The sequence below is a fragment of the Oryctolagus cuniculus genome, chromosome 11 (genome assembly GCF_051225735.1).
Source record: "Oryctolagus cuniculus isolate XC-2025 breed Fujian yellow rabbit chromosome 11, ASM5122573v1, whole genome shotgun sequence".
Taxonomy (NCBI): domain Eukaryota; kingdom Metazoa; phylum Chordata; class Mammalia; order Lagomorpha; family Leporidae; genus Oryctolagus; species Oryctolagus cuniculus.
In genome coordinates, this window is record NC_142877.1 from 62,385,735 (window position 1) to 62,457,823 (window position 72,089).

General features: G+C 38.8%; 1 long non-coding RNA gene across 2 annotated transcripts; it reads right to left on the reverse strand.

Moving 5' to 3' along the window:
- Positions 1-9,554: 9,554 nt before the first annotated feature.
- On the reverse strand, positions 9,555-45,268 carry LOC149123503 (uncharacterized). Of its 2 annotated transcripts, none has more exons than XR_016217136.1 (3): positions 44,933-45,268; positions 25,603-25,693; positions 9,555-9,733 (listed from the first exon to the last, which is right to left on the reverse strand). It is a non-coding gene; the product is annotated as an uncharacterized LOC149123503 (long non-coding RNA). The 2 variants fall into 2 exon arrangements; XR_016217135.1 differs by lacking the exon at positions 9,555-9,733 and adding an exon at positions 10,200-10,400 and having other exon boundaries at positions 44,933-45,267.
- Positions 45,269-72,089: the final 26,821 nt, after the last annotated feature.

Here is a 72,089-nt window from a genome sequence, read left to right on the forward strand (position 1 = left end):
TGCTGGGCTGATATGTGTTCTGAGAATAAAAGGAACATAAATTGCTAAGGCTCAGGTACATGCCCATTCTATGAATAGAGATTGACTTTGCTGCCAAGGGAGGCAAGTTGCTTGGGCTTTAGGTGACACATTCCTACTCTTTACTTTACCAAGCAAAAGGTTTGGAAAGCAAACTACTTGAAACGTTTTCCCAAAGGTTTCCAATGAATATCAAACCCATCAGGCATCACATTTATTTTAGACACAGACTCTCTAAGCCTCAGGAAACTCTTTCAGTTCTAATGTCATCGGAAGCTCCTGTCATCTTCCCTCACCTTTTATTGTCAGGCACTCTGTGCCTTTAAGGTAGGTCACCTTTCATGCACATCCTACTTCAGTATAGATTTGGGAGCTAAAGCTCTTGTGCCTAAGCTATGTTTGGAATTTTAGCCCTATTTGCTTGTACTTAACTACAGTACACCTTTCCCATGACCTGGTCAAGCTGCTACACTCATTCATATATTTATTAAATAAAAATGTTTCTATATTTTACTATACAAATAATAAATATGATGAATATGTGTAACATAAAATGTTTTGCATTTTAATAGACTGTTATTTATTTAATTCTCACTAAGAAGAATAAGAACTATTAAGGGTAAAGGGGTGAGGGGATGAGCACATTCTTGTCACCATTGAGTTAGGTGCATGGAGATCAATGTTTGGAGGAAGGCAAAAGGTTTCTGCATTAAAAGGAAACTTTGGCAATGCTCATTTGTCCACAAAACTGGTGGGATATTTCCCACAACATTGGTAGAGACCCTGTTTCTGACTGTCTCTGCTTCTGTCCTCCCTAAAAACTTGAACCCATTACCTCTGAGGAAAGCAATATGAGGGTCTTCAAAATGTCACAGAAAACGCATATTATGGAAAAGCTATGCATGGATTTTAATACAGTTTTTCACAAAAACAAACATCTTTTATCTCCATTTCTTCAAACAAACTTTTCAAATATCAGTCGATGTTATTTCTGAAAAACAAAATGGAAAACCACTTTTCCAACTCTTCCAGGTGTTTCGCACCTGACTTAGGAGAAAATGAACTCCTTGGAGTCAGCGTGCTGGTTGAGCCTGGCCAATATATTTTTGTCTTATTATTCTAGAAATATTTCCTAAAGCTCTCAATGTTAATCAAGTACACTAAAGGCATCTACAGGGGGATGGAGAATCTAATTATTATTCCTCGTGGTTACTATCCCAGTTTCCTCTACCCACTTACAGAATTGCTCCTGAGACAGTGAACAAGTTTCAGAGCCATGGACATATGGATTGTGTAATTTTTTTCTCAGACTGGATTCTGAAGGGCAAGATGAGGGAAGGAAGGGACCACTTTGATTTCATTGACTGATCAGAACTGAATCTTCCTTTATTCTAACTTGGGTTTTGTCAATTATGCAAAAAGAAAACAGTTTAATAAGCACATCATGAATAGTAAGATCTTCAGATGAAACAAGAATGATTTTGTTTTGAAGGAGTGAGAGATGGGAAATGAATCATTGCCACCTGTTTTCATTCACCTTGGCAGCAGGAATAGAAATTCACCTTGATTCAGCTTATCTTTCCACAGAGAGGCATTTAAAGTTTATATTAATAGAAAAAGGGATGCAGGCAAAAATAGACCAGTTGTCTACAATTATAAGATGTCATTATTGAGTTTATATTTAGGGAGTAATCATTATGTTTATATTTATAGACAAAAGGGCACAGGGCTAATTTTATAATGTAACCTTCTGTTCTCTGATTGGTTAACAAATAGAGGAAAATGTTTGAATAAAATAATTCTAAACATAGAGTAGGAGAGAGTGGCCCCATCTTCAAAAGCAGGTCAAAGAGGTGTTTTGTTTTATTTTTGTTTTCTGAGAATAGGGTTATAAAGTGAGCCTGGTATGTCAATTCCCATAGAATGATTACATTCCTGAGAACAATCACTAAGACTAGAAGACACAACTAAAAGCTAACTTAAAACTTTATGCTCCAAGTTAGACTGGGTAGGATCCAAGACCAGTGAAGTCACCTTTCTACAGTTGTTTAAAATAAAAATGGAATTGTGTAAGAATGTGAATGAACAGCAGAAGTTGTAGGATCAGATGTTAGGTTAAGGAGATGTGTGGGATGCTCTGGAGGTAAGGTATAGCAGGCATCATTAGTTGACTATTCCCAGGTGATTCCCTACCCTTTTCCCTTGAGGTTTTCCCCTCTTACAGGCTGTGAAGTTAACTCTCAATCATTGCAGCACTGGCCATATAATTAGTTCTGGACAATGATGTGTGAGGTGAAATCTGATGGGGAAAATTTCTGGAATAGAAAGTTTCCAGATGAAATGTAAGTTACAAGAAGAGCTGGCTGTTTTCTCCCAGAAGTAGTAGTTTCTTGCCTTCATACCTAAATTTAGTACATTTTAACCTCATTTTAACAATAAATGCTCTCATGTCTTAAAAATATGTATTTGAATCTTGATACTTGCGGTCAAAAGTATTTCTTACTGATAAATAACAATGTGTGGGTATTCAAGACATTGACTAAAAGACTAAATTTTTGTGAACATAAAGTTATTACAAATTTGAGAAGGCAGTTACATTAATTTTTTATACCTTTGATGGATAATTTTGTTGATTTAACATATTAATCCTCAGAAGTAAACATAGACAGTGTTCTGATTACAACCTTGTAAGTAAAGAAACTAGAACACAAAGAGAGTGGAACTTTGTCTAAGCACCAAAACCTATACATAACAGAGGTGAGATCTGAACTAAAATCTTTGATTCCATCTCTGATCCTGTGCGTTATCCCGTTACAAGTTAAAAAATAATAAAATGCTTTTTCATCAAAGCAATCAAATTACAAATGATGCTGATTTTCTTTTTTGCGCCAACATAAGGCACAACAATACTCTAAAGAAAGCGTTTTCATCTAGGCTGTTTCATGTTCTTCATAGAAAGGAATTTATGCAGTTACCTCAGTGAACTACCTTGCACAGCAATCACCCAGATACTGGCTGCCATAAACGTGTCTACTGTGGTCACGAAATTTAAAACTGAACAGTTGATAAGAGAATGTTGGAGTAGAATCATTATAGTTCTAGTTTTCCCACTGGCTTCAATGCAGGTCCTGCCAAGGAGTTACATTCTTCTTAGGATTCATAGTTTGCAAAAACAGAGAGTACAGCATCCAGTTTTATAGTCACTCTGTTGAACTAGAGCAAAGCAAATACTTTGCCCCTAAATGTGGTGATGTTAAGTCTTTAGGTGGGCTAATCAGCCTTTATGAAAAGTGTTTATTTCTATACAAAGGAAGAATCAAGTTTAGTGTTCCTTCAAATGACTTTTTTTTTTTTTTTGACAGGCAGAGTGGACAGTGAGAGACAGAGAGAGAAAGGTCATCCTTTTCCGTTGGTTCACCTCCCAATGGCTGCTACGGCCGGCATGCTGCACCAGTCTGAAGCCAGGAGCCAGATGCTTCTTCCGGTCTCCCATGCTGGTGCAGGGCCCAAGCACTTGGGCCATCCTCCACTGCACTCCGGGGCCACAGCAGAAAGCTGGCCTGGAAGAGGGGCAACCGGGACAGAATCCGGCGTCGCGACCGGGTCTAGAACCCGGTGTGCCAGCACCGCAGGCAGAGGATTAGCCTATTGAGCCACAGCGCCAGCCTCAAATGACTTTTAAAAAGAACTAAAATTCAGCTGTTTCTTTCTTATCCTGGTAATCTTATTTATTTTGGGATTTTCTATTGTAATGGAGAGAATATTAAATATTTTTTAAATGAATGCAACATTTCTATGAAAACAACCCACAACTATAGATCTTGTGTGCTTTACCTCATAAATGTACTGATAAGAGAATAACTTGAGACAACAAAATTTGAGAATATACTCTCCAGAGACTCACACTTGCCAAACCCATAGTTGAGACATTTATGACTTCAGATAGTCTTCTGATATAAAGTATTCCTAGATCTACTTGATTCTCTTATAGACTATAGATGAGTCATTTTGGAAGATTGTTGGAGATATGTTTTGCATGTTCAAAAATATTTGATAGTACTGAATTTTGCAACCTAGTTATCAATTGTAAGTAATGATGCTCGGGATATGGTAGACAATGGAAGACTTTGCCCATGGAGGTGGTGATTACAGGTGAGCTCGTGGACCTCTTCAGAGAACTGCATTTTTTTTTTTTTTTTTTGGTGACAAGTAGGTATATCAATTGGAAAAAAATATTTCTTCCTGGAAGACATCACCATCATTCTGCAGTTTTAGAACATAGTATAACTTAATCAGTACTGTTCACATACACACACACACACACACACATACACACACTAGTCTGAGCCAAGACCAGATGAAATGACCATTACTGACTACTTCTCAAATTGATGATAAAATGAAGAGTAAATGTTCAAACATGAACAAGAGAGAAAATGGAGAAAATCAGTACAATGATGAAGTTGCAAACTGAAGAAAGAAACAACAGCCACATGCAAAAAAATAGTATTAAAAATTGCATGGTAGTTAGCCGCATTATGATCAATTTATTTCTGATGAAAAATTCATCATTGCATTCATGTCTTATATCATTGTTATTTAAGTCTATCTCCTAGTTTTCATCTTTTGTATTTATATTATTTATTTTATTTTTTGTCTTTTTAATTTATTTGAAAGACACAGGAGAAACAGAGACAGAGAGACAGAGATCTTCTACCTACTGATTCATTTCCCAAATTCCTGCAATAGCTGGAGGAGGGCCAGAACAAATCCAGGAGACCAGAACTCAATCTGGAACTCCCACAGAATCTAGCCCCAAGTCTGGTGTCTTGTTATGCATCTCTTATTATTTTCCTCATTGCTTACTGTGTGTCCATTCACAATGGCCAGTCATGACTTATGACCTTTGCTCTAATAAGTCCTGCGTAAGAAGGGTGTATTAGTCAGGTTTTCATTACTTTAACTAAGATACCTAAGAGGAGCTTCTTGGCAAGAAAAAGGTCTGTTTTCGCTGATGGCTTGGAGCTTCACAGTTGAAGATGTAGCAGCCCCATTAGTCTGGCATCTGGGGGAGGGTAGCAATACTGGAGCTTGAGAGGAATGACCTCATGTGAGTCAGGAAGCAGAGAGACATGGAGTAGATCCTCTTTCTTGTACTCTTTGTGTGGTCTCTCCTTAAAGCACACAACCCTGATTCAGTCATGGAGCCCAACCAGCCAGCTAATCCACGTGCACCCATGTGGGAGACCTGAGAGAGGCTCCTGTATACCGGCTTTGGATCAGCCCAGCTCTGGCTGTTGCGGCCATTTGGGGAGTGAACCAGCAGATAATAAGACTTTTCTCTCTGTCTCTCCCTCACTTTGTCTGTAATTCTGCTTCTCAAATAAATACAATCTTTTTTTTTTTTTTTTTTTTTTTTTTTTTTTTTTTTTGACAGGCAGGGTTATACAGTGAGAGAGAGAGACAGAGAGAAAGGTCTTCCTTCTGTTGGTTCACCACCCTAATGGCAGCCACGGCCAGCACGCAGTGCCAATCTGAAGCCAGGAGCCTGGCACTTCCTCCAGGTCTCCCATGCGGGTGCAGGGCCCAAGCACTTGGGCCATCCCCCACTTCCTTCCCGGGCCACAGCAGAGAGCTGGAGTGGAAGAGGAGCAACCAGGACAGAACTGGCGCCCCAACCAGGACTAGAACCCAGAGTGCTGGCACCGCAGGCAGAGGATTAGCCTAGTGAGCCGCGGCACCTGTCAATACACATAATCTTAAAATCAAAAAAAGGAAAGTGAAGGGATTATTACACTTGAAGTGATGAAGATGAGAGGATAAGTTAAAAAGGTTATCCCCAATTAATGACTCATGGATTCAGACTGGTAATACTAGTAATATTGGATAGTACTTCAAAATGACAAAGGCTCCCAGGAATAGAGCATTGTGTGAGCTGAGAAGAGTCTGGGAATACATGAGTAGATATGTGTGATTGTGCTTATAACCCTAGGTTAGGAGTCAGGAAGCTATGACTTGTGGAACAAATTAGTCAGCTTTTCATTGTTACAATGAAATAACAAAGACAAGTTACAAAGAAAAAAGTTTATTTCAGCTTAGAGAGTCACAGTTTAAGATTAGGCAGACCCCAACCATTACTTTGGCCAGTGGGTGGCAATTGGAGAACATGTGCAAAGGACGGATCAAATGGCAAACCAAGAAGTAGAGAGAGTGGCAAGGCCCAATGCAACTTTTATAATCAATCCTCTCATAACAGCTACCTTTCAAGAACATGCCCCCAGTGATCTATGGACCTTCTGTTAGACCTACCTACCAAGCACCATACTTGAATTAAATTTTTACCCTGTTGGTATCGTTAACTTCTGACTTGAGTTTGGGAGCCATATTTTACTCAAACTGTAATAGCTGTACCCTAATTTTTGAAAACAAAGCTTGATTAAGACTAGACTATATCCCTTTGTTTAGGTATTGCCTATGCTGCTTTTCACACTGTTAGGAAAATTGAACAGCTGCAATAGAAAACAAGTGGTATATGATGCCATTAGCTATCTATATCTTTCAAGAAAATGTTTATTGACATTTGTACTAGTAAATAAAGAGTGAGGGTTTTAGTCTGGAAAACCCTGTGTTCAGAATCATGATGGGAAAAAAGTACATAATTAGCTCTGTGTTTCTAGTTAATATTACACCCTGGATATTTCATTAGTTTTCTTTATTTTTTAATATGTACCTTTTTTGCTTTGTTAAAATTATCTCCAGGTAGATAATATCAGAACTGAATTAAATTGGGGGACCCATAGCTGATGTCCACTGTAGAATCAGTTCATTGATGTGTGGGGAAATATTTCCACACAAATGGTATCAGAAATATTGTGTTGAATGGTTTGTGAGAGTAGGAAGAACACCTAGGGTTTATTTTACCTAATGTAACTCTAAAGTGAAAATTTCACCGTGCACAATGTAGTTTACTTCTATTTTATTTTCAGCCATAGTCCCCTGTTCTTTGTAGATCTGCCTTATAAATATAGCAGTTACCTCTTATGACTGGATGAATGATGCCATGGGATGCATTTGAAATTCATTAAGGATCAGGGTTCAACTTGAGATGTTTCCATTATCACATACATATACCATATGGCTTCTAACATAATTTCATTAGTTTTCTATGTCATGATTTGAGATTAGATGGATTTCCAATCTCCTTTTTATACTCTTTGAGAAGCTGAATGAAAGCAGTATATTTGGAGAATAAGTTAATTGCTGAGGTGGGCCAAACTTGCTTAATAATGCAAAATATCTGTTAGAGAGTGAGCTGGAATCATCACACTAATCTCACTTTTAAAACTGGCAAGAGACTGTACAACACTAATGATCGCCAGTTGCCTAATTGGCTTCACAACACATTCTTTCTGATTTATTAGCAGAATGAGTCATAAGTTGTAAACCTGAGAGAGCAGATAGTTTCCTGTTAAAAATCCATATTAGAGTATTGGAAGAGCTTGATGATAGAGGTACCCTAGGATGTGTAGGTTTGTTCTGCAAAAAAGAACAGAGAAGTGATCTGGACATTGAACTATGTTCCGCAAATAGAAATCTGTGTCTTTTTCTAAAACAATGGGCAATCCCAGTAAGCATAATTCTTAGTATACACCAAAATATTCTTAAAATATTCTTTTCAAAATAAAGCTTTACTTAACTTTTTGAAATGCAGAGAGAAAGAGGGAAAGATGAGAGACAGACTGACACAGAGAGATCTCTGAAATGCTGGTTCACTCCTCAAACGCCAACAGAAGCCAGGGCTCAACCAGGCAAGGAAGTGCAAACAAAATCTGGATTTTCCACATGGGTAGCTTGGATCCCACTGTTTGCACCATCACCTGCTGTATACAGGTGCTCATTAGCAGGAAGCTGGAGTCTGGAGCAGATCTGGGACTTGAACCTATGCATTCTGATATAGATATGGGTGTTCCAAGTGTCTCTTTCATTTTGTTTTCAAATGAAGAATTTATCTTATTATGTATTTATTATTCATTTGTTTAATATTTTACCCAAATTTCTTAGTTTTTTAAATTTTTGTTTTGGAGGATGAAAAAAAAAAAAAAACCAATCTCTTCAAACCAAGTATTTTCTGAGATTTTTTTGCTCAGTTTGATTTCCTGTCTCCATAACATTCAGTTTTAATGTGGAAGGTAAGCCAAACTATCAAAAATATTATTATGTTGCTTATTTTAAAGCTTGCTATAGGCTTAGTTCACTCAACATCCACAAAGATCTGCCTTTAAGAAGCAAGTGGGACAATAGTCAGAGTAATTTCTTGTTTCCAGAGATATCTTGCTGTGCTCTGAAAATCTGAAGTTATCCAGTTAAGAAAAGGGGAGGGGGAAGAAGATGAAAGAAGGAATCAATTGTATGGAAGGGGCAGAGTTCTCCAAACTAGCAGCTGTCAGAACAGGAGATATCACAGGATGAGATATTAAAAACACACGTTTGGGAATTGCTCATAACTCTAAGCCACAGAACCAGGCTGTCCAGGTGTTTGGGCATTAGCCGCAGAGCTGATGTGAGTTGAGAGAGGATCCAAGAACTTCTTTTCTCCCTAGACAGGTTGTAAGCTTCAGGCATCTGAAGGTATTAAACACCATGTAAATATTTGACTGTTATTTGTGAGTGGAGAAACATATGGGTCTTCAATTGAGTCACTAATTCAGGAGGATGGGGTGAGATGTTTTTATTTATTTGCTTTTGCACTTCATTGAAATGAATGCATCTGATATTGACACAAGGATTGCACAGGACCTACAACTTTTTTTAATTAATTAATTTATTTTTAATTTTTTGATAGGCAGAGTAGACAGTGAGAGAGATAGAGAGAAAGGTCTTCCTTTGCCGTTGGTTCACCCTCCAATGGCCGCCGCGGCTGGTGCACTGCAGCCGGCGCACTGCGCTGATCTGATGGCAGGAGCCAGGTGCTTCTCCTGGTCTCCCATGGGGTGCAGGGCCCAAGCACTTGGGCCATCCTCCACTGCACTCCCTGGCCACAGCAGAGAGCTGGTCTGGAAGAATAGCAACCGGGACAGAATCTGGTGTCCAGACCGGGACTAGAACCCTGTGTGCCAGTGCCGCAAAGCAGATTAGCCTAGTGAGCCACGGCGCCGGCCAGGACCTAAAACTTTTATGGCAGTGTCTTATTATTTTCCTTATTGTTAATTTATAGGTTCTGGTTAATGAAGCTTAATTTTCAGTATAAAGTTTCAAGAAATGGTTGAATATATTCCATAACCAACTTGGCAACCCCACAGGTCTGAAGATCAATGAAGGACTCTGCAAGGCAAAGAACTCTTAAGGAATCCTCAGGTTCTCCTTGGTTGCTAGGAGAACAAGTTGTTTTTAACACACGTGGTTAGCCAGAGTTTTCCAATTGGATGCAGCAGGCTACCGTGATTCCTCTATCACTACAGCAGGCTTCCTTTTCAAAAAAAACAAATAAATTATTTGTTTTATTTTTTCTAAGATTTATTTATTTATTTGAGAGATAGAGTTACAGGCAGTGAGAGGGAGAGACAAAGGTCTTCCATCTGCTGGTTCACTCTGCAATGGCTGGAGCTGGGCCCATCTGAAGCCAGGAGCCAGAAGCTTCTTCCAGGTCTCCCACGCAGGTACAGGGGCCCAAGGACTTGGGCCATCTTCTACTGCTTTCCCAGGCCATAGAAGGGAGCTGGATTGGAAGAGGAACAGCTGGGACTTGAACCGGTGCCTTTATGGAATGCTGTGCCTCAGGCAGAGGATTAACCTACTGCGCCGTCCCCTCATGTTTTCTTACTAGGTTGATCCCATTAGAGTTCACTCTAACTTATTACTATCAAAGTACTCACAGGAACTGCTGATTTTGACATATAGTTTTGAACATCAATGGATAAGTAGAATTATACCAGAATTTCAAGTAATTTCACTTCTCAGTTTGCAATTATTCTAATAATACTTCTGCTGCTTTACAGACTCAATTCTTTTTGTAAATAATTTTCATTTATATAAGAGGAACAAATTTCATGCATTTAATATATATATAAATTTAGGAACATAATGATACATGCTGCCCTACCCCCTCCAATCCTCCCTCCTTTTTCCTTTCTTATTTTCCTTTATAATTTTATGAAGAATTTTTAAAATTTATTTACTTGGGAAGCAGAGTTACAGATGGAGAGAGGGAAAGAGAGAGGTCTTTCATCCACTGGTTCACTCCCCAAATGTCCACAAAGGCGGGAGCTGGGCTGATCCAAAGCCAGGAGACCAGAGCCAGGAGCTTCTTCTGGGTCTCCCACGTGGGTGCAGGAGCCCAAGGACGTGGGCCATCTTCTACTGCTTTCCCAGGCCATAGAAGGGAGCTGGATCAGAAGTGGAGCAGCCCGGACTCGAACTGGCACCCATATGTGATGCCAGCATTGCAGGCAGATGCTTAACCTACTGCACCCTAAAATGACGTGTTTTAAATTAATTTTATAATCACAAGCTTAACCTTACAGTAAGCAAAGCATTCAACAAGTAGTAAGTAGAAAAGCCAGTGTTCTTCAAGAATATCGACAAAGGCTATAAACAATAATCAAATTTCAAAATGTCAATTTCACTCATATACGTTACATTTTTTGTACTCTGTGATGAAACTCTAAAATAATTCAAAACAATTATTTCTCTTAGGTGAGGATTTGAACTAGCTATTGAAAAATGCAAATCGCATTTAATTTGGGCATATCATATCTACCAAGATGGGGATGGGGGGGTGCTTATTAGAGAAAAAAACAAAAGGAACACCACTTTTTCTTTTATTACACTTCTAAAATTTTTTTTCTAGAAACATCTCACATGACATGTTTGAACTTTGCACCCCATGCTCATGGCAGGTTGTGCTGTTTGAATTGCAAGCTTTGAAGTTTAGTAAATGACTGATTACTGGTTCTAGAGTCTGAAGATAATTACTAAATCACTACAACCTTGATTTCCACACCTCTGAAATGGGGATTAAGAAGGTAAATTATAGAACGCTGTGAAACATAATTGAGATAAATATACACAGCTCCTATAGCATTGTAATCATACAAAAATTACATAGTAATTGTATAAAATAATCTTGCTAATATATATGAGGGTAATTTTGAAAAGTTTTATATTAAAATGAAGTTAAAAGGTAAGCTTATCTTGATGTAAAACATTTTGAAATCCATGCAAAGCTTTTGTTCATAGTAAACAATTTCCATGAACTTTTTGAGGATCTTTCATGTAACATATATTTTATTATAATGTAATGTGATGTTAATATATATTATCATAACAAATGAGAAATATATAATAATTACTAAACATTTGTTAAAAATATTTATCTTTATTCCTTTACCATTGTTGCATTTTTCTGCCATTGAAAACCAAGCAGAACTTTCTTTTATGCTTAGCTTTGTTCTGCAAATCACATACACACACCCACACACACACATACATTCCACACAAACACCTAATATCCTTTTACTTTAAGGTTAGGTATATTTTGCAAAGCACAAAACAATATTTTATTCCTGTCCCTCGCATAATCAATGCCACCTGTCATTTTTAACAGCACTTATTTTCAGATAATCTTATTTTGTTTAGTTTTTCTTATTTTCTATGCTTTAATGTGATGGCTTTAGAAGTTCCTTTCTTTCTTTTTAGCAACAGAGAACTCATTCTCCTTTAGAAGCAAAATATTGAACAGAACCTCAATACATAAAACAAATGTAAGGTAAACTTTTATTAAATCTGAAATAACGGAACCATCACTTTTTCATTTACTTTCCCCTCTTCTCTGGCTGCCCATATGCACCCAGCAATCTCTGGGTTTCTCTGGGAAAACACTAAGCACAGTGAAAGACAGTTTTACGTTTTCATTAGCTCACTTCAGGCCCTTTGCCTATGCCGTGCTTACATAAGTCACACAAACTGTACTTAACACAGTACCATAGTGTTGAGAAAATAAAACATTAAATACTTTTTATTTATTTATTGAGAGGCAGAGTTATAGCAGAGAGAGAGAGAGAGAGAGAGAGAGAGAGAGAGAGAGATGTGGGGAGCAACTCGGACTAGACTAAGTTACTGGAATTAAGACTTATTCTATGCATCTGCTCTCCCACAATATGGCACTGAGAAGGGAAACAGCTTCTACACAGCTGCCTCCAGTTCAACCAATAAACTGTAGGACCTGCTCCTGATTGGAGGAGAGCAGCGTGCTTGGCATGTGGATAGCAGAGTTGGGATTGGTGAAAGAGGACTATAAAGGAGGAGAGAGACAACATGCACCAGGAACATCTATCTGAAGGAACACCTGTGCAGCCCCTGAGAGAGCCAGCCGGCGGTGTGCCGCTCCCCCGCGGAAGTGGGGAAAGTGGCTAGGGGGAACCGCCCTTCCACGGAGGTGGAAGGGATGGTAGCCAACCCGGGAAGAACCAGCAGCAAACCCGGGGAGGGCCAAGCAGACAAAAGAACAGCGCAGGGTCCTGTGTCGTTCCTCCACGAAGACGGGGAGCGAGAGAGAGAGACGAAGGTCCTCCATCTGCTGGTTCACTCCCCAAAGGACTGCAATGGCTGGAGCTGGGTTGACCTGAAACCAGGAGCCAGGAGCTTCCTCCAGGTCTCCCACGTGGGTGCAGGGGCCCAAGCACCCAGGCCATCCTCCATTGCTTTCCCAGGCCACCAGCAGAGAGCTGGATTGGAAGAGGAGCAGCTGGGAATGGAACTACGCCCATATGGGATGCCAGCACTGCAAGTGGAGGGTTAACCCACTGTGCCACAGCGCTGGCCTCTAAACCTCTAAATATAACTTCTATAAATGCATTCAAAGTACTAATATTATCCATACTTGTTCATCAATGCAATTATTACTCTGGGTATTTTCCTGATCTGTCATTGGTCTTAGCAGTCACCCCAAACTTCAAATATGTAATTTGAGCTTTGCTAATTTTCAGTGTATTTAATCAAAGCCATTTCTCTGGCTTCCTAAGATCAAGTTGAATGGCAATTCTATATATTCTCTCTCTTCCTCCTCCCTTCTTCCCTCCCTCCCTCCCTTCCTTCCTTCCTTTTTCAGATTTATTTATTTATTTGAAAGAGTTACAGAGAGGGAGACACACACACACACACACACACACAGATCTTCCATCTGCTGGTTCACTCCCAAAATGATTGCAACAACCAGGGGTGGGCCAGGCCAAAGCCAGGAGCCAGGAACTTCTTCCAGGTCTCCCTCATGAATACAGGGGTCCAAGAGTTAAGGCCATCTTCTCCTGCTTTCCCAAGCCATTGTCAGGGAGCTGGACTGGAAGTGGAGCTGCTGGGACTGGAACTGGTGCCTATGTGAGAAGCTGGAACTGCAGAAGGTGTGTTAACCCACTACACTACATTGCCAACCCCTAATTTTTATGTTTTCTATAACACTGCCCTGGATGCAAACAGTTTTCCTTCTTATGTCTATCAGGTTGAGTTTGAAGTAATGCCACTGAGCACTAATAACAATGAAAACTACCAGGCTGTTTTGTTTTTGTTTTTGTTTTTGTTTTTTAGTAACAGCTGTTTTTTGTGTATTTGCTTCCCCCTTTAAATTTCACTGTGACAAGTTCTGCAAATGACTTGAGTCTCCCTTTCTTGACAGGACAGGAATACAACCCTCACATGAAAGAAATCATACTTCCCTTCTTCTGCCCATTCACCTTAAAATTATACAGAGACTTGTAGCTTGTTCTCTACCAAGAAAAAGGAAGACATTAAGATTCATATAGTGTTTAGAGTGAAAACACACACACATTGCCATCAATTTACTCTATCATTTTTGATCACTAGAATGTTCTCCTTGGGAACCTCTAATTACAAATTTTGAATTTTGAAAATCATAAGGTATTGCTGGTACTTGCAATAGTGGCAAATATGAAGTTGCTTCAAATGAGCAAAATTTAGGATTCTGTCTCTATATCTCATTAGCATTAGCAAGATCCAGTCTCATAGCAACCCAGATCTGATGATGAACACCTGCCAGCCCAGATGGCTTGGGAGAAAATTTACAGCTAAATAGAATAAAGTTCTGATGTTGAGCTGCCCAAGCCATTATTTAACAGGGCTGCTGCAAGAATGCTGGAAGTTGTTATTGTAAAATCTTAGCAAAAAAGCATTCCCTAAGTTGTTATATCCAACTGCCATCACTTCTATCATATAATACCTTGACTTTAAAAATTTGTTGGAGCCAGCACTGTGGCATAGCGGGTAAAGCTGCCACTTGCAGTGCCAGTATCCCATATGGGTGCCAGTTCGTTTCCCGGCTGCTCCTCTTCCCATCCAGCTCTCTGCTATGGCCTGGGAGGGCAGTAGAGGATGGCCCAAGTCCTTCGGCCCCTGTACCTGTGTGGGAGACCTGAAAGAAGCTCCTGGCTTCAGGCTTCAAATTGGCACAACTCTGGCTGTTATGACCAATTGGGGAGTGAACCAGCGAATGGAAGATCTCTCTCTCTTTCTGCCGCTTTCTCTCTATGTGTAACTCTGACTTCCAAATAAATAAATCTTTTTAAAAATTTATTAATAATATATGGCTATTCTATCCCTACAAATGTTACAAGTGATATTGGCATGAACATAGCAGTGCAATAAATCAATAGCATCTGCACAATTATGAAATAAATGCTTATATTTTCATCCTTGCTTTTAAATAATTTCAATCCTTGTTTCTTTTAATGAATTGACTGATAAGCAATAACAAATATTGAGTCACTACTCCAGCTCCCAGTACTCTCTCCCCCATCTGAAGCCCTATAACTTAACAGCGCATGCCTTTCTATTGGGAGAGGAGCCTTTGCCTAGAGAAGTAGCTGGATGAGAAGTCAGAAGTCCTGCCATACTAATCATCCTTGTTCAGTTCTATCTATTTGTGTGACTTGATTGGACCATTCAACTAGGTTTTCCTCTCTGTAAGGTAATTTAGTACTTGAATGATTTCTTCCAGTGAGAAGCAGAACCCACTTCATTATCTGTTTTTATATATGTACAGTTTCTTTGCACAGAAGTTCATTCTTCAAGACAAGTATTGTATTTTATATCCCTACGAGTGGCTCAGAGCTTTGTGCACAACCAGTGCTCAAGAAACATCAGTTCTTATTGGCAAACATTTAACATAGTTGTTAAGATGCTGGAGTGCTGATTCCAGCTTCTGACCCTAGATTTATGCTAATGCAGGCACTGTGAAGCAGTAGTGATGGCTCCAGTAGCTGGATTTCTTCCACCCACGTGGGAGACCTACACTGAGCTCCCTCTCCCAGCTTTGACCTTTCATCCATCAGAGGCAGTTAGGAAGTGAACCAGCAGATGGAATCTCTCTGTCTCTGTATATTTTTTTCTGTATATTGTATATATTTCTGTCTCTTTTTCTTGCTCATGTATATATGAATACACACACACACAGTCAGTTCCCTCATTGCTTTCCTTTTTTAGTGGAAATTACAAGGATCATGGGCTTGAAAGTAAGCAAAACTGTGGGAATGAGGCTAACGGAGAGGATAGTCACTCTGAATCATACTTGTAATTCTTCAAGAAATAGTTCTCTCTTGACAATGAGTAGAGTATTTAAGTATTTAATATGCATTATTTTCCAAATGGTGATCTGTTTTAAGGATCCATACTTTGGTTAGATTAATATCATTATTGGCTGTATTGTAAATGTTTCTCTTGTATTAATCAGGGTTCTCCCAAGAGACAGAACCAACAGGTAGGAGCCAATAGGGTGTGTGTGTGTGTGTGTGTGTGTAGACTGTAGGGGTTGGCAAGGTTGAAATTTTCATGGAAGGTCTCCCAGGCTAGAAATTCCAATGTAAGTTGGTGTTGGAATATCAAATCTGAAAGCACTCTATAGTCAGAATTCCTTTTTTCAAAGGAGACCTCAGTCTTTTGTCTTAGATTTTCCTACTGATTTACTAAGCCCACCAAATTATGAAGAAAAACAGTCTTTCTTCAAAGTCAGCCAAGGAGCTGCTGTTGTGGCACGGCAGGCTGTGCCACTACTCACAATGCTGGCATCCCATTTCACAGTGCCAGTTTGAGTCCCAGCTGCTCTGCTTCCAACCCAACTTTCTGCTAATGTGCCTGGGAAATCCTTGGATGATGGAAAAATTACTTGGGTCCCTGTCACCCACATGGGAGACTCAAATGTTGTTCCTGGCTTCTGGTTTTGGCCTCACACAGTCCTGCTTGTTGTAGGCACTTGGGAAGTGAACTAGAAGAAGTAGGATATCCCTTTCTTTCTGTGTCTCTTTCTCCATCACTGTAACTTTTGAATAAACAAACAAGTAAATGAATGTTAAATATGTCAACTGAATTGGTTGATCACATCTAAAAAGTAACATCACAGCAGCTTCTAGACAGGTATTTCAGCAAAGAACGAAACAGTGGGCCACCTTAATTCAGCCAAGTTAACACATAAAATGAGCCATCACATTCTCCACCCCCTTTTCCACTCAGCCCCTTCCAGGGATTTCAACTCATCTGTTACTGAATGAGGGAGATTCGCTGCTCAAGATGCTTGGAAACCAATCTGTGTCATGAGTCTTTCAGGAAAAGAAAAGCTTTACCTAGGCAGCTGGCCAGGAGGGAGATAGGGGCAAAATCAAAATGTGTCTCCTCCATCAAAAGTTTGGGGAAATTTTTCTGGGGTCAAGAAAGAGAAGTGTGGCTGTGGATACACAGACAGGGTAATATACGATTGAGGGGGCCTGTGGCAGGACCAGGCATGGATTGGTATAGAGTCCAGCTAACAGATAATGTAATCTATCAAACTTTTCCTTTCCTAAAGCTGCTGGGCTCTCTTTCCACTCATTCTCCAATTTTTGGTCCCACAATGAGTATGATATGTTTGATGCAGGCAGGTAGCTAGTGAGTTATGAAGAGCTGAGGATTATCAGCACAAGTACAGACATTCTCACACTGCCCCAACTCCGCCCTATTTTGTGCAAACTCCAGCTGATAGGCTTCACTGCTTTAAGGCTGGTGCTGGCTAAAAATACCCAATATGGCTTCATCAGACTCAGCACACCCACACACCATCATGCACATGAAACTCACTCCATGTTATTGAGGCAATGACATTAGGAAGGTAGAGATGTTAAGTTCCCATGACTTTTTGTCCTTGCTGTTTTATCTCTGTGCTCCTATATCTGTGACTGTACGGTCACCTGTGTCACGTAACCAACAGGTCCACTTGGTTGGGTAACGGCCTACCCACAAGTCTTTTTTCTAATGGTTTGGCTTTGGGCCACTTTTGTTTATAAACCACACAAGCAGCTGGGGAGCATGGGTAGGCACAGTTGCCTGTGCTTGCTGTGTGCATGTATGCAGTTGCATGTATGCAGTATGAATGTGTGGGTGTATGTGGCTATAGGTGGATGTATGTGTAGGTGTATGTGGCTGTGGGTGGATGTATGTAGATGTCTGTGTGTGTGTCTGACCACTGCCACAGACACAAAGGTGGATATCTCCTGTGGACCCACCGCTGTTGGGGGCAAGTAGCTTCTCCTTGTGCATTTCTCACTGTCACTATGCGTAAACAAGATATAAGCCCACAAATGACTCTGACTTGTGGGAATCTGGATCTGCATGTACCAGGCCCTAAGCTCCAGGCATACACACATCATGCACCATTTGCACAACCACTACCATTATGCACTGGGAACTTCAAAAGTGGACAGGGAAATTGATAGTACTCATACCCTCCCCCAACTACTCCCTCTTTTAATATTTACTCAGGGCCTGCCCCAGATACCATGCCCTCTCCATAAAAGGATTACTCCAACTTTGGTGGGGACACCTCTCCCTCATAAGTTTGCCCATACTCCAATCTGAGTGTGTCTGTTTCCTGTGCCTTTAAATCTTGCTTGCCTGCTCACCTCTATCTATACTTCCTCCTTGAATTCCTTCACACACAGAGACAAGAACTTGTCAAGTCTAGCCAGGGGTCTCCCCCAAAACAGGCAGGGTGCAAATTTGATTCCACAGCTCATCTGTAGGTAATAATCCTCCTTTTTGAGTATGTGCATCTCGGTTGCTCAGCCTCGATCTAGTTGAGACTGAGTTTGCCAGCTTGCCAGTGAAGCTTGTAAAAACAACATAAGAAATATCAATTCAGTAGACTGACTTTTGTGGCCAGAACCTGTTGTTGAGGAATAGTGTGGGAGATTTTCAGGGAAGGAATGGGAAACAAGACAGAGAGATTTGGAGTTTCTGTATCAAGAGAAGTCGAAGGCAAGGAGGCAAAAACCTGGTTTTACAATGTGTTCTCTGATTTCACGCTTCTAATTTTTAAAATACTTTATTTACTTACTTAAAAAGCAGAGTGACAGAGAAACAGGAGAGAGACAGATGGACAGAGATAAAGACAAATCTTCCACCTGCTGGTTCACTCCCCAAATAACTACAATGGCCAGGGCTGGGCCAGGCCAAAGCCAGGAGCTTGAAGCTGTGGGTCTCCCACATGGGTCACAGGGGCCCAACCACATGTGCCATTTTCTGCCACTTTCCCACGTGCATTAGCAGGGAGCTGGATTGGAAGTGGAGCAGCTGGGACTTAAACCAGTACTCTGATTTGGTATAATGGTGCTGCAAATGACAGCTTAACCAATTACAACACAACATCAACTACTTTTATTTACTGTTGCTTCTATTTTTCCATATGCCACAGGGACTTGCAAATTATTATTTTTCTTCTTTTCCTCATCCAGTTATCTTCCTCTTTCTATCATCTTCCATTTCATAAAATACATTTTTCTTCTGAAACCTTCATTCTCACTTAAACAAATTTTCCATTTCATTGCCTTTTTAATATTTTTTTCTTTTTTTAAGATTTATTTATTTATTTTTAAGTCAGAGTTAGAGAGAGAGAGAGAGAGAGAGAGGTCTTCCATCCAATGGTTCACTCCCCAGTTGGCTGCAACGGCCAGAGCTACGCTGATCCAAAGCCAGGAGCCAGGAGCCTCTTCTGGGTCTCCCATGTGGGTGCAGGGGCCCAAGGGCTTGGGCCATCTTCCACTGCTTTCCCAAGCCAAAGCAGAGAGCTGGATTGGAAGTGGAGCAGTAGGATGCCAGCGCTTCAGGCCAGGGCATTAACCCACTGTGCCACAGCGCCGGCCCCTTATTTTTCTTTTGATACTTGTTTCTCATCCTCTTTCACTTTCTGCTTCTGAATGCTGCTCTCACCCATCTCTATTAGTAGGATACCTAAGCGCCTCCTTTTCTCCTGTCCCATATCTACCAGGTTGCTTAAAGCTTGATCAGCTTCTCCAACATCCTCTCCTCTCATTCATTCTAGGTACCTCATTTAGTACAATTTCAGGTTAGTAAGTTTTCCTTCAAACTTACGTGTCTAAATCATTTTTGTGTTAACTGAGGTACCCAACACTCTTCTCATGACCTGTCTTGGCAGCTAAGTTTTCAATTTTTTGAATATTTCAATGACAGGTGCATTAAATGACACAGGTGCATTAAAGTAGTTTGGAAATCATAATTTAGATTTCCATCTTTGCTAATCATCAATATTTCGAGCCCCCTATTTTAGTTTCTCTGTTTCCAGCCATTTCAGCCTCCCAGGACTTCTCAGAATGTTTTTCTTTTTCTTTGAAATTCAATGTTACTACATGGATGTTGCCATCAATTTTCTCCAACCGGATTTCAGAGTTTTGATTTACTTCTTTTTCTTCTTTTCCACGCTCTCATTTCCCCAATTTTAAAAACACAGCACTTTTCTCCTCTACTGCGCTTATGACCAGGTGGAACCGTATTTAGCTTTTCTTTTCCCATTTTCTCTGAACCTTAATAATGCTCTTTACTCAACCTTTCAAAAACATTTGCTGTTTATGATGCTCTCATCCCCGGCTCCCTAGGCATTCACTGTGCAATCTCTTCCTGCTGGAAGGTCCCAAGTCCTGCTGCCAACGATGATTATTTCCAGTGATGCTTTAAATCTTCTTATTTTTCTGCACATGTTCTCAAACTTCTTCAGAAGCCTCAGTTGCAGAAATTCAATTTTCCCTAAGCATAATACCTGTGCATATCTAATCTGCAAACATTCTGATCAATCATAAGATTAACAATGCTAGAGGATTTTTGTTACTATTTTGCTAATTTTTCCTTACACATGTAACTTTGTTATTTAAATTGTTTTACTCCCATCACCTTTATCTTATAGTGAAAGTGTTAAGAACTCCTATATTTGGCCATTTCAGTCTCTGTTGGGTTTGGAGGTTGGTCTTCTGTGCCCATGTGGCCTAATGAGTTGTATAAAAGTGACTAGTGCTAACAATTAAGAATCTGAAAATACTGATATTTAATTTGGAGTTTTCATATAAATGTAGAGGAAAGTGCAGTTGTAAAATCACTTGACCTATGTATTTGCATGTCTTGTCAAAGTAACACAGCATTAATGTGTTCTCAAAAGCCACCATTACGTTTTATAGAGAAAGTATTTTCAGTAAAGTCCGGACAAGATTTCACCAATATCATTTTACATTGTTCTAAAGATGACAGATGAAATAATCATACTATAGAAGGAAATAAAGCATTAGAAGTGATGATGAGACATTAATTATTATTAGATGGATATCAGTAAGAAAGAAAATATATCATTTCAAAAGTAATCCACACACTTTCTCACTCCCACACATAACTGCTTGGAAATTTATTTATTTAGCTATATCTTAAAAAAAGAAAAATGTATATTCATATTCCTTGATAGCAATACTTGAGATCTTAAAAGTAGCATATTTACTTATTAGTATCTAAATTTTTTATTTTCCCAACAAAATGTTTAAATGGATATCTTGGAACTAGCTAGACTGATTCTAAAGTTTTTATGACTAAAAAACAATAGCTAGGAAAAGTCTGAAAATGAAAGCAAATGACAAGAATTATATTACTGGACAACAGACCTATGAATAATAACAGAAAACATAGAAACCAATTAAAATGTTGCTTTGGTCTGAATATTTATGTCCCCTGCAAGATACATATGTTGAAAGTAAATCTTCAGTGACATGGTGTTAAGAGGTGGTGCCTATAGCATTTAATTTGACCATGAGGCTTCCATATTCATGAATGAATGAAATTAGCCCCTTATAAAAGAGGTTCATGGGACGTACTCCCACTTTCTGCTAAGTGAAGAACACACAGAGGACAGACATCCCACAAAACAGTGAATCTGCTAGTTCCTTGATTTTTGATTTCTCAGCCTCTAAAATGGTGAGTAAAAAAATCATATTATTTATATAAGTCTGAAGTATTTTTTTTTTTGACAGGCAGAGTGGACAGTGAGAGAGAGACAGAGAGAAAGGTCTTCCTTTTGCCATTGGTTTACCCTCCAATGGCCACTGCGTCCGGCGCACCGCGCTGATCCGATGGCAGGAGCCAGGTACTTCTCCTGGTCTCCCATGGGGTGCAGGGCCCAAGCACTTGGGCCATCCTCCACATCCTCTTGGGCCAAAGCAGAGAGCTGGCCTGGAAGAGGGGCAACAGGGACAGAATCCGGTGCCCCGACCTGGATTAGAACCCAGTGTGCCGGTGCCGCAAGGTGGAGGATTAGCCTAGTGAGCCAAGGCGCCGGCCTGAAGTATGTTGTTTTAACAGTCTTAATCAACTAGGACCAATAAGCAGAGTAAATTGATGCATTTAAAATAAGCATTTAAAATAAGCACTAGTCAGCACTAATGGGGATAATCACTATGTTCCTAAAGTTATATTTATTAAATGTATGTAGTTTTTATAGCTTAAATAAAGGGTTTCTGGGTGAAAAAAATAAAAGGGAAGTAATTAGATGGAAAAAATAAGTGTCTCATTGGAGTAATGGCCAATGAGATATAAGGTAAGTACTAGAATTCAATGGCTATGGAGCTTATGTGATTTGGTTGCAAGATTAATTTTGAAAAACCTGTTTTAAGGTTTTATCTATTTGAGAGGCAGAGTAACAGACAGAGAAAGGGAGAGACAAACAGAAAGATCTTCTGTCCACTGGTTCACTCCCCAAATGGCTGCAATGGTTGGAGCTGAGCCGATCCAAAGCCAGGAGCCAGTAGCTTCTTTTGGGTCTCCTATGCAAATGCAGGGACCTAAGGATTTGGGCCATCTTCCACTGCTTTTCCAGGCCATAGCAGAGAGCTGGATCGGAAGTGGAGCAGCTGGGACTCAAACCGGCATCCATATGGAATGCCAGCACTGCAGGCAGCAACTCCATCCACGATGCCACAGTGCCGGCCTCCATTCTAGAGATTCATGAGTTGTGGATTTCAGCTTCATTCCATTATTGTCAAAGAAGACATAGTTTTGTTTATAATCCAGCACTATTATTGGGGAGGGAAGCAAAGAAACAAATACACAAGCATTTGTAAATAGCCTATGCATCTGGGGCCGGTGCCGTGGCGCAGTAGGTTACTCCTCTGCCTGTGGCACCAGCATCCCAAATGGGTCCTGGTTCTGATCCTGGCTGCTCCTCTTCCAATACAGCTCTCTGCTATGGCCTGGGAAAGCAGTAGAGGATGACCCAAGTCCTTGGGCCTCTGCACCCACGTGGGAAACTGGAAGGAAGCTCCTGGCTCCTGGCTTCGGATTGGCATGGCTCTGGCCATTGCGGCCAGTTGGGGAGTGAACCAGCGGAGGGAAGACCCTTCTCTCTGTCTCTTCCTCTCACTGTCTGTGACTCTACCTCTCAAACAAATAAATAAAATCTTTTAAAAAAATAACCTATGCATCAAGCAATATCTACAATTTATAATAGTCACTATATAAGTATTTGTTGAGTTCACAGGATTTTATGTAGCACTGATTTAAATTTACTGAAACTAAAAAAGTTGCAAATCACCAGATTTCAAATGGTTTAGATTAAAATTAAGTTCAATGAAGTTAAAAATAATATAACAACCATTAGAATTTAAATGGATTCAATGGACTGAATCTGTATGGTCTGCTAGTTACTCAGTTCATTTATGACAAGGATATTAGTGTGTATGCTTAGAAGTACTTTTTTCAGTAGCCAAATGGATCAAGTTTTCATCCAGATGGGTTTATGGAAAGCATCTGTCGGCTCAGTATTTGCATGGATATGAGGACCAAGCTGCGCTGATTTGGAAATATTACTCGTACTTCTTGGATACTGCTAAAATTTACAGCTAGCATGAAAAAATTCAACTTTCTATGGAAACATTATGTATTGAGTAATTGAGATGGGTTTTATAAAAAAATCTTGGAAATTATTAACAGTAATAAGCAGCTAGCTCTTCTTGAAGAGTAACTGAGTCAAGATGAAGAGTTACTGGATAGAAATCCTTGCAAGCCTGTTGAAATAAAATCTTTAATGATATGTATGAAGTTTCAGAGATTTGGACAAGCAATCACAGAGCCCTTTGAAAGAAACAAAATCGGCCGGCGCCGCGGCTCACTAGGTTAATCCTCTGCCTTGCAGCGCCGGCACACCGGGTTCTAGTCCCGGTCGGGGCACCGGATTCTGTCTCGGTTGCCGCTCTTTCAGGCCAGCTCCCTGCTGTGGCCAGGGAGTGAGTGCAGTGGAGGATGGCCCAAGTGCTTGGGCCCTGCACCCCATGGGAGACCAGGAGAAGCACCTAGCTCCTGCCATCGGATCAGTGCGGTGTGCCGGCCGCAGCGTGCCAGCCGCGGCGGCCATTGGAGGGTGAACCAACAGCAAAAAAAGACCTTTCTCTCTCTCTCTCTCTCTCACTGTCCACTCTGCCTGTCAAAAAAAAAAAAAAAAAATCCTAGTCAGAAAACTACATATGTCTTAATCTCAATTAAATTATCATTTGAAGCTTTCTTTGCCTTGATAAAACACACTGTAATTCATTTTAGAAAGTATTTTAAAGAAAACCTTTAAGTTTCTGAAATTGTTGCTTAACTTCTTCCTTACAACAATTGCAAATTATTTTCTATCTGTTCTTTGATAATCTACCAGTGATTACAAAGGAATTTACATTTGTGAAGTAGAGATACTGAAGAAATTATCTTTACAATATGCACAAAACAAAATGTAATTGTCGTTCCCTTATGTGGTGAGGTGTCTTATAAGAATTCATTAGATAAATGAGAAAAAACTTTTTAAACTAAGAAGCTGCCATTCATTTGTGATACTATTTATAGCAAAGGCAAAAAAAAAAAAAAAAAAAAAAGCCCAGTAATACCAGAAATGCAGGGCTCACACAAATTGGCTTTGGTGTCCAGGTGTCTTTGTGAAAAAAGTATTAATTTTATAGTATCTTGGGGACCAAGTTGATGCCCCACACATAATCTATAATGTCACAAATGTCCTTAGTAAACCACACTCCCAATTGCAAAGCCATCATACCTAATACAGAAGATTGTCAATCTGTGCTCACTGGGATGCCAAAAAGTGCTAGCAGGGTTACCACTATATCACCTATTTGCCCCCCGAGATGTGAGAAAATTGACAATTCCAATTAGGTGTACAGGAACACAGTAAGTATACAGTGCATTCTGAGTCCAGATATTTGAATCCACAGAACACATTGGCTAAAACATCACTCTCTGCACTAATGCAGTCCTGCTATTATTTTTTGTGAGACTTTTAAAACACACTAATTAGAGTGCTTAGATTCTACTTCAGTCCATAATGGTAGCCTATGACAATGTTTTATTGCTATCTGTTTTCTTTTGTTTTCATTCATAACCATGAAATAAATACAAAAATGTGTTCCAGATTTATGTTTTAAAGATTTTATTTATTTATTTAAGAGGCAGAGTAATAGAGTGAGGGAGAGACAGAGAGATTTTCCATCCATGGTTCACTCCCTAAATGGCCACAATGGCCGGAGCTGAGCTGATCTGAACCAAGCAGCCAGGAGCTTCCTCTGGGCCTCCCATGTGGATGCAGAGGCCCAAGCATGTGGGCCATATTCCACTGCTTTCCCAGGCCATAAGCTGAGACCTGGATTGGAGGAGGAACAGTGGGGACATGAATCTGCACCCATGTGGGATGCCAGCACAGCAGGCAGAGGCTTAGCCTACTATGCCACAGTGCTGGCCCCTATGTTCCAGATTTAGAGTCACACAAGCATTATGATGCTGAAGAAGTTATCAGTCTACCAGAAATTTAAGTATAATGAAAAAAAAAAAGTCATAAGTACAAAGGCCAAGGCAGCAATAAGACGTTAGGAGTATTCCTGATACAGTGCATTTTCATTTAAGAAAATACATCCAGGCTAATCTGTCCTTTTTCAGACATGGAAACTCCTAAAAGTTTTATTCATGGGTTAGTTGAATAAGGAGACAATTCTTCATGCAACTGAATTTTCAGAATTCTGGTTTCAGTAAAGGTAAGATACGAGCCAGAAAATTTTTAACATGGAAAAGAAGTTCATAGAAACCCGTCATGCTACTAAGAAATGGGGGAAGTAGTAACTTACTTCTAATCAAATGTGACCACAATTTAAAACAGAAATGGTGAGTCAAAGGAAGAGTTGATTAAAGGAGAGAAATGAACAGGACCAATACCATTTACAGAACATGTATTACTTGTAGAGTACTTACTGTATGTGTGTAATTGATTCCTCCTAGACAAGATTTTCAAATAAAAATATGACAGTAGAGTGCTTCAACCTTCAGTCCTCAGGTTTCTCACCTGTAAAAGACATTAAATAGATATGTAAATACACATAAAGGACTAGATAAATTCTGAGTTGTCTTCAGCATTACAACATGTGAATAGAAGTGAATAATTAAGAAAATTAATTAGGGGCCTGCACCATGGCATAGCAGGTAAAGCCGCCACCTGCAGTGCCAGCATCCCATATGGGTGTTGGTTTGAGTCCCGGCTGCTCCACTTCCAATCCAGCTCTCTGCTATAGCTTGGGAAAGCAGTAGAAGATGGCCCAAGTCTTTGGGCTTCTGCACCCACGTGGGAGACCTGGAAGAAGCTCCTGGTTCCTGGCTTCGAATCGGGACAGCTCCAGCCATTGTGGCCAATTGGGGAGTGAACCAGAGACCTCTCTTTCTCTCTCTGCCTCTCCTCTCTCTGTGTAACCCTGAATTTCAAATAAATAAATCTTTAAAAGGAAATTATTTGTGTGAATTTATTGCTGGATTGCATTTTGTTCTTCTGATTTATGTATGTATCCTTATGTCAATATCAAATTTTTTTAGACTTTCAAGTAAATCTTGAAATGAGGCTGTGTACATTCTTAAAATCATTGCTTTCTTACAAAATCACTTTGATTATTCTTTTCTTCAAACTTTCAAATACATTTTAAAATTAAGTAGTAAATTTTTACAAAAAGTTTTGCTGTAATTTTGACTGATGGCATTTATTTATTTGGTAATATTAACACACTTCTTGAATTAATAATATAAATTTTTAAAATTAATGAAAATTATAAATAATTCTCTGTTTATGCTATTTTAAAAATTCTCTGCAATATTTTGTAGTTTTCATTGGACAGTTCCTGCATGTTTATCATTAAATTTATTATTAGGTGTTTTATATTTTTCATGTTATTGTGTATAGTATTTTTACAATGTTCTTTTACGATTTTGCTACTAATTTGACTTTGTGTCCTACAACGTTTTTTAATCTACTAATTTTTTCTAGAATCTCTCTTGTACAATTATTTGGACATTATAAGTAAAAAATTATGCTTTGTATGTGTACAGAAAATTTTACATTTTCCAAATCGACATGCTTCTTAATTCTTTATGTCTTATTGTTAAATTGGCAAAGTCTACTAGAACAAGGTTGACTAGAAGTGGTTGTCTTATTTTGATCATACATAGAAAGTATTTAGTCTTGGCCGGCGCCGCGGCTCACTAGGCTAATCCTCCGCCTAGCAGCGCCAGCACACCGGGTTCTAGTCGCGGTCAGGACGCCGGATTCTGTCCCGGTTGCCCCTCTTCCAGGCCATCTCTCTGCTATGGCCAGAGAGTGCAGTGGAGGATGGCCCAAGTGCTTGGGCCCTGCACCCCATGGGAGACCAGGATAAGTACCTGGCTCCTGCCATTGGATCAGCGCGGCACGCCGGCCGCAGCGTGCCGGCCGCGGCAGCCACTGGAGGGTGAACCAACGGCAAAGGAAGACCTTTCTCTCTGTCTCTCTCTCTCTCACTGTCCACTCTGCCTGTCAAAGAAAAAAAAAAGTATTTAGTCTTACTGAATTAACTATAACTCAGCTATAAGCTTTGTGAAGATTTCTTCTATTAGATAGAAGAAGTATCTTTATTTTCCTATTGTGCTGTGAGTTTAAAAGATTTATTAATTTATTTGAAAGGAAGAGTTACAGAGAGAGAGAGAGAGATCTCCTATCCTCTGGTTCACTCCTCAAATGGCCACAATGTCCAGACCTGGGCCGATCTGAAGCCGGGAGCCAGGAGCTTCTTCAGGTCTCCCACTCAGGTGCAGGGGCCCAAGCATTTTGGACCATCTTCCACTGCTTTCCCAGGCTCATTAGCAGGGAGCTGGATCGGAAGAGGAGCAGCCGGGACTCAAACTGGCACTCATATGGCATGCTGCCTATGCCACAGCACCAACCTTGCTGTGGGTTTATGATCATGAATTAGTCAATGCTTTTGTTTCTATGAAAATGAATACATGATTTTCTACTTTATTATATGATTATGGTAAATTATTTGGTATTCATTGAATTGGTCTCACTGATTAATGATATTCTTTGTATAAATTGCAGGATTCACCTAATACTTTTAAAGGATTTTTACCTATATGATATGAAGTAAACTGCACTTCTTAATATTGCATTATAGACCTCTGGAACCTTACTATCTTCCATCATTCTTTCTTTTGGTATTCTTTATATGGGATATTTATCCCTTCCAAGCATTAACAAGTCCCAGACTTAACTAGCTTCCAAAATCAGATAGGATCAGGTGCATTCATGGTGGTATGGCTGTATACCATGATATACCGAGTATTTCTACTGATCTATTGATTTCACTGATTCTTATGACCACCTCAGTTTGGTTTTGAGTCTGCATAGTAATTTTTTTTTTATTTTAGATAGTGTAATGTTTAGGTCCAGAATATCAATTTAATTATTGTATATATTTTCCCATTTTTCTATTTACATTGCTTATCTGTTTTCATTGTTTAATAATTTTCTTCAATTTTTTGGTTTTATAATGCTTACGTTTGTTTGTAATAATGACTATGAATTGGCTTTGTTCTTCAGACATTTTTATATTTTTCTAAGAGACCATCAACTTTTCTTCAATTAAATTGCCTGGTAGTGCAGAGTTTGGGGAGATATATTTGGCAATTTAATTGAGGGAAAGTAGATGGGATGGAGGCAGGAAGGTTTACTTTCTTTCTTCCATAGAATAGTTTTTGTTTTGTATGAAAACATGGACCGTGACTGAGGGCCATTCTGTGTTTTACACCAGCGAAAGGAATCTCTTCTTGGGGCAGACTGTTTATGGTCTTTCTTTTTTTTTTTTTTTATAATTTTATTTATTTTTTATTATTTTTTGACAGGCAGAGTGGACAGTGAGAGAGAGAGACAGAGAGAAAGGTCTTCCTTTGCCGTTGGTTCACCCTCCAATGGCCGCCGCGGCCGGCGCGCTGCGGCCGGTGCACCGCGCTGATCCGATGGCAGGAGCCAGGAGCCAGGTGCTTTTCCTGGTCTCCCATGGGGTGCAGGGCCCAAGCACCTGGGCCATCCTCCACTGCACTCCCGGGCCACAGCAGAGAGCTGGCCTGGAAGAGGGGCAACCGGGACAGAATCCGGCGCCCCGACCGGGACTAGAACCCGGTGTGCCGGCGCCGCTAGGCGGAGGATTAGCCTAGTGAGCCGCGGCGCCGGCCTGTTTATGGTCTTTCTTATAAGCATCTGATGGAGGTCTGTTGAAAATAACTGTGAATAGGTGTGGACTCTCTTTTGTGGCTAAGGCTCCCAGGAATTCCTCTTTCTCTTACTGGCTCACTGTGAAGCAAGCATCAATATTTGCAGCTGTTTTTTTTTTTTTTTCCTTACTTGCTTTTTTTTTTTATTTTTTTAACTTTTATTTAATGAATATAAATTTCCAAAGTACAGAATATGGATTACAATGGCTTCCCCCCCATAACATCCCTCCCACCCACAACCCTCCCCTTATCCACTCCCTCTCCCCTTCCATTCACATCAAGATTCATTTTCGATTCTCTTTATATACAGAAGATCAGTTGAGCATACATTAAGTAAAGATTTCAACAGTTTGCTCCCACACAGAAACATAAAGTGAAAAATACTGTTTGAGTACTAGTTATAGCATTAAATCTCTTTTTTTTTTTTTATCTTTTATTTAATGAATATAAATTTCCAAAGTACGACTCATGGGTTACAATGGCTTCCCCTCCCATACCGTCCCTCCCACCCACAACCCTCCCCTTTCCCACTCCCTCTCCCCTTCCATTCACATCAAGATTCATTTTCGATTATCTTAATATACAGAAGATCAGCTTAGTATACCTTAAGTAAGTATTTCAACAGTTTGCTCCCACACAGAAACATAAAGTGAAAAATAATAGATGATTTTTTTAAAATGATGATGAAATCAGATCAGACCTATTGTCATGTTTAATCCCAGTGAGAGTCAAGTTGGGAATTGAAAATTTCTTTCTTTTTTTTTTTTTTTTTTTTTTTTTTTTTTACAGAAGATCAGTTTAGTGTACATTAAGTAAAGATTTCAGTCGTTTGCACCCCCATAGAAACACAAAGTGAAATATACTGTTTGAGTACTCGTTATAGCATTAAGCCTCAGTGTACAGCACGTTAAGGACCGAGATCCTACATGAGGAGTAAGTGCACAGTGACTCCTGTTGTTGACTTTACCAATTGACACTCCTGTTTATGGCATCAGTAATCTCCCTATGCACCAGTTATGAGTTTCCAAGGCTATGGAAGCCCCTTGAGTTCTCCGACTCTTATCTTGTTTAGACACGGTCATAGTCAAAGTGGAGGTTCTCTCCTCCCTTCAGAGAAAGGCACCTCCCTCTTTGAAGACCTGTTCTTTCCACTGGGATCTCACTCACAGAGATCTTTTTGCCAGAGTGTCTTGGCTTTCCATGCCTGAAATACTCTCATGGGCTTTTCAGCCAGATCCGAGTGCCTTTAGGGCTGATTCTGAGGCCAGAGTGCTATTTAGGACATCCGCCATTCTATGAGTCTGCTGAGTATCTCACTTCCCATGTTGGATCACTCTCCCCTTTATTTATTCTATTGGTTGGTGTTAGCAGATACTAGACTTGTTTATGTGCTCCCTTTGACTCTTAGTCCTTTCATTATGATCAATTGTGAACTGAAATTGATCACTTGGAATAGTGAGATGGCATTGGCACATGCCACCTTGATGGGATTGAATTGGAATCCCCTGGTATGTTTCCAACTCTACCAATTGGGGCAAGTCAGCCCGAGCATGTCCCAAATTATACATCTCTTCCCTCTCTTATTCCCACTCTTATGTTTAACAGGGATCACATTTCGGTTAATTTTCAACACTTAAGAATAACTGTGTGATAATTACAGAATTAAACCAGTCATATTAAGTAGAACAGACAAAAAAAAATACTATGAGGGATAATGTATTAAGTTGTCCATTAGCAGTCAGAGCTATGCTGATCAAGTCACCATTTCTCATAGTGTCCATTTCACTTCAGGAGGTTTCCTTTTTGGTGTTGAGTCAGTTGTCACCGATCAGGGAGAACATATGGTATTTGTCCCTTTGGGACTGGCTTACTTCACTCAGCATGATGTGTTCCAGATTCCTCCATTTTGTTGCAAATGACTGGATTTCGTTGTTTCTTACTGCGGTATAGTACTCTAAAGAATACATATCCCATAATTTCTTTATCCAGTCTACCGTTGATGGGCATTTAGGTTGGTTCCAGGTCTTGGCTATTGTGAATTGTGCTGCAATAAACATTAGGGTGCAGACCGCTTTTTTGTTTATCAATTTAAACTCCTTTGGGTAAATTCCAAGGAGTGGGATGGCTGGGTCGAATGGTAGGGTTATATTCAGGTTTCTGAGGAATCTCCAGACTGATTTCCATAGTGGCTTGACCAGTTTGCATTCCCACCAACAGTGGGTTAGTGTCCCTTTTTCCCCACATCCTCGCCAGCATCTGTTGTTGGTAGATTTCTGTATGTGAGCCATTCTAACCGGGGTGAGGTGAAACCTCATTGTGGTTTTGATTTGCATTTCCCTGATTGCTAGTGACCTTGAACATTTTTTCATGTGCCTGTTGGCCATTTGGATTTCCTCTTTTGAAAAATGTCTATTGAAGTCCTTGGCCCATCTCTTCAGTGGGTTGTTGGTTTTGTTTTTGTGGAGTTTCTTGATCTCTTTGTAGATTCTGGTTATTAACCCTTTATCTGTTGCATAGTTTGCAAATATTTTTTCCCATTCTGTCGGTTGTCTCTTCACTCTCCTGACTGTTTCTTTTGCAGTACAGAAACTTCTCAATTTGATGCAATCCCAATAGTTGATTTTGGCTTTGACTGTCTGTGCCTCCCGGGTCTTTTCCAGAAATTCTTTGCCTGTGCCAATATCTTGAAGGGTTTCTCCAATGTTCTCTAATAACTTAATGGTGTCAGGACGAAGATTTAGGTCTTTAATCCACGTTGAGTGGATTTTTGTGTAAGGTGTAAGGTAGGGGTCTTGCTTCATGATTCTGCACGTGGAAATCCAGTTTTCCCAGCACCATTTATTGAATAGACTGTCCTTGCTCCAGGAATTAGTTTTAGATCCTTGATCAAATATAAGTTGGCTGTAGATGTTTGGGTTGATTTCTGGTGTTTCAATTCTGTTCCATTGGTCTATCCATCTGTTTCTGTACCAGTACCATGCTGTTTTGATTACAACTGCCCTGTAGTATGTCCTGAAGTCTGGTATTGTGATGCCTCCGGCTTTGTTTTTGTTGTACAAGATTGCTTTAGCTATTCGAGGTCTCTTGTGCCTCCATATGAATTTCAGCATCATTTTTTCTAGATCTGAGAAGAATGTCTTTGGTATCTTGATTGGGATTGCATTGAATCTATAAATTGCTTTTGGGAGAATGGACATTTTGATGATGTTGATTCTTCCAATCCATGAGCATGGAAGATTTTTCCATTTTTTGGTATCCTCTTTTATTTCTTTCTTTAAGGTTTTGTAATTTTCATCGTAGAGATCTTTAACGTCCTTGGTTAAGTTTATTCCAAGGTATTTGATTGTTTTTGTAGCTATTGTGAATGGGATTGACCTTAGCAGCTCTTTCTCAGTCATGGCATTGCTTGTGTATACAAAGGCTGTTGATTTTTGTGCATTGATTTTATATCCTGCCACTTTGCCAAACTCCTCTATGAGTTCCAATAGTCTCTTAGTAGAGTTCTTTGGATCCTCTAAGTACAGAATCATATCGTCTGCAAAGAGGGATAGTTTGACTTCTTCCTTCTTGATTTGTATTCCTTTGATTTCTTTTTCTTGTCTGATGGCTCTGGCTAAAACTTCCAGAACTATGTTAAATAGCAGTGGTGAGAGTGGGCATCCCTGCCTGGTGCCAGATTTCAGTGGAAATGCTTCCAACTTTTCCCCATTCAATAGGATGCTGGCTGTGGGTTTTTTATAAATTGCTTTGATTATATTGAGGAATGTTCCTTCTACACCCAATTTGCTTAGAGTTTTCATCATGAAAGGGTGTTGAATTTTATCAAATGCTTTCTCTGCATCAATTGAGATAAATCATATGGTTTTTCTTCTGCAGTCTGTTAATGTGGTGAATCACATTGATTGATTTGCGAATGTTGAACCATCCCTGCATACCAGGGATGAATCCCACTTGGTCTGGGTGGATGATTTTCCTGATGTGTTGTTGTATTCTATTGGCCAGAATTTTATTGAGGATTTTTGCGTCTATGTTCATCAGGGATATTGGTCTGTAATTTTCTTTCAGTGCTGCATCTTTCTCTGGCTTAGGGATTAAGGTGATGCTGGCTTCATAGAAAGAATTTGGGAGGATTCCCTCTTTTTCGATTGTTCTGAATAGTTTGAGAAGAAATGGGATTAGTTCTTCTTTAAATGTCTGGTAGAATTCAGCGGTGAATCCATCTGGTCCTGGGCTTTTCTTTGTTGGGAGGGCCTTTATTACTGTTTCAATTTCTGTTTCAGTTATGGGTCTATTTAGGTTTTCGATGTCTTCATGGTTCAATTTAGGTAGGTTGCATGTGTCCAGGAATCTATCCATTTCTGATAGGTTTTCCTGTTTGCTGGCGTACAGGTCCTTGTAGTAATTTCTGATGATTCTTTTTATTTCTGTGGTGTCTGTTGTTACGTTTCCTTTTTCATCTCTGATTTTATTGATTTGGGTCTTTTCTCTTCTTTTTTTAGTTAGTTGGGCCAATGGGGTGTCAATTTTGTTTATTTTTTCAAAAAACCAGCTTCTCGCTTGGCTGATTTTTTGTAATGTTTTTTTGGATTCAATCCTATTAATTTCTTCTCTGGTTTTAATTATTTCTCTTCTCCTACTAGATTTGGGTTTGGTTTGCTGCAGTTTTTCTAGGTCCTTGAGGTGCGCTGAAAGCTCATTTATTTGGTACCTTTCCAATTTCTTGGTATAGGCACCTATTGCTATAAATTTGCCTCTCAATACTGCTTTTGCTGTATCCCATAAGTTTTGATATGTTGTGTTGTTGTCTTCATTTACTTCCAGAAAGTTTTTGATTTCTCTTTTGATTTCTTGAATGACCCAGTGTTCATTCAGGAGCATGTTGTTCAGTCTCCATGTGTTTGCATACTTTCTGGGGTTTCCTGAGTTGCTAATTTCCAGCTTCATCCCGCTGTGGTCTGAGAAGCTGCATGGTATGATTCTAATTCTTTTAAATTTGCTGAGACTTGCTTTATGGCCTAGTATGTGGTCAATCCTAGAGAAGGTTCCATGCGCTGCTGAGAAGAATGTGAAGTCTGTAGATGTAGGGTTGAAAGTTCTGTATATATCTGTTAGATCCATTTGGGCTATAGTGTCATTTAAATCTGCTGTTTCCTTGTTGATCTTCTGTCCGGATGATCTGTCTATTTCTGAGAGTGGAGTATTGAAGTCCCCCAGTACTATTGTATTGGAATCTAAATCTCCCTTTAAGTCCCTTAACATATCTTTTAAATAGACCGGTGCCCTGTAATTAGGTGCATATACATTTATAATAGTTACATCTTCCTGTTGAATTGAACCCTTAATCATTATATAGTGTCCCTCTTTGTCTCTCTTAACAGTTTTTGTATTAAAGTTTATTTTGTCTGATATTAATATGGCTACACCTGCTTTTTTTTGGTTTCTGTTGGCATGGAATATCTTTTTCCAACCTTTCACTTTCAGTCTGCATGCCTCTTTGTTAGAGAGATGTGTTTCTTGTAGGCAACAAATAGTTGGGTTGTGTTCTGTGAGCCAGTTAGCCAAACGGTGTCTTTTAACTGAAGAATTCAGACCATTAATGTTCAATGTGACTATTGATACGTAGTGACTTTGCCCTGCCATTTTCCCGGAAATATTTTCTAGTATATGCTTTGAGCTTCCCATGCTCTTTTACTGGTAGGTGTTCTTCCCTTCCCTTCTTTCATATTGATGGCCGTGTTTCTGTGTTTCTGAGTGTAGCACATCTTTAAGTATCTTTTGCAGGGCCGGACGAGTGGCCACAAAGTCTTTCAATTTCTGTTTGCTATGAAAGGTCTTTATTTCACCTTCATTCACAAATGAGAGCTTGGCAGGATATAATATTCTGGGCTGGCAATTTTTCTCTCTTAGCACCTGTGCTATGTCTCGCCATTCCCTCCTAGCTTGTAGGGTTTCTGATGAGAAGTCAGCTGTGAGTCTGATTGGAGATCCTCTGAGAGTAATCTGACGTTTCTCTCTTGCACATTTTAGGATCTTTTCTTTATGTTTCACTGTGGTAAGTTTAATTACCACGTGTCATGGTGAGGATCTCTTTTGGTCATGTTTATTGGGGGTTCTATGAGCTTCCTGTACTAGGATATCTCTGTCCTTCTCCAAACCTGGAAAGTTCTCTGCTAGTATCTCACTAAAAAGGCCTTCCAATCCTTTCTCTCTCTCCATGCCTTCAGGAACTCCTAGAACTCGAATGTTGGTTTTTTTGATAGTATCCTGTAGATTCCCAACAATATTTTTTAGGTTTCTAATTTCCTCTTCTTTTCTTTGGTTTGACTGTATGTTTTCCTGTGCTCTATCTTCTAAGTCCGATATTCTCTCTTCTGCTTCACCCATTCTGTTTTTAAGGCTTTCTAATGTGTTTGTCATTTGATCTATTGAGCTCTTCATTTCATTTTGATTTCTCTTCACTATAACACTTTCCTGTTCTACTAGTTTCTGAGTTTCATTTTGACTCTTCCTTAAAATTTCGTTTTCACGAGAGAGATTTTCAATCTTGTCCATTAAGGATTTCTGTAGTTCAAGGATTTGCTTTTGAAAACTTCTAAATGTTCTTATCATAAATTTTTTGATATCCGTATCTTGCATTTCTTCTATCTCATCATCTTCATACTCTTGGCTTGGGGTGTTTTGCTTATTTGGAGGCATCATAGTGTCATCGTTGATCTTGCTCCCTCTATTTCTGTGTTTGTTACTCGGCATAGTTAATTCTTCTTGCGTCACTGTGCGTTTTTTTTTTTTTTCTTTTCTTTTTTTTTTTTTTTTTATTTATACTGTGTCCGTGTTAAGTGGACTGCCTGCTGTTGGAGGAGCCTTGGAGGCTTGAGATGGGTGCGGCCTGAGAGCTCTGCCTGGTTCTTCCAGGTTAAGGGTGTGCAAAGGTGACACCCTCAGGTTATGCGTGGTAAATCTCTCTCTTTTTATTTATTTATTTATTTTATTTATTCAGGGGGTAAGTAACACCGCAGGGCACGGCTGTGCAGAATTGATGGTATTTAGCTTCCAGTCTTTGGCTCCTCTGGACTCCCACTGGGTTGCCTAGGCTACTGAATTGTAGTGACTCAGTTCCTTAGCTCTCCCCCATTGATATGTAAATCCAGAGCGCAGGCCTGCTCTTTGTCTCTTGGGAATTCTAGCCTTCCAGCCTTGTAACCTTTGCAAGGTTAGGGGGAAGAGAAACCCCGAAGCTTTTTTTTTTTTTCCTTCTTTCCGGTAGTGAGTTTGCTGCACTTTCCGGCCCCCCTCTAGATTCTGACCCCCGTTTCCCCACCAATGTCTCGGGATATTGAGCTCACCTCCCCTTCCAGCGCCGATGTGTGGAGCGTCCCAAGTCTCCCCGCTGTTGTCTGTGTGGCATGCACTCCCCTTGGAGCACTGGGGCTTCTGCGGCTCCGTCCCGCGACTTGGCTTCCGCGCGGTGGGCGACCTTGTTCTCCCAGTAGGTCCTCCGATTCACGATTCCCGTGCAATTTTTTCCTGGTTCTTTTTTCTGCGGCTACCGTAACTCCCCTTTTATTAAACTAAATTTTCCCGGACTATCGGTGCGCGCCCTCACTATTCCGCCATCTTGGCTCCGCCCCCCAGCATTAAATCTCAATGTACAGCACACTAAGGACAAAGATCCTACATGAGGAGTTAAGTGCACAGTGACTCCTGTTGTTGACTTAACAAATTGACACTCTTGTTTATGGCCTCAGTAATCACCCTAGGCTCTTATCATGAGCTGCCAAGGCTATGGAAGCCCCCTGAGTTCACTGACTCTGATCATATTTAGACAAGGCCATGGTCAAAGTGGAAGTTCTCTCCTCCCATCAGAGAAAGGTACCTCCTTCTTTGATGACCCGTTCTTTCCACTGGGATCTCACTCGTGGAGATCTCTCATTTAGGATTTTTTTCCCCCCCAGAGTGTCTTGGCTTTCCATGCCTGAAATACTCTCACGGGCATTTCAGCCAGATCCGCATGCCTTAAGGGCTGATTCTGAGGCCAGAGTGCTGTTAGGACATTTGCCATTCTATGGGTCTGCTGTGTATCTCACTTCCCATGTTGGATCATTCTCTCCCTTTTTGATTCTATCAGCTAGTATTTGCAGACACTAGTCTTGTTTATGTGATCCCTTTGGTTCTTAGTCCTATCATTACGATCAATTGTGAACAGAAATTGATCACTGGGACTAGTGAGATGGCATTGGTACATGCCACCTTGATGGGATTGAATTGGAATCCCCTGGTATGTTTCTAACTCTACCATTTGAGGCAAGTCAGCTTGAGCATGTCCCGAATTGCACATGTCTTCCCTCTCTTATTCCCACTCTTACATTTAAGAGTGATCACTTTTCAGTTAAGTTTCAGCACTTAAGAAGAATTGTGTATTGATTACAGTATTCAACCAAAAGGATTAAGTAGAACAAAAAAAAAAATACTAAGAGGGATAACACATTAAGCTGCTCATCAACAGTCAGGGTGAGGGCTGATCAAGTCACCGTTTCTCATCATGTTCATTTCACTTTAACAGGTTTCCTTTTTGGTGCTCAGTTAGTTGTCCCCTATCAAGGAGAACAAGTGGTATTTGTCCCTTTGGGATTGGCTTATTTCACTCAACATAATGTTTTCCAAATTCATAACAGGGATCACTTTTCAGTTAAAATTTAAACACCTAAGAATAATTGTGTGTTAATTACAGAGTTCAACCAATGGTACTAGAACAAAAAAAAATACTAAAATGGATAAAGTATTACAAAGCAATCTATGAAAAACCCACAGCCAACATCCTATTGAATGGGGAAAAGTTGGAAGCATTTCCACTGAGATCTGGTACCAGACAGGGATGCCCACTCTCACCACTGCTATTTAACATAGTTCTGGAAGTTCTAGCCAGAGCTATTAGGCAAGAAAAAGAAATTAAAGGGATACAAATTGGGAAGGAAGAACTCAAAGTATCCCTCTTTGCAGATGATGTGATTCTTGATTTAGGGGACCCAAAGAACTCTACTGAGAGACTATTGGAACTCATAGAAGATTTTGGCAAAGTAGCAGGGTATAAAATCAATGCACAAAAACCAACAGCCTTTGTATACACAGACAATGCCATGGCTGAGGAAGAACTTCTAAGATCAATCCCATTCACAATAGCTACAAAAACAATCAAATACCTTGGAATAAACTTAACCAAGGACGTTAAAGATCTCTACGATGAAAATTACAAAACCTTAAAGAAAGAAATAGAAGAGGATACCAAGAAATGGAAAAATCTTCCATGCTCATGGATTGGAAGAATCAATATCATCAAAATGTCCATTGTCCCAAAAGCAAATTATAGATTCAATGCAATACCAATCAAGATACCGAAGACATTCTTTGCAGATCTGGAAAAAATGGTGCTGAAATTTATATGGAGACCCAGGAGACCTCGAATAGCTAAAGCAATCTTGTACAACAAAAACAAAGCCGGAGGCATCACAATACCAGATTTCAGGACATACTACAGGGCAGTTGTAATCAAAACAGCATGGTACTGGTACAGAAACAGATGGATAGACCAATGGAACAGAATTGAAACACCAGAAATCAATTCAAACATCTACAGCCAACTCATATTTGATCAAGGGTCCAAAACCAATCTCTGGAGTAAGGACAGTCTATTCAATAAATGGTGCTGGGAAAATTGGATTTCCACGTGCAGAATCATGAAGCAAGACCCCTACCATTCACCTTACACAAAAATCCACTCAACATGGATTCAAGACCTAAATCTATGACCTGACACCATCAAATTATTAGAGAGCATTGGAAAAACCCTGCAAGATATAGGTACTGGCAATGACTTCTTGGAAAACACCCCAGAAGCACAGGCAGTCAAAGCCAAAATTAGCATTTGGGATTGCATCAAATTGAGAAGTTTCTGTACTGCAAAAGAAATAGTCAGGAAAGTGAAGAGACAACCGACAGAATGGGAAAATATATTTGCAAACTATGCAACTGATAAAGGGTTGATAACCAGAATCTACAAAGAAATCAAGAAACTCCACAAGATCAAAACAAACAACCCACTGAAGAGATGGGCCAAGGACCTCAATAGACATTTTTCAAAAGAGGAAATCCAAATGGCCAACAGACACATGGAAAAATGTTCAAGATCACTAGCAATCAGGGAAATGCAAATCAAAACCACAATGAGGTTTCACCTCACCCCAGTTAGAATGGCTCACATTCAGAAATCTACCAACAATAGATGCTGGAGAGCATGTGGGGAAAAAGGGACACCAACCCACTGTTGGTGGGAATGCAAACTGGTTAAGCCACTATGGAAGTCAGTCTGGAGATTCCTCAGAAACCTGAAGATAACCCTACCATTCAACCCAGCCTTCCCACTCCTTGGAATTTACCCAAAGGAAATTAAATTGGCAAACAAAAAAGCAGTCTGCACATTAATGTTTATTGCAGCTCAATTCACAATAGCTAAGACCTGGAACCAACCCAAATGCCCATCAACAGTAGACTGGATAAAGAAATTATGGGACATGTACTCTATTGAATACTATACAGCTGTCAAAAACAACAAAACCCAGTCATTTGCAACAAGATGGAGGAATTTGGAAAACATCATGGTGAGTGAATTAAGCCAGTCCCAAAGGGACAAATATCATATGTTCTCCCTGATTGGCGACAACTAACTGAGCACCAAAGGGGAAACCTCTTGAAGTTAAATGGACACTGTGAGAAACAGTGACTTGATCAGCTCTTGTCCTGACGGTTGATGTACAATGTAATACTTTTTTTTTCTTACTTGCTTTTATAGCAGCTACCATTTTCTCCTGTTCTTTGATCAGGGTGAAACTATTCCCATTCCCTGCTTCCCTGGAAGGGCTTTGCTACACTTTGCAGTTTACTCTACTTGATTCCTTTGGGACTTCAGCTTTTTGATGGACTTCAGAAAAGATAAGCTTCTGTATATCAACTAACTTTTTCTTGTTGGAGTTAAAGCAATGACCTTTTTCCATATTTTCATTTAGAAGCAGAACTAAAATGATGTCTTTGCTAATCCTGCACCATCACGTTCATATTTTGATCTCTAAATACATTTTCCAGTTATCCACAAAGAAATGCTTAATTCAGATGTAAAAAATGGGCTAATTGAGCCTGGAACATTGTGTTATATCAGAAAGCAAAGAAGATTTCAGACTAATTTGTTATGTCCCCAAAACACTTAAGACATTTGATGATTTCCATTGGATTAAGATGAAATTATGTGACCATGAAAAATAATAACTGAGTTACACTGAAAATATTTTTATATAAATATGCATGAGTTTATAATAATATTGAAAAAAGTTAAAGTGAGTCTTGTCACTGGATATTTCTAGGGCACAATTCAAATCACTACTGTGAAACCTCTTGATTTTCTTCCGTAACTTTTGTGGAATTTTGTCATTATTATCTTGTATCATAATTATATATCTGCAAATCTATTTAGTTACTAAATTGTGATGATCCACAGGAAGGGAACATGATTTGGTTATCATTATAATCTCAGTGTCAGTAGGAATGCTTAATAAAGTCAGTGCTCAAAGATGTGATAATTGAAGGTGGTAGATAATTGATAAAGACCACAAAAGGCCCCTAAGTGTGGATATCAACACCCTTTACTAATTTGTACTGAAAAATTCTTTCATAGTACACTTGTACCTCCTCTGTTTCCTACCATGTATGAAAGAGAAATAAACACACTCAAACACATACACTCCTGTAGACTGTTTTCTAGATGTCAGTGGGATCATTTACATTAAGTAAAATGCTGTGAGGTCATTTGTAGCATCAGAAAGCAAGCTTAACCAGACTTCCACTCAGCTTTGCTCCACTTCCAGTGGGTTCTGGCTCTACCTCTGTCAGTCAGCCTTTGATTCCTTTCAATACCTCCCCACTTTCTGTACTTCTTCTGTTCTCAGGACCTCTGCATGAGATCTGCCATTGGACTTAGTCTCCCATTTGCGTTTTCATGTCTTTATGTCTGCCCAATTCCATTTAATTTGCTTCTCTTCCTGCTCAGTGTGCTCTGTTAGATCTTTTACACTATTGTGAGCAAAGCACCTCTTTGTAAGTAGAAAGTTATTTCAAGTAACACTTTCTTCCTTTTAAAATATTGGAACTCAATTTTAGGAACTACATTCCCAAACATTAAGAGAGTCACCAAGACTGAGTTTAGAAAATTATTTATTGGAAAGGCAGAGAGACAGAGAAACACACACACCCATACCCATACCTATACCCATACCCATACACATACACATAGAGACTGCTCACCAACTGAGTTACTCATCAAATGCCTCCAACAGTAAGGCCTGGGCCAGGCTGAAACCTAGAGCCTAGGATCCATTCTGGATCTCCTACTTGGGATGGCAGAACTCCAGTTCTCAGCTATCACTGTTGCCTACCAGGGAAACTGGATTCAGGAGCAGAGCCAGGACTCAAATCCAGGCACTCAGATATGGGATGAAGGCATCCTAGGTGGTGTCTTATTTGATGCACCAAACCCCAGCCCTCAAGATTGCATTTTTACTTCTCTTTCTGATAGCAAACCATCTGCATTTTATAGCAAAATACCACTTTATCTAGTATTCCACTTGACCCCACAGAAGTGTCTAATCAATTGGCTGCTAACAGTTGTCATCAATCCATCCTTAGGGAAGAGGATGTTTACAAAGGGGTTGCGGAGAGCATTGTCTAGGCCACAGGTCTGCCTTATGCACCCTTTCTTTGAGTTTCTTTGAAAATACTTATTTGGCTCAATCTCTATTGGTTCCTGAAACATGTAATGAGAATTGGACCCAAACTGTGACTCTGAGTTAACCTAAGAAATTTAACTGCATAGTCCTGAGTTCTACACCTAATGGACTTGTATAAATAAGAAAACAGAATTGGAAAGGAATTGTGTCATTTATTGAACCCTGACTAGAAGTGGCATACATTTCTCATTGATGGTGTGTCCATAGACTCCTAATAGGCTTTGTTACTTGCTAATTTTTGAATTTATTGTAAATGTTTTAAGCCAGATTTCAAATACAAATAAAAGCTGCATTTATTTATCCAGATAAACTGCTTACACTGGTTCATAAGACAAGCATTTTGACATAATTGTTTAAGCCACTGCTTGCAATTTCCTCCTGCCATTTCAGAGTGCCTGGGATGCAGTCTTGCCTCTACTGCCATTCCAGCTTCTGAGTATTATGCAGCCTGGGAGGAGGTAGTGATGACTCAGGAGCATGTGTCTCTGCCACCCAAGAGATCTGGATTGAATTCTGAGTTCCTGGATTTGGCCCAGTCTGGATCTGGCTAAGGTGGCATTTGTGAAGTGAACGAACAAATGGAAGATTTCTCTCTCTCTCTCTATTTCTCTCGTTTGCTCTACCTTTCAAATAAATAATAAGGAAACTTAGAAGAATCTTTGTTTTTATTGGGTGTTTCACAAGTATAATGGCACAATGCAGTAGTAAAGTCTGGAAAAGTTCTAGTCCAAAGTTATTATTTCGGAATTGCACATGGTATGACCTGCTAATCCTGCTAATCCTCATATTTCCTCACCTGAGACAAAGAATGTGGTAACTAAATAATTGAGAATTTGCTCTGTTCTTGTTGCTCTTGGTTATGATTCACTACAAGGATGCACAACTTATTAAATGAAGGCTGAAGAGTAGGCCTCACAGTGCTCTGTTTATATGACAATGACTTCACAACCACGGTGTTATTCTGAGCAGTGGAAAACAGTTTATTGAAAATGAAGAAAAATGTAAATGACTCCTGTAAAGAAATTAAATTAATGTTAGGTACTAGAACACAGATGTTTTGTGTGCCATACCTATGCAACCATATCATTAAATTCGAATCTCTAATTAACAGACATCTGTTTCTTGTTCAATTTTGAAATGATTCATTGAAATCATTTGCAGAAACAAGTACACTTACAAAAAAATTCCTGACCTTTTCTCTCCTGTTTTTTTCCCTATTTTGTTATTTTTTTACTTATGTATTTGTATGTATCTCATAAGTACAACATTAGAAACCAAGTAATTCTTCCCACCATACCCACCCTCTTACCCACTCTCCCACCCCTCCTCCTCTTCACTCTTCTGTTCAGTCCAAGGAAGAAAAAAAAAAGAAAGAAAAATAAAATAAGAAAACTGTTCCTCAACAGTCCAGACAAGAGCTGTTCAAAGTTATTGCTTCTAGAAGGTGATTTTGATTTTTTTAAAAGTTTGTTATTTTTAATATTGCCTAGTTGGCTGATTGCATGTTTCAATATCAGACTCTCCAAGACCTGTCTATCGTACTTCTTTGCCTCACATTCCATATCAATGAAATATTCTATAATAAAATAAAAAAACACAAAATAATATGAAGTCACAGTTTGCTGAAACATAGGCGAGATCATCTAATTAATTTCAGAGGAAAAGCAAATGATCTCATTTTAGAGTTATCCTGATGCTCAGCTTTTCTTTACCAAAAAAAAGTTTCATAAATTAAGCAAATATTTTTGAACAATTTTATATTAGAGAGAACACTGTATTTCAGTAGACACAAAAATGAGTTTTAGAATTTATTCACATTCTAATTCTGAAGCTAACTTTAAAACAGACACCATAAATGTTAGCAGTTTCCTTTAATAGTCATCCTTCGTACCCTGATAGAAGCCAGAACATCTGAGCTGTTAAACCCTCTTGGATGTAAGGAGTGGCACCTGGGTGTCAGGAGCTCAGCAGAGCTGTAGCAAGTGCATCTGGCAAGCGTGGGAGTAGCTGATTAAAGCCACAAACTAAAACGGAAAGCAGTAGTCAAGACTCTACTCAGTTATTGCAATAGTGTGAGTAAAGGCTAAAGCAGAGAGCACAGCACTGTCTTCCTCTGCACCTTATCCATCTGTTTTCTCCCATACGGTGGTGCTACAGGTCTATGGGAGGGGTGGAGAGAATCCCAACAGAAGTTTTATGGACCCGAGGTGCAGAGGAAAGGGCAGACAGGAAAAGCTAGGAGTGGGAAGGCACTGAGTACGGGCTTTGAGTGAAGAAACATGTCTTCAATGTTCCCGCGCCCTCACCTGTCCTCCCGTAAAGAAGTTTCAGAAGAGTCACCTGAGGAAGGCCTCTGTGAGGGAGTCAGAGAAAGAGGCTCCTGCAACAAGGCTCTGGGCCAGGAACACGGGCACTCGCAGGAATATGGCTGGGGCAGCAGGGCCTGAGCCCATGAACTGCAGTCCCCTCAGAGGCTTCTGGTTATACATCAAGAAGAGCATTGGAAAGGCAATCCTATTTCCTTGGGGAAAGCTGCCACAAAAGTCGTTGTGATTCACTATGTTTGGGCCTGAAAAATATCACACGGGATTTGGGCCTGAGGCTGGACTCCTTACAAGAATGCTTATATCAGATAAATTCAAGAGAGGGTTATAGGAAGCTGTGAACAAAGTGAGGGTGGATCTCAGTTTGGGCATGGAGAGACAGTTCTCTTCTCAAACCCAGTTAAAGAACCATGCGGTTTGTTAACCCAGAATGGATGAAGTATCTAAATCTATGAAGTGATACTATGAAATTACTAGAGGAAAACATTGGGGAAACTCTCAAGACATTGGCATAGGCAAAGACTTCTTGAAAAAGACCCAGAAGCACAATCAAAGCCAAAATTGACAAATGGGATTACATCAAGCTGAGAAGTTTCTGCACCACAAATGAAACACTCTGCAAAATGAAGAGGCAACCGACAGAATGAGAGAAAATATTCACAAAATATGAAACTGATAAAAGATTAATATCAAGAAACACAACAACAACAAAACCAACAATCCAATTAAGAAACGGGAAAAGGACTTAAACACACATTTCTCAAAAGAGGAAATTTAAATGACCAACAGACAAATGAAAAAATGCTCGGGATCACTAGCTATCAGGGAAATGGAAATCAAAACCACAATGAGGCTTCACCTTACCCCATTTAGAATGGATTTCATCCAGAAATCAACAGATGCTGGCGAGAATGTGGGGGAAAAGGTATCTTAATCCACTGTTGGTGAGAAAGTAAACTAGTACAGCCATTGTGGAAGACAGCATGGAGATTCCTTAGAAACCTGAAAACAGATGGTCCGTATGACCCAGGCATCCCACTGCAGAGAATTTACCCAATCAGAATTAAATCAGCATTTAGAAGGTACCCCCATGTTCTTTGCATCTCACAATAGTTAAGCTATGGAATCAAGCCAAATGCCCATCAACTAATGACTGGATAAAGAAAATGTGATACACACACACACACACACACACACACTGGAATACTACTCACCTGTAAAAAAGGACAAAAATCCTATCTTTCACAACAAAGTGGATGCAGGTGGAAACCATTTTAATTAGTGAAGTAACCCAGTCCCAAAAAGACAAATACCATATGTTTCCACTTATCTGTGGTAACTAATAGAGCTCAGAACATGTAGTGTATGTGACTGAAATTGATGTTCTGAGAAATGATTACTGTTTACTATCCTTGTCTCTACTGTTGAGGAACAGCGGTTTTTTTTTTTTTTCTTACTATTTGTTGAATTCTTTACTTGGCTAGGTTTAATTTTATGATTATAAAATGAACTGAAAGTATGTCATTGAAAAGTTAAAAGAAAGAATAAGAAAGGACAGAGGAGGGAATGTAGGAGCAGGGATGGGGAGGAGGATAGAGTGGGAAGTATCAATAGGCTCTTATATTTGTGTATATGAAATTCATGAAATATGTTCACCTTATATAAATTCAAATGTAAAAAACAGTTAATTATTTTAACCTCTAAAAAACCCAAATGCCTAAACTTCTGAGTAAGGAAAACAAAACAAAACAAAACAAAGAACTCTCATGTTGACTGTGGCATAGGGGAAGCTTCTTGCACGTGAACTGACCCTCCTCATTGTTGATGATTGAAGTCAATTTTGTCACTATAGTACCATGTTTTATGATTAGGTCTAGCTCCTGGCTGATGAGCTTCAGCAATTGTCTCTCTGAGCCACCTGGCTCTGGTAAAATCTACCACAGAAAGTGGTAGATGGTCTCAATACTGTTTATTAGAAAAAGTATTATTAAATCTAAAATAAAATTTTTATGCAAGCGTCAAAGCAGAGATATATGAGGGATCTTCAAAAATTTCATGGAAAAGGCATATTGTGAAAAAAAGTGTGTGTGGATTTCAAGATTTTTTTCACTGAAAATAAATATTTTTATTTCTTTTTTCAACATACTTTTTGAAGTACCCTCATATATGCATGGATTTATTATTCTGAATAGCTCTTTATGGAGGCCTTGATTGGTGGAGTTTTTTTGCCTTATATTTAAAAATCCTTTGCTTATAAATTTATAGAATGAAGACATTAAAATACTGCATTCAAGTCTTAGCACAGTATGAACAAGCTCATAAATATTTTAAATCAGTGATGCCACGGTAAAGATATGAATGTACCTTAATTTGCATGAAGCCATCAATACAGAAACCTGTCTCAAAGTTAAAGACAGAGTAATCTAATAAATGCAAATTGAGTGAATTCAGGAAACAGTTTTTCTTAAATTAACAACCTTTGATCATACTTTAAGTTCTTGCATGAATATTAACAATACTTCATTTTTCCCAAAATATCAGACATTTAAGGATAGATAAAATAATTTTAAAAAATAAATGAAGTAATTTTTCTTGTCTCTTTTCCAAAGAGCTCTCTAGTTAAAATATATAGATATGATGTCAGCATGGGTTTCTGAAAACCAGGAAATTTAATTAGTTGCACTCTTATTGGAAAAGCAAAGAAACCCCTAGTGATGAAAAGGGAGTCTGGGGGGCTGGTGCTGTGGTGTAGTAGGCTAAGCCCCTGCCTGCAGTGCCGGCATCCCATATGGATCCTGGTGCTGGTCCTGGCTGCTCCTCTTCTGATCCAGCTCTCTGTTATAGCCTGGGAAAGCAGTAGAAGATGGCCCACGTGCTTGGGTCCCTGTACCCACGTGGGAGACCCAGAAGTGCCTGGCTTCTGGCTTCGGATTGGCCCAGCTCCAGCTATTGCAACCATTTAGGGAGTGAATTACCTTTCTCTCTGTCTCTCCTTCTATCTGTCTATAACTCTACCTCTCAAATAAATAAATTTCAAAAATCTTAAAAAAGAATTTGGGTTAAGTTGTCTATTATTATGTAAGTTTTAGTCTGATTTCTTAATGTACAAATTTGGGAAATTTGATAGAAACATTTCCACTGATGTTGGAGTTGAAATCTTTAAGTAAAATAGATGAAAATATCTGGCTGGGCTGCTATCTGTGCAGGACAGATTACTCTCCAACCGAATAACTTTATTGAGGTCACTTCCCAGTGATCCCAAGATATACTTTGCCTACAAACAAAAATTCATATTTAGCTGTTAAGTTCTTCCTTTACTACTAGAAAGGTTTTCATCTTTTGTTGTCTTTTAAAGTGGCCATTGCTCCGAAATAGAATTTCAGTACATTAGGAAAAAACCTCTCAGGAAGAGGCCAGGAAGCATAGTTGAGGGGAGTAGATTTTGTTCAGTATCATTTCTCCTAGAGCCCTGTAGTGTGACATTTATGATGTATTATGACACTGCCTGGAGTTACCACCTCCTCTCCTCTTCCACTTCCCCGTCACTGCCTTTGGGGCTGTTTCAATGTCAAAAGCCTCAGTGAGTAGCTTGGATCATTACTCATGAGTAAAAGAAAATTTATACCAAGAATGTGAAAAACAAGAAGAAAGAAAGGTGAAAAATAGAACACATCACCTGTCCTAAATCTGAGTCAGATTCAAAAGAAGGATGATTCCTTAGAGGAGCTTGTTCCGCTTCAAGATTTCCTGGAGAACCTACTTTTCTCAAACACCGTGGGACTTCACAGATGTAAAGCAATAGTTGTAATTGGGTCAACTTTTTGTACACATCATATCCTTTATGCATGTTCTCCAAAAATACATCAATCAATCTCTAAGCAGCTGCATAGTTTGAAGCCATCAATACAGAGGTGTGTCTCAAAGTTAAAGACAGAGTAATTTAATAGCTGCAAATTAAGTGACTTCAGGAAATAGTTTTTCTTCATTAAAATCTAAAAATATATTTCATACTCTCCGAGGTGTTCGGGTGGTCTTGAGTACAACATTGAAGGAATTAAAGTAAGATACACCCTTGACATGAACTAGTCAATTGGTATGTGTTTCCCCTTGTTGCTTTTGTATTCATTGGAATAATTATACTAAGGGCATCTCTGGTCCTTTCCTTGAAATATCTTAAAAAGTGGGACAAGGAACTTTTCCTTCATAAGCTTTCAGCTTTTGTTCTGTTAAATATTGTCATAGTTGGAAAGCAAAGAATAATAATTTCAGAATGAATTAGAAGAAAAAAGTCCTAATAACTTAAATCTAACCATCACATCTTTATGCCTTTTTTTCTTTTATTGTCTCATAGAGAATGTAAGGAAGAAAAAGGTGAGGTTATTATTAAAATGTTATGGATTTTCCAGGTTCAGTTAGCTTGGTCAATGTAAGTCAATATGTTTAAATTCTACCACTTATCAGAATGACGCTCTTGTTTCCTATCCTTTTCTAGCTTATATCTATATAAGTCATCCAGACCTACCTGGTTACTATGTGCTAACATTTTCTAACTTTTTAGTCAGTAAAAATTTTTCTATTAGTCTCTCTTTTCTACTGTGTCATATATTTCTTAAGCAGTTTTACAACTATCTTTCCCCCTTTCTTAATTCATTAATCAAACATGCAGAAGATATTTAATGCAAATTGCTACCTGTATTTGTGCACAATAAATTGTCTGCCTTATTATATTTATCTATATGTTTAAAGTGTCTCCTGTAACATATTCAACAGCAATATTTATAAAAATATTATGTACACATAACATTTTACTTGTGTACATAATCACATTTCACACAAAGCTTGCCTTTCCAAAATCTTTGGATAATTCATAACACATATGCTTCAAGACAAATCATTGCATTAGTATTTTTTTCCATTAGTATACATATTAGTGTTACATTATACTAATATAAAGACACTTCATAGTATTATCTTATTTCTCAACTTTGGAATTATTTTAATTCAGGGTACTCACCTTATGGGTATTTCTATTATTTTAATATTTGTCAGTAAATTGAAATATTTTAACTTATTATATTTTTAAGGTATGAAATATGAAGCTCTAAAATACTATTCAAATATGTAAGATGATATGATCATCAAGTGAAATAAAATGATAATTATCTAGAAGAATATGGTGTCTGTTTCAAAAGTAAAATTATGGTAACATGAAACTATTTCACAAACTTCTGTTTATGAGGGAACACATGGTGACAGGGTATGTCTTTTGCTGAAAACAGCTATAAAAGTCACAACACATTATGAAACAACTTGTGATGAGCAAAATAATAGCTCCACGAAGATTTCCATAGCCTAATTTGATAAGCTGAGAATATGATACTTTAACGTAGGAACAAAGAGAGCTTTCAAATGTGAACAGAAAGATTATTTTGGATATCTAGGTGCTTACAATCTAATTACACAACTCATTAACATAGTGAACATTTCCAGTCTGGGTCAGAGAGGAGATAAAAGGAGATGAAAGAGAGAGATAATGTGAGAAGGACAAGCCTATTATCGATACGAAACAAGGAATGCTCAAAACCTCTAACAATGCTGGTCAGGGCAAAGAGGATAGATTCTCCCCTAGACCAATAGAGAGAAATTCATCACTGTGATATCTTAGTTTTATCCCACAGGGATTCATTTCAGACTTCTGACATGCAGAAATGTAAGATAATTTTAAACCTTGGAAGCCTCTAAAGTGGTGGTCATTTGTTACTGTCGTAATGTAACACTAATGGAAAATTTGATAACTAGAAGAAGGGTGCCGATGTAACAAATGCCTACAAATGTGGGATTCGGGCAGTGAGTAGAGGCTGTAAAATGTTGAATAATGTGTTGGAAATCAAGTAGAAAAATGAAAGGGCCACGGCACTGTAGTGTGGTAGGCTAAGCCTCTACCTGCAGTGCTAGAATCCCACATGGGTGCCAGTTCGTATCCCTGCTACTCCTCTTCTGATTCAGCTCCCTGCTTGTGGCCTGGAAAACAGCAGAATATGGCCCAAGTGCTTGGGCCCCTCCATCTGTGTGGGAGACCTGGAAAAAGCTCCTGGCTCCTGGCTTCGGATGGGCCCAGCTCTCACCATTGCAGCCATCTGGGGAGTGAACGAGCATATGGAAGTCCTCTCTCTCTCCTCTCTCCTCTCTGCCTCTGCCTCTCTGTAACTCTGCTGGCTTTGAAGAGAGGAGAGGGGAGAAGATAATAAAAGAAAAAGGGATAGGAAGGGAAGGGGGAAATGGGGAGGAAAAGAGAAAGGGACTGAGATGTATCTGGCAGTCCTGAGAGTTACTGGTCCTCATATCCTGATGCCTAATTGTAGCCGCATGGAAGTGGCAAGAGCCAATGGAAATAATTGTGTGGTACAGCAGGCCAGATGGGATTCTCAAGACATGTAGCAACAGAGTCATTTCCAAACACTTTCCATTATATGGAAGCTGCAAGTGAATCAGGGAAATTGAAGGAACCTGGAGGAAAACCATGATAAACCATTCAGGTGCAGCATAAGTGAAAGGCAAAACAAGTATGGAGATCGGTTCTCCTATCCTCTATGGGACGATTATCGGGCATGTGTAACCCTATGATTTGCTCCTTATCTGGAGCTTCTGGACACAAAGGTCTTGGTAACTGGTACTTAGATTCCAGTCTGATCTGATCTTTGATTCTTTGCAAATGATTTTTAAGTTTTAACAATAATGCACAGACAATCACTACATTAGCTGATACCTGGCATATTTTTGCATGATGATTTTGCATTTCTGACTTTAGCCAAGTCGTTAATAACTCTAACTTAGCATGTTCTTCTGAAAATGAAATATCTGAGCTGGAATAACTTGAAAGCTCTCTTTTACAAATATAATTCTATTTTACCCCAAAGTTTAGAAATATTTTGAACTGAACTACATCATCAGCCTATTTAGTAGAATTAGGATTTTGTTACCAACACAGTAGCTTCCAAGGTAAATTTTTTCAAATATTCTGGAAAACATGTTTGCAGCTCTTTGCAAGTAATTAAAAATATAGGAATATGTTAATGAGGACAGCTGGCTTGGTGTCCAAATCCACACATTCAATTAACTCCAAATCCTTTTTAAGAAATAGGACATGAAGATTTACAAATGCCATTATTTGTGAAACACGTACTTTTGATTTGGAAATGCAGACTTAGAGCCTTCTCTCCCTACACTCTCCTCTTACAGTTCTCATTCTCCAGAGAGTGGCAGGTATCTTGCCTAAGACTTAGGACGGTTTCCACACGATATCTTCCTGTGGTCATGTTTTTTCTCTTTGTGCATACATTTGCTAATCTATGAAAGTGCATTTCTTGAGAAGGATATCTAAAAGGCAACATAAGGGTGAGGATCAATAGGAGCAGCAGCTTTAAAAAGAGACTAGTGGGAAACCACAGAAAACGTCAATACGAGAGCTCTTATCCACTGTACACGGGCCGCTGGAGGAGTAAGCTTTGCCTTCGGGTTCTCTCACCAAGCTACTCAGTAACTGACAGAAAATGCCTGACCTGAGGGATATTATTATTATTATTTCAAACTTGGTCTCTCTTTTGTTTCCACAGTAGACAACATCTGCATTTCATTGAACATTTCTAATGAAACCCTTTTTTGTGACTGCATTTTTTGAGAGAGTGATGAGTTCCGTCCAGCAGGAAAAGTAGTGTTTATTCTTTAAGTTGTCTGAAGGTTACAATCTTACTGGAAGTCATTAATTGGAAAAATGTTAGCTATGGAATGTTAGACAGCACGAGTATATGAAGCACAACGGCATCAACTTTGCTCATGCTAAACTTTCTGTAAATACCTCTATTTGGAAAATCAACATGTAATTTATACACTAACTATATTAATATTAAACCTAGGAATGTATGATTTCCTTTCTGACTCATAATTTATTATTTTTTACAAAACACCAACTAGTGGCTAAAAATATGATCTAGGGAAATGTAACATTTGATTTTGTAAGAACATTTTTTTTTCCAAAAATGATATACCACTTCTCTTGAATACTATACATCATCTTCCATACAGATGGAAAATGTTTGGTAGTATTTTGGAACTTGTAACTTGGAGAGGTTTTAGTATTGTCAAGTGTTTTTATATGAGAAAAGTCTAAAGTAATATCTATAGCTGATAGCAATATTCTGTATAATTCTGCGTTTTCATTTAACTTCTGAGCTTTGCTCCCATCATTCCAATGGTGAACAGTGGGACTTTGCAATGAAATATTTATAAAAGAAAGTAGACACGCACTCCAAATTGTAATGACAAATATGGTGAAGATTTTATCTTGTTGTGTGGTACAGGAAAACAGTTTTTTTTTCTTTTAAGATTTATTTTTTTTATTTTTTATTTTATTTTATTTTTTTTTGACAGGCAGAGTGGACAGTGAGAGAGAGAGACAGAGAGAAAGGTCTTCCTTTGCCGTTGGTTCACCCTCTAATGGCCGCCGCGGCCGGCGCGCTGCGGCCGGCGCACCGCGCTGATCCGATGGCAGGAGCCAGGAGCCAGGTGCTTTTCCTGGTCTCCCATGGGGTGCAGGGCCCAAGCACCTGGGCCATCCTCCACTGCACTCCCTGGCCACAGCAGAGGGCTGGCCTGGAAGAGGGGCAACCAGGACAGAATCCGGCGCCCCGACCGGGACTAGAACCCCGTGTGCCGGCGCCGCAAGGCGGAGGATTAGCCCAGTGAGCCGCGGCGCCGGCCGATTTATTTTATTTTAAAAGCAGAACCAGAGACAGAGAGAGAGGTCTTCCATCCGATGATTCACTCCCCAGTGGCCGCCACGGCCAGAGCTGCACTGATCCAAAGCCAAGAGATGGGAGCTTCTTCCAGGTCTCCCACGTGGGCGCAAAGGCCCAAGGACTTGGGCCATCCTCTACTGCTTTCCCAGGCCACAGCAGAGAGCTGGATTGGAAGTGGAGCAGCCGGGACTCAAACCGGCACCCATATGGGATCCTAGCACTGCAGGCGGTGGCTTTACCCCCTATGTCACAGCTCTGGCCCTGGGCAAGCAACTTAAAAAAAACACACACTCTATTTCACATCGGCTTAGGTCACTGCTCTGTTAGGAAAGCAGTGAGCATTTACCTAACAATTAGTGCCCACTTGCATAACACCTGTTCTAACTTTGTAGCTGTTCTCCTTTTCTATTTGAGATATTTTTAAAATTATATTCTATTTAAAAAGCAGGATATATCTGTGTATGTATATATGGAAATATGTTAATGAGAATATATATGTGTGTCTGAGAGAGAGATTGAGCGCAAGAGAGAGACCGAGAGAGATCTCCCATCTGTTAGTTTGTTCTCCAGATACTTGCAATAATTTTGGGCCAGGTTGAAGCCAGAAACCAAGAACTCAAAATGGATATCCCACATGGACAGGAGGGAACCAAGTGCTTGAGTCAAAATCATTGCCTCCCAGTTATGCATTAGTAGCCAACTGGGTACAGGAGTGGAACTAGGATTCCAAACTAGGCAGTCCAATATGGAATGTGTTCATTTTAACAGCTATGACAAATGTCCACCCCTCTTTGTAATATGCTGGAGCACTCCTTGACACTGCTTGGGTGACTTCAAAAAGGAAAGCAGTTTTGGATTCCAGCTGGATAGGAGACAAGAATACTTAACAATATACAAAAGAGAAGATAAGCAATGCTTCTAAATGTATCATTAAACATGTCGATTCAATTTGTAGGTCTCACTTGTAGGGTAGAAGAAGGAATGGTATGTGGTCCTGGTTTTTCCAAGGATTTTAAAAAATGGCTCAAAATCTAGGAAAGCAAAAGATTCTTTATTTGGTATTTATTTGCTATTCTCATGATTTTAGTCTAGGTGAATATATTGTCTTCTGTGGCTCTTTTATTTTTGCACTATCAAGCTCTCATCAGTGAAACTGAATTATAAGAAGCATGTTTTGGTGTCTTTAATGAATCCTAAGTGAATAGAATACTTACTATTCGAATTAAGCTTCTCTCAATTTGTGAGATAACAGGAGATCATATGATAACATTTCTACTTCCTGGGCAGAAGAAATTAATGAAACATTTTGTTGAGAGCTTTTACACAATACCAGAAGTGTCATTGTGGGCAAACAAGAACATCAGTAAGTATAACTGTGACATGTAACAATTAGGATGGATCTGTGCAAATTAATATTTATTATACATTGAGTGGAATAATCACCAGTAATGAGAGACTTCACATATAACTAATATTTAGAAATACACAGCTCATTTAATTTTTTCATTTGAAAAATGATGCCTGCAAGACTGTAGATTAAAACAAACAAGACAATTCATACATTTGTGTGTTTCTAACCAGTGACTTTTATAGGATCCTGACAAATCAGATTTCTAAGTGCTATCCTAAGTTGTACATTTTTTTTTGCAAAGTATTTTTAACTTGAAAGAGTTCAAGAAGAGTGGCAGAAGTAAGAACCATTAGTTTTGCAATCTCATTATGCAAATCAAAAACCCATTCATTGTAGTATAAAAACCCATTCACTGTAGTATTCAAGTCTCTGCAGCAGGAGTGGGCTCTGCAGTTGGAGAATGGGGCATTTGCATTTTCCCATCTGAGCACCCTTTAGAGCCAGAATGCCTGCACTCATAATCTTAGTAAGTAAAAATAAATGTTGGTATTAAATTTGTTTAAAAACATATCTAAATAATGAGAAAGCAAAATTCTTTTACCTATCTTTTAATTCAATATTTACCATATTCTACCAATACTTGTTGAAAATTTTGAAAGAATTAAACAGAATCATGGCACTGGAGAAGCAGAGCAAAATGAAACTGAGAGATGCTCAGTGTGTAACTGAGAGGATTGTTGATAAACATGCAATTAAAATTCAAATGCAGTGTGGTTGTGATATCAATATTTGGCCCCTTAAAACTATATTGGAATGTGACCCCTTAAAGTTCCCCAGAGGTGGAATCTGGGGTGCCACATATGTTATTGAAATTTGGGGTACCATACGATATCACCATACACTTATTAATAAATCCCCAATATTAATAAGGCTAAGTGGGTTCTTGCCTAATATTTAGAGAAGAATTCTAAATACCGGCATAGATGAACAAGACAGCATGGTACATTTTAAGCTTTTATTTAGTGCGAAAGATGCATAGGAGAGTGAGGGCTTTATCTGAGAGAGGGGTAAATCTGGGTTCATACTGAGCACCAGTAACCAGCTACGTGGAGGAGCATCTAGGCCAGGAAGCCTAGGGTGGCCTTTGGGCCACCCACCCTGGAGGTGCAGGGCTACAGCCTGGCCCCTCCTGGCAAGAGCCCAGGTCGAGGGAGGGAGGAAAGTATGGACACACCCTGTCCCAGGCTTTTAATCCACTCTCAAAGGGGAGTGGTTAATTAATGTGATTGGCTGGTGAGTACCCAGGTGTGGCCAGGTAGGGGCATGAGGTCACACAGGGGCATGGTGAAGGGTGGTCTTCCAGCTCACAAATCTAATTTTTTTTTTTTTTTTTTTGGACAGGCAGAGTTAGACAGTGAGAGAGAGAGACAGAGAGAAATGTCTTCCTTTTTCCATTGGTTCACCCTGCAAGTGGCCACTACGGACTGCGCTGATCTGAAGCCAGGAGCCAGGTGCTTCTCCTGGTCTCCCATGGGGTGCAGGGCCCTAGGACCTGGGCCATCCACCACTACACCCCTGGGCCACAGCAGAGAGCTGGCCTGGAAGAGGAGCAACTGGGACAGAATCCGACCAGGACTAGAACCCGGGATGCCGGTGCCACAGGTGGAGGATTAGCATAGCGAGCCACGGCGCCAGCTAAATCTAATCAATTTTAACATGTATGCCTGCCTACTTCAGTTGGAGGATTGCTAAAGGTGCCTGTGCTGTGAAATGTCCCAGAGAGTAGAACCTGTGTTTTCTTATTCAGGAGGTGAGGTCCTGTAGACAAGGTGTGATCCAAGGAGAGTGATGTAGGAGTCACCAGCATTCTCCAGGGCTCATCTCCTGTCTTGCCTCTTCTCCAGCAGTGCCTTCTAAGGCTTCTTCACCGAGAAGTTAACACTACCTTCCTTGCCTGCCCTCAGCACTTTCCATCTGAAGTACAAGGATTTTCCAGATCACCTGCTGAGAATCATAGTCAAGGTACAGTTCCACAGCATAGCAGCTGAACTAAAGCTTCACTTTTTTCTTTCTTTGGCTAAGAGAAAGGTGACTTGTGAAGTGTTTTAACAAACTTCATTTGTTGTCAGGTGATTGATGAGGCTTTCCTTGGCTCACTACCACAGGACAGAATGACAGAAGAATCCAGATTGTTTTAAAATTCAACTAAGAAATTATCATTTTTATTACTGCAGTGCCTGAAACAGTTGTCCTTCACATCCTGGCCTGCTTTGCTTTCAAAAGATAATAAGGTACACAGAAAAGGATAGAGAATCTATTTTGCCTGTGTAGAAGGTTGGAAGTGCATTCTCACAAGGAATCTGCAGAACTCTGTATGACAAAGATTAATATATGTGTACCTTTGGCTGCTACACTCACATTTTGCAACACCTGCCTCCAAATTCACACTTCACTTTGCCAGGCCTCATCCTCAGCATGACTGCAGCTTCCTTTTTCAAATCTCAACTGAGATCACCATATTTCCATTTGGGGTAGAGTGGACAAAGAATACAAAAGTGAAGCGTTAATATGCAATCAAACTGTCATCCCATCTTAAATTTTATTTATTTTTAAATATTAATTATTTGAAATGCAAAGTGACAGAGAGACAGGGAGAGGCAGAGAAAGAGATCGTCCATCTGCTGGTTACTCCCTAAATGGCCACAGCAGGCAGGCCTCAACCACTTCAGCCATCTTCTGCTGCATCCCAGGTACGTTAGCAGGAAGCTGGATGGAAGTGAAGTAGCAGGACTCAGAGCGGCACACTGCCATGGGATGCTGGCATTGCAAACTGCACCTTAACCCACTATGCCACAAACCAGCCACAGAATATATTTATTGGCCATTTTGTTGCACAAAATAGTATAAAAGAGCTTCAGTAGAAGGCATTATTTGTGTATTTATGTGTGCTTGGTACCTTAGATACGTCTAAAGTTTCCTAAGCTTCAGTAGTACTAGAACCTGAATTTACAGTTAATGGCCTTCTGGAAGGATTGACAGGCAATATGGACCACTTGTAGATATTTTGTCTCATAAGGCCAGACATAGTGGGAACAGCTATTAACCAGTATCTATCACAAATCCTAATCTGCAAACGATAATGACTAGAGCTGGAGAGTATATTCACTGTGTTATATTGTGTATTTCATGTGTGAGCAGTTGATTTGTTTCATCCGTAATACAAAATGGAATTTCATGCTACGTTGGTTTTCCGGGGTCTTTTTTATAATGAGGGTGTCTCAATGACTGACAATCGGACTGTCTCTTATTATGTTTCTTTGTTTAGGAAGCTAGCAGAGGTTGACACCAGGATATGTTCTTGGTATGTTTATGTGCAAACCAGCAGAGAGAAAGCAAAGGCACTTTCTCAAATCTTTTTCACTTCAGTCATGAGTATGACATTGTGTCAGATCAATATAGTCACACCAGTGACTCAAAGGTTATTGGTTTCTTTTTATATATATATATTTTGACAGGCAGAGTGGTCAGTGAGAGAGAGACAGAGGGAAAGGTCTTCCGTTTCCGTTGGTTCACCCCTCATGGGCCACTGCGGCCGGTGCGCTGTGGCCGGCGCACCACGCCGATCCGAAGCCAGAAGCCAGGTACTTATCCTGGTCTCCCATGGGGTGCAGGGCCCAAGCACTTGGGCCATCCTTCACTGCACTCCTGGGCCACAGCAGAGAGCTGGCCTGGAAGAGGAGCAACTGGGACAGAATCCGGCGCCCTGACCGGGACTAAAACCTGGTGTACCGGTGCTGCAGACGGAGGATTAGCCTACTGAGCCGCGGTGCCGGCCAAGTTATTGTTTCAAATTAATAGTACCTAAGAAAAAAATCATGAAATCATGAAGATCTTAGTGCTATTGAGAGTACAATGTACAAAAATCTATGTGTACCTCAAATGTTTTCTAGACTAAGATGGTATTAGGTCTTGCATATATGTACAAGGGATTTCAAACAGTTCATGAAATGTGGAAATAATTTTATTTATAAATTTATATATACATTTAAATATAATATATAATATACAAATGCATTTATAAATCATTTACAATTTTATTTGTTGCAAACAATTTTTGAAATTCATGTATTCAAGTGATCTTCAAAAAGTTCATGGAAAATGTGTATTATAAAAATTACATGGATTTCAAAATATATATTATAGTTTATTTTTAAGTTATTTATTCATTTTAACTTTATTTGAAAGGCTGTGAGATAGATGAGATCTTCCATCTGGTGATTCACTCCCCAAATGCCTGCAATGGCCAGGCCATGGCCAGGATGAAGCCAGAAACCTTCTCGGTCTCTCATGTGGGTAGCAGGGACCCAGGTTTTTTTCTTATATTTTTAAAAATTTGTAAATTTATTTATTGAAAAGGCCCAGGGACAGAGAAAGAAGGAGACACAGAGGTATAGATAGGTGATAGACTGATAGAGACAGAGAGAGAGAAAAGGAGGGGGGGAGAGAGGGAGAGAGCGACTTTCATCTGTGGCTTCACTCCCCAAATGAACTGAACAATGAAGGCCTGGGTCTGGCAAAAGCAAGAAGCCATGGACTCTATCCTCTATAGTAACAAATGGTAGGTTAGCCCACTGTGCCACAACTCTAACCCACAGGGCTGCAGAACAATCATCTGCTACCTTCCTGGGTGTGCATTAGCAGAAATTTGAATTGGAATCAAAGCAGCTTGGTCTTAAAGGTGTTAAACTAGGCTCTGCCTTAAGGAGTGTAGATGTCTAAAGTAGTGTCTTAATTAATACCATTAGATACTTTTGGGAGTAACAAATTGTACATGCATTTTATATAATAGCAAAATATGCCATAACTAATATTTATGAGATTATTGTGTAGGAAACTACAAATTTGATTGTAAGAAAGGACATTCACTCTGACTTAAGTGAAATATGTATCTCTATCCTTATACATAATTATCGAGTCAATGATAGTATCATTTTTTATTTGCATTTTCTATAAAGATTTTCTACTTGAAAATATCAACCTTGAATAATAATCTTGTCCTACCCCTATTATTTCTACTGTTTCCTGAGCAGAAATTTTGTGTCTGAAACTACAAAAATAGCATTGCATACATGATATTATTTGTTCCTCACAACAAACTCAGGAGATAAGTTTTACCCCACATCCCTCTTTTACAGAGAAGAAAACTGAGGATTAGAGAAGTATAACTTAGCAAGTACTACACAGCCCTATTATGTGCCAGAGAATACATTAAGCTTTGTAGGAGTTACTTGATACCATTCCTGTACATAAGTTACCAAAATGAAAGAAAAATTAACCTCCTAAACAATGCTGGGGAGACAAGTATTAATAATTGTAAAGAATCTTTTATTGAATGGGAAATTAATTTCTCAATAGTCACTTTTTCCTAGTTGCTTGTTATATTTCTTGAGATATATTTATTTACATGCTTCTTCAATGAGATAGCTGGGGCAGTAAAAGCAACAGAAAAATAAATAAACAAAATCTCCTCAATTCTATATAGGTAGATCCTAAACAGCTAACTGGATGTTAAATATGAGTTTTCTATGATCAATCAGAGTTCTTTCCTGGGAGACCTTCCTAGAATGACACTTCAAAGGCAAAGGACCTGCACACTATTGGGTGACTTTCAGAATGTCTTTCAATTATAAAATTAGAATAATTCAGAGCCAGGAGGATTCTGGATTTCTTTTCTGATACTTCTTAGGTTACCTCTGGATGAACAGAAGACACATTGCAGAGATTTCTACCATCTTCACAGCTAATCTGTGTTTACGGTGTTAGCATTGAAGACTAGTATCCTTATTTATGAAAATGGAATTCTAATGACAGTTCTTAGAGAATTGCCTACATTTAAAACTGGTAAATTTTGAAATGAGAAATGATACCTATATTTTTATAAAAGTTCCTGTAATCATAAAATACGACTGACTTTTAATATAAATGTTTAATTTTACAATAGTTTTAAGTTCACAGAAAAATTGTGAAGATGATATAGAGAATGCCTAAATACTCCTGCTCAGTTTCCATTACATCCTACATTACCATTTGTCACAACTATGATATAATATTGATGTTATTATTAACTAAAGTGATACCGTATTCAGTTTTTCTTAATTTTTGACTAGTGTCTGCTTATCATAGAATAGGATGTCATCCAGGAGACCACATCACAGTTAGTTTCTATATTTCCTTAGGCTCCATTTGGCTGTGATAGCTTCTCCAATTTTCCTTTGATGATCATGACAACTGGGAAGAACTGTATAGGTATTTTGTACAGTGTCCCTTAATTGGGATTTATGAAATGATTTGTTGAGGATTAGACAGGGACTATGGGTTACTGGGAGGAAGACTACAAACTGCCATCTTCCTCACATCACTTCAATGGTACGTATGTTCAACATGATTTAATCACTGTGGTTAACCTTAATCACCTAGCTGAGGTAGCTTGTCAGATCTCTTCACTGTGAACTTCTTTCTTTCTCTACTTTCATACTTTTGCAAATGTAGACCAATATCCAATCTAAACTGTAAGAAATGAGCGTTTTAGGAATTGTCCATGGATAATGAAGCTTTGACCTTTTAAGTGGCTCTAGAAACACATTTTTCATTATTTTGATGAACTTTTCAAATGGTTCAATAGAACACATATGATCTTTTGAAAAGCATTTCCCATGATTCTCTGAAAATTTTGCATGTAGCAAAAGTATGTTATTTTACAATATGACTTTACTTCTTGAAAACACGGAATTAAAACAGTAGAGATTTATGGTTCCTCATGTGTTATTTCATATTATAATCCAGCTCTCTGCTATGGCCTGGAAAGCAGTAGAAGATGGCCCAAGTCCTTGGGCCCCTGCACCCACGTGGGAGACCTGGAAGAAGCTCCTGGTTCCTGGCTTTGGATCAGCTCAGCTCTGGCCATTGTGGCCATCTGGGGAGTGAACCAGCGGAATGGGAGACCTCTCTCTGGCCCTACCTCTCTCTGTAACTCTGTCTTTCAAATAAATAAAATAATTCTTTAAAAAAAATAAATGAACTTTTATCTTTTTAAAGCCACTTTTATTTTGAGGTCCCTGTCACTCAAAACTAATTTTAATTTACACAATAACTTTTTGAGTCCAAACTTTTTTTAACTAATATTAATAAGATATTTCCCTTTTTCCCCAGGCACTCTTCTACATGATTTACATGTGCTGAATCATTTAGTATTTACAATTCTATGAACCATTCTTACTAACTTTATTTTATAGGTGAGCAAACTGAAGCTCTTAAACTTCTAATAAAGTGTCTCAAGTTAAAAAAGTTCAGTAGCATAGTTTATACTCTGAAAAACTCGAATACTTTGTATTCATTTCAAGACTTCGTATTCTTTTTTGGAATGTCAGGATAAAAATAATTTTAGGTTAAAGTAAAGTTGGGGTTTTGGCATTGTTAATAAATACTCAAAAAACCAAAATAGCATAAATTAAGAACATAGTTTCTAGAGACAGACTACCTGGACTCTAACCTTGTCTAATTTTTAATCCATTTATTAGGATAATCTTGACAAAGTCAGCCCACCTGAACTTAAGGTGTTTCATTAATTCAACAAGGATAACAACAGAATCATTTAATATTGTCATACAGAATATTAAAGAAGATAATTAATGTGATGGCATTAGCACCATGCCTTGATTAGTATAAATTTTCAAAACATTAATTATTATGGTAATTCTTAAAGTTACAAAGAAAAAAAGGCTACCACTAAATCTTTCATTTAAAAAATTAATATTCATATAGTTTTCCTTTATGCTACTCTCAATTTTTAGTTATTTGGATTGAGCAGTCAGAGTTTATTAGCCTTTCCTCCCCTCCTTGTATGTAACTGACTGCATATGTAACTGCAAATATTAAGTGCTTACTTTGAAGAAAAAAGTAGAATGGCTTCCCAGTTGGAGTCTATGATAATAGCATTATAAAATATAACACATGGTATATAATAAATGTCAGATGAAGTAATTATAATTTGAAATATTAGAAATTTTAATCAAAGATCTTTCATGGTTTTATTCTCTAACACTATTTTAGTGTCAGACATACCCATTAAAAGACCATTTTTGTGTCAGTTTTTAAAAGTTTTATTTATTTGAAAGAGTAACAGAGAAAGAGAGATCTTGTATTCATTGGTTCACTCCCCAAATGGCCACGACAGCGAGGTCTGGACCACACGGAAGCCAGAAGCCAGGAACTGCATCCAGGTCTCTCATGGGGGTGGCAGGGACCCACGCACTTGGGTCATCTTCTGCTGCATTCCCAGGTGCACTAGCAGGGAGTTGGATAAGAAGTGGAGTATCTGGGACACAACCCGGTGCTCTAAATGGGATGCTGGCTTTGAAAGTGGCAGCTTAACCTGATGTGCCACAACACTGGTCCCTCTGTGTTAGTTTTTTGTATATTTTGTTTACTATAATTTTTGTGTTTTCTTATTTATTTATATTTCCAAATTTTGTCTAGTGTTAGCTGTCAGCAAGTACTAGAATTATTCAAATTAAAGCACAGAGATTCATGCTGAAAGACTGGTGACAAGATGCTTCATGTGTACTGAATGCATATTGTCTAACTTGTGTTATTCATTAAATTCTTCAAGCTATTTGAAGGCAGTAAATGATTATCCCTATTTTACAGATGAGGAAATCAAAGTACAGAATTTGGGAAAACTTATTGAAGCTCATAAAACAAGTAGCAAAGATAGAACTCATCCCAAGTGATTGCTTTGTAGCTTCTGCCTTCAACTATCTTCTCAATGTTCAAAAAAATACGAAGAAAAGAATTTTTTAAAGAAAACCGAGAATGCAATGCAGCCATCAATACTCCTTTATTATTGGTGTTCTCTTGTAGCTGCTGGTCTAAAATGTGGAAATCAACAGCAGAGATATAGCGTTAAACCCTTGCTTCAAAGAAGAAATAAAATGAAGAGTCAGACTTCACAGCTGTCAAAGTCTACATAGATATGGAATTGCCTCTGGAGAGTGTTTTCAACAACAGTTTTATTGTACATTCCATTAACAGTATATGGTATAATCAGCCCTTTATGTTTTTGCCTAATTCAACAGAGAGAAAATTCCACCATCTAGGATTTCACATTGAGAACACATTTATAATCAGAACTCAGCAGATCAATATTGTCATCTATGCAATGTCATCAACTCTTTACTGTAAATACAATGATGGGTTCTACTTCCACCTGAATTCTTTAGATGCAATATAAAAAAGAGGTTGTAAAGAGACATAAGACATATTCTATACCTCAAGAGTTCATAGTTTCCTAGTAACTTGTAGTATTAGAGTGAAAATACTTTCCTCATTTTTGTGTTTTACACACTGGGATATGGTCATCTATTTACATGTATGTCTCTTATAGGATCACAAGCCTGTTTTTCCTTCCCTTTTTTTTTTTTGCATTTTTAACAACAAACTTTCAGGCTGGAATAAAGGGAATCAAGATTTGATCTAGCAAAAATTACTCAAGATGGATTAATTCTTAAATGTAAGATCTGAAACTAATACTAGTAGAAAAAAGCATAGGGGAAAAGTTGCATGACATTGGTCTGAGCAATACATTTTTTGGATACAAATACCAAAGCAGAGGAAATAGAAGTAGACAAATTGTATTAGATCAATTACAAAGCTTCTGCAGATCCAAGGGAATAATTCAGATTAAAGTAGGAAATATTTACAAAGCATGCATGTAAACAGGGGTTAAAAAAGCATGTAAGGAACTTAAGCAGCACAATAGTAAGAAAACAACCTCACTCAAAAATGGGCAAAGAATTTGAACAGACATTTCTCAAAAGGAGCCATACAAATAGATAATAGGTATATGAAAAAGTGCTCACCATCAGTAATCATTAGAGATAGGAAAATTCAAATCATAATGAGATATCATCTCACATCTGTTAAATTAGATACTATCAAAGAGTAAAAGAAACCAAGTGTTGCAGAGGATTTGGAGAAGAGGGAGCCATTGCCCCTCTTGGTGGGAATGTAGATTATAGCAATCATTAAGCAAAACAGTATGCATTTTCCCAAAAATAATTAGAAATAGAGCTACCATATGACTCAATAGTTCCATTACTGAATATGTATCCAAACTAAGAGAAATTAACACATTGAAGAGATATTTACATTCTCAGGTTCATTGCAGCTAGCCATAATAGCCAAAATATGAAATCGGGGCCAATGCCGTGGCTCACTTGGTTAATCCTCCGCCTCCGTCACCAGCATCCCATATGGGCGCCGGTTCTAGTCCTGGTTGCTCCTCTTCCAGTCCAGCTCTCTGCTGTGGCCTGGGAAAGGAGTAGGGGATGGCCCAAGTGCGTGGGTCCCTGCACCAGCATTGGAGACCAGGAAAAAGCACCTGGCTCCTGGCTTTGGATTGGCCCAGCACCGACTGTAGTGGCCATTTGGGGAGTGAGCCAACGGAATGAATACCTTTCTCTCTGTCTCGTCTCTCTCACTGTTTATAACTCTACCTGTCAAATAAATTTAAAAAAAGATGAAATCAACTTGTATCTACCCACAGTTGAATGGAAAAAGAAAGCTTGAGATACAAATATATACACACTCAACCTAAAAGCAATGAACTCACCGAAGTGCAGAATAGGATGATTGTTACTATGAGTTGGGACTTGTGAGCGGATGTGCTGTGAATATGTTGGTAAAGAACACAATATTACAGTTATATAGAAGGAATATATTCAAAAGATCTGTTGTCCAAAATGGTAACTGTAGCTAATGATCATATATTATATTCTTGAATATTGTTAGAAACTGGATTTTACATGTTCTCACCTCAAAGAAAAAAGTAAGTATGTGAGGAAACGCACATGGTAACCAGCTTGATTTAATCATTCCACAGTGTATATGTACTTCAAAGGAACACGTTATACACAATAAATAAATATTTTCATTAAAATATTATATATTTTATAAAAATATTATATAGGATATACATATTATATATTTAATTAAATTTTTTTCATTTAAAAATTTCAGTTAAAATTAAAAAAAGTTAAAATATAACTTAATTTTAAAAATATTTGCTCTGGCAAAGGAAATAGACCCTGCAACATAGTAGTAAATGGCCTACTCACAGAACAAGTAGCTATCCTATGTGTCTGTAAGTGAAAGTGCCAAATATTTGGAGAACTGATTTAGAAGTCAATTTAGTAAAGTGGATCTGAGGAAGCTTTTCTTGACAATATCCAAATAAAATATTTCAAAAATTTTAATCATTCAAAAGTTGTTTTGATATCATAAGAATTTTGGGGGGGATATGATTGTACTACAATAACAGCTGCGGATTTGTGAGAAAGAACCAACCAACAAACACCCTGCCTTACTTCCTAGTTCTGTCCAGTAGGGTATCATTTTTTTCCAACAAAATGAAGAAGGTAGTCATTCTCAGGTGAACTGCCACCTGGATCTATACTCTCCTCAAGAGATCTTGAGTGTTAGCCCATAGCACTATTTTTTTTTATCTGAAACTTTATCTTTCTGTAGAGATCTTTTCGTGAAATTTATACATGCTTTAATCTCTCTTCCTAAAAAAAGTAAGCCCTCTGTGAATTTCTCTAGTAAAACAGCTATTTCTGTTTCTTGTTCCTGTCCATGATAATTTCTTAAGGAATGTTCTAAAACTATTTTTCTCCATTTTTAAACTGCCAACTCTGTTTCCAGACTCTTCCATCTTAACCTTTATGATTATACTCAGAATACCTTTATTAAAATTAACTAGTCTCTTGTCACTGAAAAAAAGACACCATATATTATCTAGTGTGGGCTCTCAGCATATTTTTTCCAACTTCTCTCACTTTGAAGCTCTCTATACCTATTAAATATTCTCCTTGTGCCGTTTATTTTCCTCTATCTCCTATTCTAAGTGGATGTGGCTCAGGATTCTCAGAGTCCATTTTCCCATGTGCCTACACACTGGTCCATAGCAATCCCATCCATTCTCAAAGCTTCGATAATTATTTTATACCAGCATCTCCCATTTGGTTATTTCCAGACTACACTCCTTCATGAGCTTCAGATTTCGTATCTGCCCGTACTTCCAAGATTACTCATTTGACATTTCCATTTATACATTGGAAAATCAGCTCCATCGGTTTAAATTAGGAACCTCTGAACCACATTTAACTTCCTAGTTTCTTAATTTCCACTTCTAATAGAAATTAGAAGCTGGTTTAAAAAAATATTTCAAGGGGGCCAGTGAAGTGGCTTAGTGGGTTAAGTTTCCACTTTACCACACTGATATCATGTATAAGAATGCTGTTTCAAGTCCTGGCTGCTCTGCTTTTAGTCTGGCTCTCCGCTAATTTGCATGGGAAGGCAGTGGAGCACCTAAGTTATTGGGTCCCTGTTAGTCACATGTGTGACCAAGATGGAATTCCTAGCTTTGGCCTGACCAAGAACTGATTGTTGCAGACATTTGAGGAGTAAACAATAGATGGAGAATCTTTCTCTGCCTTTCAAACAAATAAAGAAAATATTTCCAATACTTGATTTTGATTTATTTAGCTTATATTTTAATTTTTATTGTGGTAAATATATATAATATATAACATTAATTACTTTAACACATCTTAAACATACAGTTAAATGGCAATATGTACAACCCCATTGTTGTGCAACCATCACCACTGTCTGTTTCAGTAACTTCTTCATTATCTCATATAAAAGCTGCTGTTTTAGGGGCCGGCGCCATGGCGCAGTAGGTTAATCCTCCACCTGTGGCGCCAGTATCCCATAAGGGTGCCAGTTCTAGTCCTGGCTAATCCTCTTCCAATCCAGCTCTCTGCTATGGCCTTGAAAAGCAGTAGGAGATGGCCCAAGTCCTTGGGCCCCCGCACCCACACGGGAGACCAGGAAGAAGCTCCTGACTCCTGGCTTTGGATCAGCTCAGCTCTGGCAGTTGCGGCCATTTGGGGAGTAAACCAATGGAGGGAAGACCTTTCTCTCTGTCTCTCCCTTTCACTGCCTGTAACACTATCTCTCAAATGAATAAAATCTTTTTTTAAAAAAAGCTGTTGTTTTAATCAAGAATATTTCTTTAGAATTCACTGATTTCTTTTGTATACACATAATAATAATATTAATTCCTAAGTAATATACATCTATATGTAATAACAGATGGATATTATGATATTTTGGGCTGACATTTTACAAAGTTTGAAACTATCAAGATTCCATTGTGTTTAGGAACAAGATTAATGGATAATACAATTCTCTAAATTTATTTTCCACTGCTCTCCTTTTTCTTAATGTGCTCTAGTGGTTTCATTAAAAGCTCTTTAACTTTTTCAATGAGTTCTGCATGCTCTCACCATACTTGGCAGTCTTTGTATGTGCTATTCTATCTCTTCAAACTTTTCTTACCCTCTATCTCCATTTATGCCTGTCAAACTCATATTCAATCTAGAAGACCTTTCTAGACATTCCAATATAGGCTATATCCACATGTAACATGCTTCCATTGATGGAAGAATTTATCACTCTATGCTCTTATAACTACCTCATCAATGTTTGCTTTCCCTTGTTAGATTGAAATATTTTTTTATTTTTATTTATTTTATTTTTTATTTTATTTTATTTTTTGACAGGCAGAGTTAGACAGTGAGAGAGAGAGACAGAGAGAAAGGTCTCCCTTCCATTGGTTCACCCCCTAAATGACCGCTACAGCGGGCGCTGCGCCGATCCAAAGCCAGGAGCCAGGTGCCTCCTCCTGGTCTCCCATGGGGTGCAGGACCCAAGCACTTGGGCCATCCTCCACTGCCTTCCCGGGCCACAGCAAAGAACTGGACTGGAAGAGGAGCAACCGGGACAGAAACCATGCCCCAACCGGGACTAGAACCTGGGGTGCCAGCGCCACAGGTGGAGGATTAGTCTAGTGAGCCATGGCACCGGCCAGATTGAAATCTTAACAGAAGATCCTATCTAGTGTCTTTCTGATGATTAATAACTATTTATTGAATTGTGTTTCGAATATTCATTGTTTACCATATTTTAAAAACTATCAGGTGTGAATGAGACATAATGGCGTCATTACACTCTTGGAGATGTCATTCTAGTAATGTGAGATGGACAATAAAAGCAATCAAATAAATCTATATTGGTTGGCCACATGATAATAAGCAAGCAAAAGCAAAATGAAGAGAGACTGATTGTGATATTTTGAATAGATGGGAGACGGATTCTTTGATGAGATTCTATTTGATCAGTGACTTGAAATAAATAAGATTCCCCGGTAGGTATCTACAGAAAGAGCAATCGAGAAGAGGAATTTCCAAGTAGTGTGAGGCAATGTGAGCTTGGCTTGCTCAAGGAAGGCCATCACACAAGGGTGTGGCAGGAGAAAGTGATAGGAGGAGATAAAAAATCATCTAGGTCTTTAAGACTACTGTAGGACTTAGAGTAGAGTGAGATTATAAACTATTGCAGGGTTAGGAACACAAAAGTGACGTAATCTGGATTTCTTTCTCAAAGGGACATGCAGATTGGTTTTCAAACAGTAGACTGGGGAATGGGTTTGAAATTAGAGTCCCCTAACTTAAGGAGACCACATAAACAGCCACAGTGAGGAGTGTTGATGGGTTAGAGCAAAGTTGTCCAGGCACAAATGTTTAGAAATATATTTTCTCAGGAAACTAGAGCTAACAGTATTTGCTGATGAATTTTATGTGGGATCAGGAAAATAAAGGACAATATTTATAATTTTAAGGCTTTTGATTTAAGACTGGCAAGATGGTGTTACCATTTCATTGAGATAACAAAGAAAGTTTTTGAAAACTCATATGTAACCAGGTGGAATAGTGCGTAATAAATTTGACACAGAAGAAGCCGGCGCCGCGGCTCACTAGGCTAATCCTCCGCCTAGCGGCGCCAGCACACCGGATTCTAGTCCTGGTTGGGGTGCCGGATTTTGTCCCGGTTGCTCCTCTTCCAGGCCAGCTCTCTGCTGTGGCCAGGGAGTGCAGTGGAGGATGGCCCAGGTGCTTGGGCCCTGCACCCCATGGGAGACCAGGAAAAGCACCTGGTTCTTGGCTCCTGCCTTCGGATCAGCGCGGTGCACTGGCCGCAGCGCACCAGCCGCGGCGGCCATTGGAGGGTGAACCAATGGCAAAGGAAGACCTTTCTCTCTGTCTCTCTCTCTCTCACTGTCCACTCTGCCTGTCAAAAAATAAATAAATAAATAAATAAAAATAAAAAATTTGACACAGAAGTAAATTGATTTCAACTACTCTGAGTTTTCATGAAAAAATTAGATAACCTCTGGGACACCCAGATTCTCAGTCTATAAATTAATGCTGTTGGTTTTTTTAAGGATTAAATGTAATACCCTTAAAAAGTATCCAAAATATGCCAGCACAAAGGAAACATTCAATAAGTTTGAAGATTTTTTTTTCTTCCCTTAAAATGTAGCCTCTGAGTGAGTTTGGGCACTGACTAAGATATCCATGCCTCATATCAGAGTATCTGGGTTCACTATTCCACTTTAGCTCCTGATTCTAGCGTCTTGCTGATATAGACCTTACCTGGATCAAATTCCTTGCTCCCAGCTCCAACCTGGCTAAGAAGTAGCCATCACAGACATTTTAGGAGCAAATCAGTAGATGGGAGTTTTTTCTCAGTCTCTCTGCTTCATAAATAAATAAATAAATTTAAAATGCTGGCTATTTCTTAAAGATTTCACGAGATCTGGGAAAATTCTCATATCTCAGAAATATCAAAATATAAAGTATTAGTATTATAATCTCTGACAGTATAACTAATAAAGTCGCAGAGGAATAAAGGTGGGAGCGCAGGCAGGAGGGAGGCCAGGGTGGAAAGAATTACTGCTTCTAAATTTGTATATATGAAATGCATGAAGTCTGTATACCTTAAATAAAAGATTTCTAGATTAAAAAATTTAAAAAATAAAATGAGCAATAAAGAAAGAAAAATCTCAATGTATTACATTTGTTTTTGGTTGTTAGCATTTATTTTAAAAAATAAATCCACCAATTAAACATGAAGAGAAAATATAAGGTCTATTTCTTAGGCTCTTTGTGTAGCAGAAGTCCAAACAAAGAGGAACAGTTTTCTTTCCTTGACCTTTATATAATCTTCAAGTTAATGGAACATTGCAGTTCTTAATCACTACTGGGACAAGAGTCATATGAGTACCCAAGCAGTATTTATGGTGTTAATTTCCTAGAAGATACAATGGTTAGTTGGATAATTTACCCTGCAAAGGCAAAGATATGGTCAAATAGGAGCCATGGCCACTTGTCAGGCTATAGAATGGGTTGGTGTCTAGTGTTATAAATATAATTGTTCTTGGTATATTCTGATTCCAGCTTGATTATATGCCAGATAGAGGAAGCAAGGCAAGCCAAATGTCTTTTCTGATAAAACCATGCTTTTACTATAGACCGGTCATCAGTGCACTTTACTCTGTAATCCTTGCCAATGTCAGCTACTCCAAGTCTTGAATACTCATGAGACACTAGATTCTATTTAAAGACAGTATTACCTTTGTGTCCTCTTTATCAGCATGATGTAAATAATGAAACAAGGATTCCATTTGAATATCATATCAATGATCATGAAAAGATAGAAAAATGACTCTCATTTTTTAAACTAAAATGTTCAATTCTAAATGTCAGAAAGAAAAGATCAAGAGCAGCATAGTCATGTCTGAGTAAGAGAGACTGTGACTGTTATCTTACAGAAACTCATAGTAAGTGAACAGCTTCCTTATGGAGATCAAAAGAACAATTCAATATAGATTTTCAACCAAAGTTTTAGTAAGCTTTGCTTTCTAATTTCCTTTTTTGAAATCTACCTGGTCTAGGAGAATAGTTCTGAAAACAAACACAAATGAAAGATTACAACCAACAAGTAGATTAATGTTAAAAGTGACAACTTGAAAATCTGCATGGAATTGTACAGGAAATAGAGAGAACACTGGTATATTAAATTCTGAATAAGGGTCAGGTAGAGGAGGAGGAGGCATAGCAGGTAGCTGCTGGCTATAAAACTACTGAACTATAATCCTGGAATTAAGTAATTAGACTTTCTGTTGTTATTTTGTTGCATTTAACCAAAAAGTCTGAGTTACCCTGATACCTGGTTTAATGACCTTGACCACCAGCATTTTTCTCTAACCTCTGGTACTCATTTTTACTTCATTATGAGTTTTATTACTTAGCTGCAGACCACTATGTTTTGTTTTCAAAATTTTTGAAATTTTGAAAGTTTTTGTTTATTGTATGAAGTCAGTGAAATACAGTATATTTCAAAATTTCAAAAATTTTGAAATTTTGAAAGTTTTTGTTTATTGTATTTCACTGATTTCATTGCTTTTCTGTTTTCCTGATTCAGGACCTTATCCTACTGTCTTCTCTACTTGTAAGTCTTGCCCTGAGCATCCTCTCACTCTGAGTAATCCAATGATGCTGTCCCACGTAAAGAACCAGACACCCATGGACAATGAAGATTAGCGTGGAGGAGAGGCTAAGAGACAACGGATGTGTTTTACTGTTATTTTATACTCAGAAGGTGCTAGCAATGTTCTTCACAGAGTCCAAAAACTGAGATGCATTCCTGTTTTTTTTTTTTTTTTGGTTAGACCCTATTTTAATTCAGAGAGAGTTCTTTGATTCTAGCATGTTCTCAGGGCCAGGGGTTGGGAGAGGGGAGAAAACCATCGCTCCCAGTTCTTTTACAGAATACGTTGCTTTATTTATTAAATCAATAACTATTTCTTGAATTAGAAGGGCATTATGTAAAGACTACCAGAGATCTAAAG